Source organism: Plectropomus leopardus, chromosome 20, assembly GCF_008729295.1.
Source record: "Plectropomus leopardus isolate mb chromosome 20, YSFRI_Pleo_2.0, whole genome shotgun sequence".
NCBI lineage: Eukaryota > Metazoa > Chordata > Actinopteri > Perciformes > Serranidae > Plectropomus > Plectropomus leopardus.
Genome location: NC_056482.1, coordinates 27,553,430 through 27,625,518, shown reverse-complemented (window position 1 = coordinate 27,625,518; position 72,089 = coordinate 27,553,430). Strand labels below are relative to the sequence as shown.

Genomic DNA, 72,089 nt, shown 5'->3' with positions numbered 1-72,089 from the left:
TTTTTATTTATTTATTTTTAAAAACTCATTATTTTTAAGGAATGTTTGCATTTTGCCTAAGAGATAAGTTGTTTATTTTATTTTATTTTTTGGTGATGACTCACTCCGATGTATGGAGGGAGGCTGATACATTTCCACAGTCACTCAAAGAGGCTCAAGGAAACTGATTTGTAGCTTCAGAGAAGGTCAAGAAAAAAGCATTTTAAAAAAGTCACACCCTCAGCCACCCCCTCCTCTGATAAATAAAGTACAGTCCCTAACTACACATTTTGCAAAGACAGATCTATGTTGTTGTTGTTGTGCCACTTTTCCATCTACACTTTTAAACTCCTAATAAACAGGGTAATAGATTAACATTAATTGATGCTTATTTATTTATATAGAGCTGCAGAAAAAAAACAGTTTCCAGGGACTTTAAAGCACCTTCAAAATAACCTGTTAAAACATGATTTGCAATATGACCCAGGTTGGTGTCGAAGCGACATATGAACACATAAATTTGCAGAAACAACTATTGTAAGTGAGGAATCACATTTTAATGATGTTGGCAGCGAGATATATTACAGATTAATCTTATTTCAAAACTTGTCTTGATTTTTAAAGAAAGCCAACATGTTCAGAGTTGGATGCAGCTCGAGGTGAAAGCCGTTTCACAACCGCTAAACCTGCTGTCAGATTTACAGACGCGTGACAGGAACCCTCTGACTCTCTAAAGTGAAGATTATTTGTGGAAAATCTACAACTGAAACTCACATGCTTCTTTTTTTTCTGTTTGAAGAGAAACTTATTGGGTTTTTTTGTGGGTGTAAGTTTCCACAGAGGTTTTGAAACTTCTAAAGGCAAGAGGACATAAATACACCAGTGCATTAAAACTATGAGGTGGAAACAAGCATTTCAGGGATGTTTTTTTCTATTTCCGGGGCACTGACACACACATTATAAACCACATGGCGAGATGCTGCAGGGTTTGGCAGACACTGTGGTTTAAGTCAAACCAAATAAGCAGGTCTGCATCAAATTAGTCCTCACGCTAATACCTGATTGTACGACTTCCGAAATAAATTCAAACTGTTTTATTACTGATTGTGTTGTGTTGTTGTGTTGTCTGTTGTGTTGTCTTTTGTAATTTTTTTCATATCTTGTTGTATATAGCCATGTCTGTTAGGATTGTCTACTTTACGTGCATTTAATGTGCAAACTATTCAGCTCATTATATATATTATATTACTTTATATTATGTTGTGTTGTTTTTCATGTTTGATTTTTACGTCTTTTATTTTCACATCTGCTTTTATGTCTTTCTTTCTGTTTTAGTGGATATTTTAACACCTGGCCCAGGGACAACAGTTAAAAATGTGTTACCGCTGACATATTTACAGCATTATTTATTAATGTGCACTGTTCCTGTAAAAACTTTAATTGCAGCCTTGCAGGCATACACCTCCACGAACCAGTAAAGTCGCATTTACAGCATAAATCCAAGTCTACATGACTGCGTCACACACATCAGTTCAGCATCGAATGTCCCCCCTTCTGCTTCTGAGATATGACATTGAGTAAGGTAAGGTTTTTTATGATGTCGCAATGAAGTTGACCTTTGACCTGTCTGATTTAAAATTATTTTGTTATTATATGCTATTAGACATTTGTCTGAAATGTTGTCAATATGTCAGTATAGTCAATATTTGGTGCAATATTTCAACTGCAGCAATCTTCTGTGCAGTTATTCCTTAATTTTATGCATTTTATATACTCTATTTTTATGCTATTTTTTATTATTTTTATTTGTCAGTGGGTTTTATTTTATTTTATGCATTCTGTGCATTCAATTTTTACCCTTATTTTATCTTACTTTTAATAGTATTATCACATGGGTTTTATCCATTTGAAGATATATTCTATTCTGATCTTATTTTATTTTTACATGCAGGTTTTATTATGTCTTTTTGTCTTCTATGTGTTTTGATGTGAAGCACGTTGGGCTGCATTTTTTGTTTGAAAGGTGCTATACAAATAATATATATTATTATTATCATTATTGTTATTATTATTATTATTATTAAAATGTACAATAATCTCTCAATAAACTCTTGAATGTAGGCTATATTTAACATGTGACACATATTGTATATATTCTTACTGTTATTCTTACTTATGTATATCTATGTTCATTGTAGCATTGCACGCTTATATTTTTATATTTTAAACATAGTTTTTACACTTTATATTTTACACTCTTAACATACTCAGCACATTATACATACTATAATTTAAATATTCGCATATTAGTGCTAATTACTGTACTTCCTTACATTAATGTTATTTTATTTTACTTTACATATGTATTTTATTTGTTTACTATTACTGTATTTCCTTACATTTCCGTTATTTTATTCTTTACATATAGATTTTATTTTAATTGTTTACTATTACTGTATTTCTAATTCATATTTTATATTTTTACATACTTGTGCTGGTAATTTCTACTTGCCTTGGTCCAAATTTTTTTAAAAAATCCCCTCAAGGTGCTGTTAGGATATTGCATTCACGAGAATAGGTTAAAAATAAAAGGTCACAGTGATCTTTGGCCACCATATTGGACGTTTGTGCCAAAGTTGAAAAAATTCCCTCAAGGTGTTCTTGAGATATAGCGTTTACGAGAAGAGGATGGATGCTAGGTCACAGCTACCTTAGACCATTAAAATCGAATCAGTTCATCATTGAGTCTAAATGGACGTTTGTGCCAAATGTGAAGAAATTCCCTCGAGGCTTTATTGAGATATTCACATTCACAAGAATGACACAGAAATATGGTCATAGTGACCTTTGACCACCAAAATCTCATCAGTTAATTGTTGAGTTCAAGTGGACGTTTGTGCCAAATTTGAAGAAATTCCCTCAAAGCGTTCTTGTGATATTCACATCAGTGTGACAGACAGATAGGTGGAAAACCCAAAAACATAATGCCTCTGGCAACTGCTATCACAGGCACAAAGCATGAAACAGAAACAAAATAGATAAATACTGATTCAAGCTTTCAAAAAAAGCTAATAGCTACTTTTTAACTTATGGGAATTCATTTCAAATATGTAGTCTAGACTTTAAAAATTTGTAGGTTTTTAAAAATATTGACACAAAAGCTCTTGATGGACTTGACTCTTTGACATCGCTGCTGTACAGGCAGCACTTGACACTTGCCAAGCTGACATTTAGCTCGACACTCTCACACAACCACTTAGTTGTTTGTCGGGGTTAACTAAAGCCGAGTGCAGTCTGCTGCTGAACTGAAGCCTCAAACACAAAGACTTTTTATTCTCTTTAACACAGCAACTGTATTCACCAGAAATACAACAATTTCACTATAGAAAAAGGTCAAACTTACATATTGATTAACATTTCTAAGCAGATAGTAGAACCTATTTTGGGCTGCAAAATGTTTTTGTGAAATGCAGTTTTCCTCTTCCTGTTTGTTTCAGGTCAAGATAGTGTAAACAGTTGAGGTCTGGGTGTTTAAAACCACACTTCCTCTGAACTCTCTTTGTCTCAGCATATGCTGGTTTTATAAAAGAAATCTAACATCTATTCTGCACAAGTGTTTCTATTCATTTCAGCACGTACAGATTTAGGATTTCTCTCCTCATTTTTCTCTACTGCTGGTGAGTCACGCGGCCTCACAAGTTGAGAATGAAGCATTTTAAAGATGCATGTCTCTGTTAGACAACAGATGAGTTTCCATTAACCCTCAAATTGAAATTGTAAATATAAAATACACATACACATAATAGAAACACATCAATTTTTTAAAAAATCCAGTTCATTGCAAAAAAAAGTTTTTATACTCGAATTATGTGGCATTTTAGGCAATTTGAAAAAGCCGTATTTTGCAAAACGGCTTTTTCTGCAACAGTAAGTTTTTTTTTGCTTTTCTAGGTCACATGTTGCTAAGGCTGTGTGCTTGTCAGTAGAAACTTGTTTCCTCATGATGCAGCAGGAGCGACAAGAGCTGTTATTGCATCACATAACTCTTGTTAGAGTTGAGCAGATCATCAGGAAGTTTTGAATAAACAATTCCTCTCTGAAATCTTGGACTATCAGCTCCTACAAATCTCTCAAATGTTATTACAGCCCCAAGGACCTAAAAAATGCCAATAAATAAATTAAATTAAATTAAATTAAAATTAAAAAGTAAATAAAAATGCGATTGCTTCTTTCTTATTGAGGACTTTATGCTGCTGAGGGTTGCTCACAAACGACTGGCAGTGAAGACGAAGATGGTGAGTCATGCCAAAAGCCTCAAATAGCTCTCTGCAACCCCTCACTAACCGCAAGTGTCAAGTTTCTGTTTGAGCTGCATTGCTCTGCACAAAAGCAATGCTAATGCTCATTGTGAAGAACACACAGACGGCACAGGTAATATGACGGTTAAAAGCTGTTGAGTTTGACTAACTCTGCTGCACGCTGTGCTTTCTGGACTGGTGTACAGATTTCTATGTTTTGGTTTGGCCGCTTTAGTTTTGGACATGCAAATTAACACTCTGCATGCACACAGAGCTGGATTTTATAGAATAGGTTCAGGAAAAGAAATGCCTCAACTGATCCTGGTTACTTCCCCTTAGACAGGATGGCGTCCCTGCCTGAAACAAAGCCTCTGGTCCCCTGGTGAACCCACTGAGCCACAGAGCTTTACTTTATCCATGATCTGACATGTTTGTCTGACATGTGTTTAATCCTTGGTATTTCGGTACAATGTGTATATTCATGACGAAATAAGCAACAATAAATGTTCAAGACAAAAAGTGGTAATAAATGTATCAAGAGTTTAACACTCAAAAACTCAGCTTCATTAGGACTGTACGTCTCATGTGGAGGTGGTTTTAATACATTTGTTTGTTAGAAAAACTGTAAAATATGATCTTACTTTTAAAAATTAAGGAAACTGGTTGCCTTGAAAAGTATATATAACTATCAGTTCAGTTTGTTTACTTTTAATTGTAAAGTTTACTTAAAATGTAGTTGTATTCATTAATTTTGTGAAGTTCAACTTAAAAATATCTAGTGAAATAACTTGCTCTTTCTCAGTGTCAGCAACTTCAGTAAACTAAGTCAATCTGACTAACCTTGATGGTGACAAAAGAAGAGTTGTTGTATTTCTGGGGAGACCTGTTGCCATGAGAAAGTCACATTTTACATAAATCATATGGTTGAGTAGCTGCAAGTTCTGTTTAATAACATGTTTACGACATGCAAATGTGTGACTAGATTGCAACCAGCAGAATAAAGACATGTTGCACAACTCATTTCAATATTGGTATTTGAGTTCAAATGCAAACTGTGCCAGGGAGCCCTGATAAAATCTTAGTAAAGTCAGAGAAAAAGTTAATCTGAAAAATGCTGGATTTAAAAAAAAAAAGACATTTTTATAAGTCTTAAAAATTGATTTGTTTTTTATTTTAAAATTTCATTAGTTTCCACAAACACTGGCCTTGACTTAGGATACTCAGAATAGCATTTTTGCAAAAAATAAAATAAAATAAAATATTAATAATAATGCTGTGAACAAATGATTCTCTGTTATGCTTACTTTGTCTCAGTCAGTCTGTTTCCTAAACTCTACCGAGTAAACACAACTATTCATTTAAGTCAAACGAATTTGTTTACCCAAGTTGCAACAACTCCAAATTTTAAGTAAACTTAAGAATTAGACATAAAGTAAAGATAATTTAAGACTAACGGGTTTATTGACTTGCATTTTTCAAAACAATCGTTCGTTTTTGTTTTTCTGTTTGTCTTTGGTAAGATGAACTTGTCAGATTTCACAGGGCAACGACCGTTTAGCACAATCTGATTTCTGTTCTCCTAAATCCTGATGCTTGGATGCACATAACATCTGTTTCTAACTTTCCCTTATTAACTTCAAACAAGTGAGAAAGGCCCAGACAACATAAAATATGCAGAAATCTGACATGTGAACAAACAAAACCGGTCTAAAATTGGCAGAAATGTAGGAAACAATTGCTCATAATAAGAAGCTGATTCAGAAAACGTCTTTTGGGGCCTTTATGAATCCTTACAGGAGGCACAGTGGTAGGAAAACAGATCTGACCTCTTTGCTTCACTGTCCCATTTTTATTCAATTCAAAATTGTGTTATAAGACTAACCTTTGTCGAAGGTTTCGCAGGACTTGTTGAGGTTTTGAACTTCGCTGGGCGTGCCTAATGTTTGCTGTAAAGAGAGACCACATCAAAAAAAAGGTCAAATAAGGTGAGAAATACTTGTTAAGCTGCAGTTGCACAGTCAAGGACACCATGTCAGTGTCATAATGTGGGATCTCTGCAGCCGAGAAACTACAGCGCTTCAAATTCAGATTTACAGTTTTACTCCCGAAGCACAGCAGCAGATGTTTCTCACAGATCTATGACAAAGAAAGTGATACCAAAGAGTCAGTTTTTCTATCCCACATAAAGATGCATAACGACCACAAACACCAAATAACTACAAAAGCAGGCAAAACAACCACAAAGAGACACAAAATAACTAAAAAAAGGCACAAAGTTACCTCAACAAGACAGAAACTTTCCTCAAAGACACACAAACTCACATAAAGATGAATAACAATGACAAGCACAAAAAATACCTGAAAGAAGCACAAAGCCCACATTAACATACATAACAACGAGAAACCAAGTAACTAAAACCACAGAGACACAAAATAACAAGGCAAAACAAAATGACAAAAATTCACACACAAAACAAGACACAAAACAACTCCAAAAATGGGAAAAACCACAAAGACAAACAAAATGACTTCAAAGAAACACACAACAACCACAGAGACACAAAATGACTAAAAAGACACACAAAAGTTCCATAAAAAGATGCAAAGTTACTTCAATAAGACACAAAATACCCCAAAGAGACACAAAACAACCACAAAGAGATAAGAACCCAAATAAGGGCACATCAAAACAACTCCAAAAATGTGAAAGACCACAAAGACAAACAAAATTAACTGCAAGGAGACGCTAAATTATTAATAAACAAAGTTTCCACTACAGGTTTACAGTTTTACTCCCAAGACACGGCACCAAATATTTTCACAGATTTATGACGAAGAACGTGATATCATTTTCTTGCCGAGAATGATTTTAAATGCGAGAATGATATTTGTGCCTGTTAGTTTAACAACATGTGACAAAGAACTGTGGAAGCAAAGGGAAGAGGACTGAAATGCAAACTCACACAAGCTTAGCGGGTAGGAAATTTACTCGAGGCAGAGATGGAGGCTGACAACAGGAAGGAGAAACCTGCGGATGAGAGGAGGTGGAAACAGGTGAGAGAGGGGCAGGTGACCGAGAGGTCAGTAAGTCTGAGGACATCTAGTGGACGGATGAAAAATGACACGTCAGGGGCGGCTGGGGAAGTGAGACGAATGTATGACGATGTGCATTGAATTTTTAAGATGGTATTTTAAGGCTTTGAAATGTGACCAAATTGGCATGATTTCTTTTTTTCAAAAGCATGGAGAAAAGAAGGCAAAGAGCAACTGGACAAGGAAGGCCCAAAATATAAGACAGAAACTGGTAAAAAGTTACAAGAATTTTTTTGAGGTTTTTTTAGGGCTTTTTTTTGGCAGCTGCATCTGCTAGTTATTTGAGTGTTTTTTCATTTTGTAATTAAAAATAAATAAATGTATTTATCTTTACAGCGTAGACAAGTAGACACATAAAGATACATAGAAACAACAAAGAGACACCGAATGACTAAAAATAACAAAAGACAGTCAAAACAACCACAAAGAGACACAAAATTACTACCAAAAGACAAAAAATAACCCCAAGGAGACACAAAATAACCACAGAAACACCAAATTACCTCAAAGAGACACAAAATTACTACCAAAAGACACAAAATTACAAAAACAGCCAAAACAACCACAAAATAACGACTTCAAAGAGACACAAAATAATTACAAAAACAGCCAAAACAACCACAAACAGACACAAAATAACCACATGAAGACTCAGAACAACTACAAGAGACACATTACCTTAAAAAAAATACAAAATTGCCCCAAAGAGACACAAAACCACATGAAGATGCATAATGACAAAAAAAGAAGATGCAAAACCACCACAAAGTCTACGTGTCTTGCTCGAGTGTAGGAGAGGTGGTGGGTCTGTTGTCTCATAATCCACCCACGCAGATAGTAACAGTAACAATACTAGTCTTTAAAAAAAAAAGTCTTATTCTGAGACATCCCTCTATTGTCAACCTGCATGCACCAGCAGGTGAAATCTCTCCTCATGTTCTGTCTCCTAAATTGTCTAAAAAGTTTGATATTTGAAAAGATAAAACTTTGTGTTCTGTGGTGAAGACAAAAGACTGCAGGTACACTACAGTAACCTGTTCAACAACAAAGAAAAGATCTAGCACAAGAAAATATGTAATTCTTTTATTTGAGACGCTCTTTAAAATCAGGCATTCATAATGTTCAGGCGTTGCAGCTCTAAGGGTGAATAAAAAAGCTTTTTTATTTTACTTTATTTTTTAAATTTAAGTTTTTTATCCCCCTCCACGGCCTTGATACCAGCGTCTATGAGTTCTTATTAAATTATTTGGTTGTCCTGCGTTTAAAAAAGGCACTTCAGATATACTTGAATCTCAGCGTGGATCTCTTTATTGCTCTTAAATAGAGATTTCGGCTCTTATTGTTGTCTGCAGCTTCTTGTTGTCTCACTGTGTGTGTGTGTGTGTGTGTGTGTGTGCGCGCGCGCGTGTGTTTTTTGTGTTCACTGTCAGTGTGAATCCACTTGGTGGCGCTGTGGCTGTGTGTCAGGGGGGAGGCTCAGCTCACACGCTCCTCTGAATCACTGCTCTCTCTTTTGTCTTATTTCAGACAAAAACTGTCACATTTGCTGGTTTCAGGCTCCCAGGCTGAAAAAGCTCGACTCTAAAAATGAAGAAAAACATTAAAAGAAAGTCATGTTACAACTGAATAGTTTGACAGTTTTTTTTAAATTCTAGCATTGACATAAGATGTATTAAACCTTGTTTTTAACGTTAAAGTGATCTCTTTAATATGATGACCAGACATTTAACTTTTATTTCATCATTTGAGTATAACATTGTATTAGTGTTTCCACAAACATAGGAGATATTCTATTAACTGCATTTCCTATTAACAATCTTGCAGATTATGTAATATTTGCAGTAAAAAACATATATATTCATTCAAAGGTACTAGATGGCACTAAATCCCCATACATGTTACACACCGGACCTGTAATGACTTTATTTGTAAGGTAATTGTAAGGTCATTCTGTTTGACATTTATTCATTATTTTGTGGCTGTTTGAACTATTTATTTTCATTTTTATATTTTTTATAACTCAAAGACCAAGATAAAGATCAATACAAATTTGTATATACAATACAACTCGTTATTTAGGATAATTAACCCTTTAACACCCGAATAGACATCAGTTTTCTTATGCAACACCTCTCACAAGTGTTTAAAACCTCTGACAAGTGAGAGAATTGGTTTGATTTCTCTCAAAAACATGAGAAAAAAAACAAAACATGAGCAACTTGGCAATTTTTTTTCCCACAAATCAAAAATAAACAAATGAATAAATAAATGATGACCTGAAAATTAGGGAGGACTTTTAGATGCCAGATTTTTTTTTAACTATATTTGTAATTCGTACAATTATATATATTTAAAATCATGTTACAGAAAAACATATTTAATTTTAATCACTTTTTTGTTTGTTTTTGTGTTATACTTTCCTTTTATTCCCCTTATTTTACGGTATTTTTTTTTTGTACATTTTTGCTTCTTTCTCGCCAATGTTGGGTATCTTTCTTGTTGAGTTGCTTATTGCCTTATTCCTGTGTTTCTGAAAGAAATCAAGCCAATTTGCTCAGGTTCAAAGGGTTAAAACCCACTTTGTAAAACATTTGCATCCCCTCACTGGAGTGAATCTGGTTGCTCCATGCTTGCTTGGACAGCCATGACTTAATGTGTCCTAAAGGTGCCCACCTGGGTGCATAAACAGTGGCGCTGACAGCCCGGCTATGCATGGCTTACTCCTCCTCTGTTCATTTTATAGTGTGCATGTATCACTTTATGGCATCCATCTATCTAGTAAACCTTGAAAAGGCTGTTGAGGCTCCGGATAAATCTGAGGGTGACACTCTGACAGTCCCTGATCTGCCTGTCCGTGTTGCCTGAAATCTCTCTCGGCGATCGTAACTTTGCTCTCTCACGCATTCTGACATATTCCTCACTGTGTGTGTGTGTGTGTGTGTGTGTGTGTGTGTGTGTGTGTGTGTGTTCAGATATAAGCGCAGGTCTAATGTCACCTGTCACGGTGCAGCTGTGAGAGGAATACACAAAAATATTGCAGCATGATGCAGCTCAAAAGAAAGTAGAGTTTTTGTGTGCATTGCTGAGCTATGTGTGTGTGAGATATGTGTGTGTGTTTGTGTTTGGTGTGTGTTGCAATTGGCATATAGATATGTTTGTGTGTGTAAAGGAGTATGTGAGTGTAATTAATGATGTGTTCCTCCTCTTCATAGGGTAATAGGATTTCCCCACCCCAGGCGGTAAAGAGAGTGGGAGGGGGAGAAAACGGCTCTGCACGTATGTGTGTGTGAGAGAGTGTGTGTTTGCAGAGTTAGTGAATGGGAGCCCCATGTACTGATGCCAATAGAGGGTCTGTGTGTGTGTGTGTGTGTGTGTGTATGCGTGTGTTAAGGGGGGAGGGGGAACAAGCGAGTGATTTATAACAGCTACTCCAGGTCTCTCCTCTCTCCCACAGCAGCACCGCAAACACATCCATTACAAAAGTACTGATGTTAATGGGATTGTTGTGTGTGTGTGTGTGTGCGTGCTCACACGTGTGTGTAAGTGTGTGCATGATGCAGAGGCTTCGCAAGTGTGAGTGTGCACCTTTATGTGTGTGCGAGAGTGATAACCAGATGCTACTGGGTGAAAGGAAGGTGAAGGTTACTGAGGGTGTTTCGTGGAGGTTTACTGGTGCTCAAGTCCCAGCACAAGTTTTCGTGCATGTGTGTGTGCACGTGTTCATGTGTGCACGTGTGTGTGTGGCTCGCTCTGCTGGAGAACTGAGGAGATCGAGAAATAAAAACCGGAATTGAGGAAAATACTCTAGAGGGTAAACAGAGAGAGCAAAGAAGAAATAAATAAAGAGGATGTAGAGCTTTGTGGTAATGGACTGGTGGATGCTGAGGACCACACCCGCCTCAGTGTGTGTGTGAATACACGAATACACACACACATAGTGTCTGCCTGTCTCCTCTCACATTACCCTTTACATTAAAACCAGTCAGGGGGAAAATTACTGCAGACCTGGGCCACCGTCTGCCCACCTGGCCCCTCAGCGAGAGGAGGGGATGTGGAGCCAGAGGAGGGGATAAAGAGGAGGATAAGGGGATGAGGAGGTGGGGGGTCAGAGGGACCTGGTGAGGGACGGGGCTGCCCAGAGGCGCTGGTCTGAAGTCAGTTTCATGCAAGAAGGGAATTTCTGGTCTGTAGTCTATGCCTGCGGGCCCCCAAAATCCCTGACTCCACCTCTGCTCGCAGCATCAAAGGAAATTTTGCTGATGAGACAGTTAACTTTAAGCCACTTTAATCAATATTTTTGTGTTAACAACTGATCAGATCAAATGAATCAAAAACTCCTATTGATGAATTATCAACCAACTCTGCTCCGTCCCTCATCTCTAGCTCTTTTAGCTCATTGTTTTGGTTTTGCGGACTGCAGCTTTATTGTTACGGTTGACTCTCACCAACGTCTTTTCTAGCAGCAAACTTTTAAATTCTATACAAAAATAAAATGAAAACCCCCAGGAGTTTGTTGTGTAAAAATCAGAGTTCAAACTCCTGATCCGCCCTGGAACCAGGATGAAGCAGGGTGAGTATGCTGTCGCAGGAGCAGTATGTGTGTGTACAGTTCAGTCCTACCGCACTTGAAGAAAGGGTGGAATACGAGAGTCTTCCTCAGTTTGCAGTCTTCTTGCTGCAGGCAGGTGGTTTGATGTCTCATTGGGCTGGGCTCGCCATCCAGTCCTGGAAAAGTCTCTCTCTGGAATCTCTGAAATCCTCTCAAGTCTCTGAATCACTGTTGTAGGCTCCAAGATCTCCCTCCGAAGTCTGGGCTCAGCTTGTAAGGTCTCCAACTCAACTAAAATACCCAACCTAAAAATACGGTCAAAATAAAATGAACTTTTATGCCAATTATATGAGCATTTCTGATCATAGGATAAAGCTCATGAAATAAACTCAATGTTTCAATTTACAAGTTTTGTTGTACAACAAAGGTGGTTAACTTCTAATTCAAAATCTCAATTTTATGCACAATCAGTGAAAATAATCAGTTTAGAGGACTAATACTTTCAGTAGAAACTCAATTACAGTTCAGATGCTTAAAAAGAAACATAAAAAACAAACATTAATTTCAGTCACTAAAACACATTGTATTGTATTTTTAAACTCACAAAATGTAGAAATACTATGCACCTTTAGCATATGGTTTAAATCGTATTAACTGTGGAAATAGCACTAACAATAGAAATTTACTAGTAACTTAAATTTCAGCCAGCCGCAGCTTTTAACTCAAATACTGCAAAAAGTACATCACAACACAATAAACAACAGTTTTCTTAACCCTAATGCACTGTTTCAATTTTCTGACTAATTACACATTCGGTAAAAATGTACCCTGTTAAAAGGGCCATAAAAATACTACATATCAAGATTTTTTTCAACTTTCACTGCATTAGATTTGTCAACCAACAACAGTCCTAATAATAACTACCAAATATTTACTCATTTTCAAGATTTCAAGCCAGTTTGTTTACATGATGCCACTCTTTTTTTAAATGAAAAAAACAAACAAAAACACTAAAAAGTGGTTATTTTCTATATCCTTAATGCTATTTTGTTGTTGTTGTTGATTATCACAGTCTCTGATAGGTCAGTGATTAGTAGCAATATTGATTTTCTTGCATTAATATTTTTATGTTTGTGTTTTGTGTGTTGTCAGTTTTTGAAAAAACTTAACTCTTTACATGTTATGAACACAAAAAATGTACACTTTAAAAGTGCAATAAAAATATTATATATAAATATTTTTTGTCAAATTTCACTGCATTACATTTGTCAACCATCAGTCCTAATAATAACTACCGATTATTCATTAATTTTTAGGATTTTGAAAAGTACAGGTAAATAGTCCAATCTGGTAAATAATAGTAAAATAAAAAAAACTCATCCAGGACCACGGAATGAAAGCCTAAGGCCGAAATCTTAATTAAAATAAACAAAATCAATCCGTTTTCAAGTCACAAACACTATTAGCATAACCTCTAATATTTTACACATGAGCGATTAGCATTGCAGCTAGCGCGCATTTAGGCCGCTAACGGTTTTAGCATAAATCAATGGAGCTTAACATTGTGAAAATTAGCATTGCGGCTACCGGTAAAAACAAATCGCCAACGTTTGTAACATAAGTCAGTGGAGTTTATCATGGCGAAAACTAGCATTGCGGTTAGCGGTAAAATAGATAGCCAACTTTTTAACATAAATCAATGGAGTTTACTATGGCGAAAATTAGCATCGCGGCTAACCGAAACATCCGCTAGTTAGCTACATGCTAATAATTTGCTGACTCACTGGCGTATTTAATAACACGTTAGCATGGAGACCACTTGCTGAAACCGACAAACTTCTCTCTTTTCTTGTCCTCACTGTGATTTTACATCGTCAACATGAAGCTTAAATCAACACATGAAGACATAACATTAACTTCGTCAGGTTTCTTACCACTTAAATCTCAGGCCTCACCCGCTCAGCTCGGCCTGCTACAGTAACCTTTGACCTTTACTAACGAGACCAGTCATTGGACAGCAGGGAGGCGGGCTGAAGCTTCTGATTGGCCACAGTAAACATAAACAAGTTTGTCACAGGAAACTTCCGTTTTGTCTTTTTCACTGTTTGACATATATGAATTTACCATTTTAAACATCATTATATTTATTTAAAGTGTATTTAAATCATAAGTGTATTTATTTCAGGTGCAACTGTATGAAATGCTGCATATTAGTATAGATCTTTTATTCTTTCTGACTGTTTTATTAAGTACATAATGGGCCTCATGTAGGAAAGGAAAAGAAAACAGGTGTGAGAATATTACTTTTCTTAATATTTTGTGGGTTTCTAGTGTATTTATCAGTCTTAAATGCTGAAAGTAAGTAGTGCACTTGCCATGGGAGGGGTGGGGGTGGCGCCACACACTTTTACTGTCAAATACCATATACCCCACCGAAATTTAGGGAGGGTATAAAGGTATGAAATATTACATACTTCACAAGCCTACCGTCAACTTTCACGCCATCGTATACATTTAAACTGATAAATCACTGCCACCCTAATTTACTGTTAGGTAAATAAAGTTTTATTTTATAAAAATGCAACATATTTCATGAGCTACTCATATGTTTTGTTTTTAATATGCAAAAAAGGTAGTGACTACAGTGAGGTGTAGAAGTTGCAATACTTTGTGCAAAAATAGAAAATTGGCGTAAAATTGCACTTTAGCGCAGTATTTGTACTTTTAAATAAATTGAGTTACTTCCCACGACCACAAAAAGAAGAAAATGGAAATTCGACTGTGTGATTATGGTGAAGAAGACAGCCAGTTCTTCAAGTTGTAAGAGAAGGTTTTATTACCAGTGCTATTTACATAGAAATAATACAGCCTTGCCCCCTTTCCCCCCCTTAAATGCATACGCACATGAGCACGCATACCCCCAAGCACTCACACACACACACACACACACACACACACACACACACACACACACACACACACACACTTTTGTATCCAAGAATACCTCAATACATCAGAAATAAGACACATTCTCTCTAGATCGTGTACAATGTCCAAAGGAAACGCGAATTAAAAAACAATATTTCAAGTAACTCATTGTGGACAAACAGCGTTACGGGTGTCTGATGTGTTCGGTTTAAAACGTGTCGATGAGGCAGAGAATGGCTGAAAGACTATCTGAAATTAAAATGAGGAATTACGGGCAGTTTTGTGTCGAAAAATATCAGCTAACTTGGTTTGTGTGTCTCCTTTCAGAGGCAGTTATTAAGGGGAGAGTATGGAAATATTGTTTCTTTTCATGAATTCCCACAAAGGCTGACTTTTCAAATTGGAGCCCTGATGACACTTGGCCCTGAATCTGCAGAATTATCTATTGTCATTATTTAGAGGAGAGAAGAAAAAAAAACAAGAATTTGTCCTCCGTAGATGTTCGCATACACACAGCCGGACGCTGCTGCGGCTGCTTTGAGCTGATTTTTTAATTCAGTGTGTCTTAAGGCCACTAGATGGCAATGAGTGCTTCAGAGCAGACAGTGGTAATGTCACAGATGTTGTCTGCCCCTTCTTTTGTTTTGTCTCTTTAGAGGAAGGAGACCTCAGCTGTTGAAGTAGATTCTCCATTATGGGTTCAATGTTCTTTTGAAAATCATTTCCATTAAAACATGTTTTTTAAAAGGGACAGTAACAAAAGGAAGGTCAGGTGAAGCAGTCTGCAGAGCAGAACTATCAGGGCCGGCTGGATGGGTGTAAGATTTGTGTGTGTGCAAGCGTGTGTGTGAGCGTGTGTGTGTGTGTGCGTGCTTGAGTGAGCACAAGTGTCTGTATAATTGTGTCCGTGTTTTGAATAATGGTATAGACATCCTTCTTTTGAGCTATGATCATGAACGCTTTTTGTGCATTAAGGGACTTAAAGCTGAGATGTGTGCTGGAGAAAGTCAATGCCAGAGGTGTGTGTGTGTGTGTGTGTGCGTGTGTGTGTGTGTGTGTGTGTGGGTTCTATCAGGAAGCAGCTTTTGATCTGACATATTGTCTTACAGTTTGAACGTTTAAAGCGGTGTTTTCGTGCCTTGATCACCACATATCTGTCTGTATATGAATATTAAAGCGTGTATTATAACCTGGTCCTTTGTCTTTATGAGGGTCGTGTGGTAACTTAGCGATGAACAGAATGAAAGAAAACTAATATTGCTTTGAAGCAACATTTAAAAAAAAAAGAAAGAAAGAAAAATGTGGTGAAATGAAAAGAACTAGAGATGTCCCCTTTGGCATGTCTCCCTAACGTGTTCCTAAGATACCTTCGTTAACATCAAGGGGAAGGCGAGAAGCATTTTTGCTGGGTCGAATCGCAAATTTCTTTTTGTCTTTAAATAATTCAAGTCCGGTAATCCAGGAAGGGATATGCTTTGGAGTGTGTACCGGGCAGCAAATATTACTTTTTCCAGCAGGCTGTCCCATTCTTGTGAAAATCAGTCTGTGATTTTTAAAAAGTCCTCTGTAAAAATTTATTTTCACCCCACTTTTTTTTTTTTATTCGTCTCCTGAATTATCTAGGCCGACATTCAGCCCACGAGCGGTCCCTGTGGTGCGTCCTTTACCAGGCTGTGCTCTCTCCCATCTCCGGGCCTTGGTGGGACATGGGAGCGCTGTAGCTGGAGTTACTAGCCAAGGAGAAAGGAGGACTGGGTCCGCCCCCGTACGCCTCCCCTTGGACAGGCTGCAGGGAGCTCGGTAAGCCCGGCTCCGGACTGGGGGTTTCCGCATGGGAGATCATGTCCGTGAACCTTTGGTCGTCTGAAGGGTGGTGGCCCGACCCCTCCATGGCTCCGGGGCCAGAGCCCAGGATGTAGGGGGACTCGGCTGGAGACTGAGCCTGTGAGGATGGAGGGCCGTGGGGGAAGAAGTCGTAGTTACTTCCTGGTCCGTAATAGTCACCTTGGTACTCTGCGGAGGGGCAGGAGAATACACGGGGTTAGACGTTATATCAAATACTTTAATATGCTTTAACTCTAATTTGGCACATTTTACACACTTTTCATTTTTTGATCATTTTGGCGATGTTCGTGCATATGGCATACATTTTGGCAATTTTGTGTATTTTTGTTTAATCTTGGAGTTTTCCAGTTCAGCTTCTACAATAAGTCTAAAATACGCTGTGGAAACTAAATAGTTACACTCAGACTGTTCAGGTCAAAAAATGCTCCAGTGAAACCCATTCAAACTGACATTTTTGATCCCACAGCCATCAAAGCAAATTAGTCATTTTACTATTTTCTACCAGATTACGCAATTTTTATCATATTCGGCATATGGAATAAATACATGCTATTTCCACAAGGTGCACTGTCACAATCATTACAAATCCCAGGCTGTGAAAATAAAAAAAAAATCTACTTTGCATGTAGTATACTGAAAATATATATATTTTTTTCATCTAAAAACATAGTGGTATTATGACAAAAACCTGGTATTTAAAGGGGGAAAATTCTGAAAATTAATGAATATTTGCTATGTATGATTAGGACTGATGTTGGTTAAAAAAATTAACTCAGTGAAAGAAGAAAATAATATTAATGATATACATTTTTTAAAGCTTGATTTTAGTGCGATAAGGGAGAGGGTTAAACTGACTGATCTCATGCACTGTTTGCACATATATCTACGGAAAGTATTGCACCAGAAGTCTTATATATAACCCACGTCAATGTGAAGCTTGTGAGTGAATGATGGAAGTGAAGACGAAAGTAGTATAAAGAGCGAAAGTGCATTTTAGAAGGAAAGTTAGGGGGGTTAATGTGTCAAACAAACATGGGACTATCACCCATAAGACCAGTGTTTGTGTCCTCTGTGAAACCAAGTGAACTTTGAGTTGTTTTAACTTAATATTAAACACGTAACTTGACGATGCTCAATTATGACGTACGTAACTTAACCTTCCTATACCTAATGTATGCAAAACCTAAATCTTACCTTCATAATTTCACTATCCTAAACTCAAACTTGGTAACTTTACATTAAGTTCATGATGGGCCTCATGCAAGAAACTATATACAAACACATTTTGTCTCATTTTTTCACAGCTATGATTTGTTCTTATTTTCTTAGAACCCACTGATTTTGGGGATTCACCAGTGTTTTCTTATTTTTGCTTTTCTCTTAGGTAAAAAAATGTGGTCAAGAGCACTCTGACAAAGATAAGAGAAAAACATCTCGTTTTCACAGGCTACAAATTGTTACCCAGTGCAAGGACATGTAAGTTTTATATTTGAGAAACATTTAAAAAATGCATGAATATCATTTAGTTTTAGAGCAATTATAATGACTAGATTATTAAATTTCAGGGCTAAAGAAATACTACAATACTTGGTCTATTGATCCCAATTACTAAAATTTCAGTTACTATCCACCAGAGCTGGATGTAATTTACAAAAGTACTCTACTCAAGTACAAATCTAGGGAACTTTTACATTACTTGAATATTTTAATCTCGTGCCACTTTCTACTTTTACTCCACTACACTTCAGAGGGAAATATTGCACTTTTCATTGCACTACTATTATTAGATTACTTTATAAATTGGGATTTTTGCACACAAACAATATGAAAGTACGCAAGTGCAGCTAAAACAACTTGTCGATTGATTAGCAAATTAATTGGCAAATATTCTTATCATCATGTAAGTCATATTTACCAAAAAAATCTTTTCTTGCTTGTCATATATTGTCTCTTTTTTCCCCATCTCTCTTGTTTACTATGAAAAGATACCATCTTCTTTGGCGCTCATGGTGTCACTAAAATTACCTGAATGGCTGAATTGTGGAGAATCTTACCAAGCTAACATTGCGTGTAATATGTCGATTTTGACAAAAGTTCAAACATATATATGAATATTTGCATGTGCAATCAAAGCAGCTACATAACTTTGACTCCAGCAGGTTTTATACATCATAAAACTTCTATGAAAAATGAACTTCATGGTAACCAGACCGAGCCTCTAAATGAGACATTTGTCAAAATGTGTCGCCACACCCGACTTGTAAAAGGGAGTGGGGGTTTATTTGGGACTAAGCTTTTATTTGAAGTTTTATTGTATATAACTTGTCGATTCCCAACCGTGATTCTTTTCCTAAACTTTCCTAACTGCTACGGACTCTAATTCGTAGGTTGCTAATTCGTTAGACATCATACAAACTGCAGAATGAGGATACTTTCCATAAAAGCGTTTACAGTTCCCCACAGCCACCTTACACACACCTCCACCTCCACCTAAGTGGTGAAATTGATCATGTCCAATTTCCAACCAACCGGTCTCCAACAGCCTCATTTGAGTGTATAAACAACTCCACACCTCTCTACCTCAGTTCTCTCGCCTTTTACACACTGCATTCATCTCCCTCACTCATTCAGCTCGCAGCCATGCGTGCACCTCGATGGATTCCCCTGCTGAAACTTCTGGATCTGGATGAGGAACTCCAAAATGAGGTTTCCAGCCTCCCTGCAGCCCTGCCAGCTCCTGTCGGCTGCATCTCTCTCTCTCTCTCTCCGTCATGTCAGATGCAGCTTCCAGCAACATCCCTCTCCTCTACCTCACTGGGCTGTGGCTATTTCCTGAGTTTCACAGATCACGCTCCATTATTCCCAGCATGCAATCCAGCTAAGGCTGCAGTAAACAATTATTTTCATTATCAAGTAACCCTTTGAAACCCGGATCAACATTACTTTTCTTGCGTTGCTTTCAGACGCCCGTCACAATTATTTAAACCTTTGAGCATATTGGTGCAATATCTTTCAAATAATTTAGATTAAATTATTATCATAGAAATTAGTAGATTTAGAAAAAACAAAAAAACAACAAAAAAACAGGGAAAAACAATATTCATAACTTTCACTTACATATTCAAAATGACCTTTTTTTTCTTTTTTCATTTTAAACTATTGTTAGTTAGTTTGTTTTTTAAACCAATTTTAAGGTAATTTTCTTGGACTTTTTGCTAATTTCTTGATAATTTTGGGTCATTTCTTCTGTCATCGCTCTGTCTCCCTCTTCCCTTGTTTTAGAAAGAAACTAAGACAGATTTCTTAGGTTTCATACAGTAAATTTGACAATTGTTGTCTTGAAGAACTGATTATTCGTTTGGTCTCTGAAACATCAGAAAATAGTGCAAGATGTCCATCACAATGTCCAGAAGTCCAAGGTGGCGTCTTTACTTTGCCTGTTTTGTTCAACCAACAGTCCAAAATTCAAAGACATTCAATTCACAGTAATATAAACAAGAGAGGTAGAAAATCTGCACATTTGAGAAGCTCAAACTAGACAATGCACAGCATTAAAAAATGACAAAAAATATTAATCGATTCTCAGAATATTCTGCAATTAGTTGTTGGCTTTATTGCTCCTCTGAGCACCAGTTTCAAATGTTTCCATCTCAATTAAAGCCATTTTTACTTTTATTTACGTATCTGTATCCACATTCAGTGTTGGATCATCAACAGCTTTTCACAGAAGTGGAGTCAGTCGTACTCGTGTCAGGTTTACGCCTCTCTAACGTCATCATTACAGCATCACACCATCACACGCACCTCTCTATCAAAACACATTATGCCTGCTTACATGTCAGCAAATCATTAGGGAGATCTCTGCTCAGCTGTATATTCAATGCAAATATCCACATGCACCAAACAGGAGCAACAGCTGCTTCAGACTGCTAAAAACAACAACAACATCAAGCAAAAACTCTGTGCAACACCTCATCTCCGTCTAACAGAAAACAGTTTCTGTCCCAACAAACTGCACTGTTTGCTCTTCAATAATCTGCACGTGGAAAAATGTCCACATCTTATTTTTGCACGTGGCAAATTTGCATTTTATTCTTTTTCTACCTCCCTGCATTCTGAATACTATGACAAACACATTTGCATATTTGTTTTATGTACATATACTGGTCTGTTATACTATGGATATGCTTAATATTTGAGTATTTGTGTGTTTAGAGGGTAGTATTATAGTTTATCCTTAACAGAAACTGTATTAATTAGTAGAAATTGTTGTTAAAACTTCTTTTTTGGAGCATTAACTTAACTTAAACCCTTTGAAAATTCAGCAAATTGGTCCAATTTCTTACAAGAACATAAAAAGAAGTAACTGTGCAAGAAATTGCCCAAAATACTGTCAAGAAATTAGTTAAAATTACAAGAAAACTACCTAAAATTTTGGAGAGAAAAAACAAACATGGAAAAGACCTGAAAAGAAGTGCTAAAAAGACTTAATTTCTATAAAATAATCTTAAACTCATAATCATATTAATTCTAAATCCTGTCTTTTTTTTTGGCTAAAAATAATTTCTCTCTCTCTCTCTCTCTCTCTCTCTCTCTCTCTCTCTTTCTTTTTCAGGTCATTTTTCTTTCCACCTTTTACTATTTTTTTGCACGTTGCATGACGTATCTTACTAAGTTGGTCATTGCCTTTTTCCCATGTTTTCAAAATAAAGCAAACCAACACCTCTCTGACAGACAGTGCACATAACTCAAGATTATTTAGAAAATTAACTCAGAAACATCTGTGTCCACCTTTGTAATTAAGAATGAAAAACAGATTTTAAAAAATGGACAAAAGTATGAAGTTACACATCACAGTGACGGCACTGAATAAGAAATCAATGCTGAATATTAAACACTGTGTATTATATGGTATATTGAGACTCAAATTCCAGGTTTAAAACTCGCTTTCTCTGCAATATTTGAGCAAAGCTGGATTCATGACTGATGAATTTCTCGTCTAAAAATATTTCAGCGTTCTCGTGGCGTTTGCCTCAAAGTGCTGCAGCAGGAACTGGCATGTTAATGACAGAATAAAACACAAATTCCTTGCTTTCACTGAAAATCTCCAGCACACAGTCGGATTTACAAATATTCAACACTTCTAACGCTGACTGACATGTTTACACCTCTGAGAGGTTTCAGCACCGTGCAGGCCCCTAAATAATGTTTGATGTCTCCAGGTATATTCACATTCACACCTCTGACACAGTGACATTAATTATTCATGAATTTACTGAGTCTCACAATGTATCTTGAAAGAATGAGAACATATGCAGTTTTATTGCACATTGGGAAAAAAAAACAAAAAAAAACAAACAAAAGAAGGAATTATTATGATCAGGATTATCGGGAGTATCGCAGCTCCCAAAGAGACTGCCGGGCTACAAACAATAACATCGACTCTGCAAAAATCTGCTGCAAATGCACCAGCCTCAAGACCTTAATCAAACATCACTGCATTTCATGCAGACATGTCAGTTTTTAACAGGTAACAGGTGGATTTCTGACAAAAAACGTGGACTTCAGACCCTTAGATCAACTTTCTAAGTTAATCATAAGCACTAATATAGCCATTTCTGTTTTTTGTTTTTTTTTTTTAACTTACTTAGCTTTTTCATGCTAATTACGAACATTGCCCAACATGCAAGTCTTAGCAACCAAGTTGAATTTCAACCAATACTGAACCTAAAAACATTTCCAATAGTCTAAATATCATAAAACTACAGTTATTTTGGACAGAATTATTGGAAATTTTCACATTGTCCAACGCCTTATCTTAAATATTGGAAATTACATAATAAAGATTTAGAGAGCTGCAAAAAAAACAACCCAAAAGACCCCCAACAGGTTTTGTTACCTACCATAAATTATATCTAGCTATGCTTTTGTATTAATATTCCAAGGTTTTTAAGATATTTGTCTCTGGGATTTCTGCCTCCACCCTAATGCAGGGGAGATGATGCAACCTTTGTTTCTGGTGCTCACAGCTTTGAACATTTGAATTTAAAAAAATCAACAGTAAGAGGCATTTCCACAAACAATGTCCCTGTTTTCTGGATATTTAATAACTTCACTGTGGACAGTTTTTATGAGGAATAGTTCTCCTGTGGTTCCAATGATGTTTATGTGAAACCAGAGTAAGAGTGAAGCTGTTTAAAATGCTGTAAGCACCAAAAATTAAATCCCATTTGCCTTCTTCATCTTGGAAAGGAGGCCAAAGTACCTCGAGGTAATGCAACAAGCAAGGCGATTTTGTATTTTTTCATAAAGCGGGTGAGCCGACCCGTTATTGTTTCCAAGCGTCGCACACACGAATCCAATCCTGACTGCCAAACCACTTTGAGATCCGTCCAGGACAAATTTGGACATCACAAAGCGACCAGCAGCTGAGCTCCTCTCACAGTTTCTCAGAGCAGCTCTACACTGTAAATGTACAGTATGAGCCTGGAACAGCTGCACTGCTCAACTCTAATCGTTTTTGGGAAAATCAATTTCTTACCTCGAGTAAAATGAGGACGTCGATACTAAATATGAAAATGCAACTAGTAAGCAGTTAGCTCAGCTCAGACTCGTGCTCTTTTGTTTACTGCATATAAAAAACAAGTATAATAATAATAATAAAAAAGTGACACTCAACATATGCCCCGCGGGCAAAATCTGGCCCCATTAAATTCTAAAAACGAAAACCCTAAAACTCTTAAAAATGTCCTAAAATCTTAACATCCTAGAATCCTAGAAAACATCCTAAATCTTAGAAACATCCTAAAATCCTAGAAATGTGTTAAAATTGTAGAAACATCGTATTAACCTAGAAATGTCCTACAATCTCAGAAATGATCCCATATCTTAAAATATCAGAAAATCCCAGTAATGCCCCCAAAATCCTAGAATTGCTAAAAACACCCTAAACCCTGGAAATATTCTAAAATCATTGAAATGTCCTAAAATCCTAGAAACATCCTATAATCTTAAAAATGTCTTAAATCCTAAAAACAGCCTAAAAATCCAAGAAATATCCTTAAATCCTAGAAACAACCTAGATCTTGAAATGTACTAAAATCTTAGAAACATTTTAAAATCCCAGAAATGTCTTAAAATCCTAAAAACACCCTAAAATAGCCACAGTTTCAAAGGAACGATGACTTGGATGGGAAATAAGACAGATGCGTTTTCAGTTGACGTACTGTTCCAAAAAAATATATTTCTTGAGTTATTCATCAGAAAAAAATACTCTCTGAACAGTTTATAAGAGATCCATCGGCTCCACACGAAGCCAATTACTTCACACACCGTTTGCATGCATTAACGAACCTCCACCTGCTTCTCCCTGCTTCCATATTCTCCTCCCAAATTCACATCCCAGCTCCCCGTCTGCTCCAGATTCCCTCAATAACATTAAAACCATCCTGTTTTCAGCCTCGCCTTGAACTGAGATTGATGGCAGACTTCACCCCGCTGCCCCAGATGTTGCACCAGCGTTTCTCCACTCCGCTCCTGTTTCAGTGTAAACACGCCGAATCTGGAGCTCGCAGGTTACAGGGAATTAGGAAATAGCTGCATTTATTTGGAAATCATCAGGAGGAAGAAACGATGAGATTTGACACGACTTTCACAAACAAGCTAATTATTTGATGTCACAAACGGGCCCCTGCTAGTTTGGCCGACCTTGAGGATAAACAACAAGCTGTGGAGCGTGTGTGTGGCGGGGGGTGGGTGGGTGTGGGGATTCAGGGAACTATAATTACACTCACGCACGCAGACCCACCGCACACAGATTCCTCCCTGCGAGCAGAGGAGCGTAAGGAAGCAGCGAGCTCAGATAAAGGCGAGCAGACCGGCCTGTGCTGCTGCGGCGGCGGCGGCGGCGGCGGCACAAAAGGGTGTGAAAAGCAGCGTGCAAAGAAAGCAAGAGAGCGAGGGATGGAGGTTTTGTCCTGTTTCTCCCCTCCCACTCCCTTGCATCGCAGCCTTGACGGCTCCAGTTTATTGTATCCTGAATGCCCGGGCCCTTCAGGTGGATGTGCAGGAGCTGTATAGAAACGGCGTCTCTGAGACTGTCCGTGAAAAACAAACCGCTGATATACATGACAGGTGCATCTGATTTATTCCCGCGGTTCACTGTGGAGCCATTGTTAGCGTGTTGTTGTTGCACGCTGCTCACCTGCCATTGTCTCGAAACAATGTTTTCTTGATCCAGGCAACCAAGTGAGGCTTTAATACCCCGCTTTTTTTTTTTTCACTCAAGTGGTCTTGACAAGCGTTTATTTATTAGATTTTTTTAAAGGAATATCGATTCGGAGGAGTCTTTACCTGCAGATCACTGTGTGCTGCAGCACACGTGATTGGAAAAGACAGTGTAAAGAAAACAGCTTATCGTTTTATCAGCGGTTCATTCTCACACGTGGAGAACAACAAACTCCTCATCTCCACAAGTCAACGGGAAGAAACTATTTAATAGCGATTAATATTTGCCAGCGTCAAATGTTAATTTTCAGCACTTTTTGAAGGGTTTCTAAGCTGCAACAAATCGTTTTTGCAACAGTGAACGCAACACATTGAGCTGCTTGGCCCATAAAGGTTATACAACTACCATCAGGTATTGTTTTCTTTTATTTTAGTTTTATTCTGATTTTATATACCTCAGTGCAATCTTTAGGGCACAAAGCTGCCAACTTTGTTACTGTTTTTCTTGAAATTGCCTGATTTATTTTACTAAAATCCTGCATTGTTTTAAATCTGGGATGAGCCTTGTAAAGAACTTTGTACCTTTGTTTTGAAAAGCGATTTCTAAATGAAGTTTCCTTATTGTTATTTTTATCATTATTATTATAAAATACACAAAAAATATTATAATGATGGATTTCTTCTTTAAATTCATTTATAAACCATTGCCAAAAAAGAATTAAGATGCTTTATTACTCTCCTACTGATGTTTATTATCATTATTATTATTATTATTAAGGGACTGTTCATTATTTATGGGGGGGGGGGGTAGGATGCTTAAAAAAGCTCTGCACTGGGGGAGATTTGCTTTTTGATTCAACTTTAAATGACCATATTTTGTATTTACTTTAGGGCTATCAAACCATTACTTTCCTAAACTGTTATGCATCTATCTATGTTGTATTTATTTTACAGCGATTATTTTTTACGGCGATTCATATATTGGGCGTATATTGTATTTATTTCATGGCGATTTTTTTAAAAATTGAGATGATTAATCACATGTTTACAGTTTCATTATTTTGTTATTTCAAAAGACTTTTGAGGTCCACAAAATAGTCCCTCACCAGCTTTGGGGATGCGTTTTCGGGCGGTCGTCAGTCTGATTAGCTTCACCTGTGCGCTCAGTTTAGGGACCCCAATATGCAGAAATATTCAAATACAGTAAGCAAAAATAACATATTTACACTGCATGCAAAAAAACTGCATGGTTGTTGCCCAAAGCTGCATGGGACTGGCATAAAGTGACACGTCTGTAAAGAGGAGACTCAGGAGAACCCACAGAACGTATTTTCATTCAGATATCTGGAGGTTTTCCGTTTTTTAGCCAAACGAGTATCATCACTCTAGCTGTAAAATGTAGCCATCTAAAGCCTCTGAAGGACGGCAGTGTTGGCGATAAGGACCAGAGATATAGTTGTAGTTGATGTAGATGTAGTTTTTGTATATAAACTGGCCGATACACGATACGTGTTACTGGAGGGAACCTCTAGAGGGCACACGCGAGCTCAGGCTGTATACGAATACCGGACGAGTGCGATGTAAACAACAGACGACACTCGAGGAGGTTGCCATCATATTAAGGCGACAGCGGTGAGGGTCCAGACAATAGGAAGTACTTGTTTTTATAGTACCTGCTGCTGTATTTACTCCGTCACATCCGCTCTGCCTCCACACTGCCCCCGCTGTTTAAACACAAACTGCACCTCGCGTCCATGTCGTGTTAATGTTTGAGGACGTGCACAGCTGACACGAAGCGAATTTATCTCCTGCCTAATACAATTACATTTTTTTATATTAAAAAATGTACATACCTTACTTCATTACATCGCACTTAATACGTAAAGCTGATTTCCCTTATTTATTTTAAAAACCCTCAGATTTCCAACACCAGCAAGTGGGTTCGAAAGGCATTTTTTTCTTCAAAAAACTACAAAATCACACCAATTATCAGAGAAACTGTGAGATACAGTTTTTTATGGTGGATGGAGGGCCACGCGTTTTCCCAGGTCACTCAGGGAGGCTCAAGGAAAAACATCTGCAGCTCTGGGGAGGGTCATGATACAAAAAATAAATAAGCCACGCCCCCAGCCACCCAGTTACTCTGACAAGTACAGAACAGTCCCTAAGAGCTGCACTGTTTGTCTTAAAGAGAATAATTCTCTTTTCAAACTTAAGATTGTTTTCTCCTCATAACTGCAAAGCTTTTTTCTCCTTCAACACTTCAAAAAATAATCAAAACTACTTTTAATGAATCATCTCTAATGTGTTACATTCCCTTTTATTTAACCTTAACAATTTAGGGAAGATGTAGCAGATTTATTTTCAAGGAGGAAATTAGCAACTTGTCAGAAAGAGAATGACGCCCAAGAGGTGAGCAAAGAGATGTTTTTTTCATATCAAATGCTGTAACGTGTAAAAGGCTATAAGACACATTTTTATCATCATTAAAACTTAAGAGTGACACGTTTTCTGTTGCAGAGAGACACAAGAATCTCACAAAACCAAGCAGCAGATAAAGAACAGTGTTTATGTACGTATGTAATCCTCCTGCAGCCTGACTGTAACTATCAGCTGTGCTGGTTCTGCTGAATGTTTTAAACAAGTTGCACAAGATCACGTTTTGATGTGATGGAAACTAGGATGCAGATTATACATCTGTTGCACAAAATAAAGCCCAAAATTTCATGTCAGTGTTGCAAGAGGTGATGCAAAGAGGCAAATAAAAGGAGGAATGTGCGTGAAATTTGCATAAGTTGACTCTGCATGTGCTATAACAAGCTTTTTTCTTACCTCCGTAGTATCCGTAGGCCCCGGGTCCTAAAATATCCGGATCCTCCAGCCTGCCTCCCAGGGGCCTCATCCTCCTCGGGCCCCTGAAGAAGGCGTGCCGCCGGGCCCCAAGAGCACTCAGCTGCTTCATCCGCCGCTCTTTGGATCTTCTGTTCTGGAACCAAACCTGCGTCGAACCAAAAAGACGCGGTTAAAAAAAGGGGATTTTGAGCTGCGTCACACAAAAAGTTCAAGTCCGGTCGCTGCAGATTGTCACTCTGATCACACTCACGACAAGATTCAGTCTGTCGCATCGAACACAACCGACAGAACTGGAAACAAATTAATGTGTTTCATTTGAATCCTGATCGTTTGAGGTGATTTCACTGATTTATTCAATTTCATGCTCACTGATACAGAGTTTGTGTTCGAAGCAGAACTCAGATCCGGGTTTTATTTATAGATTGAAGCTTTTAATCAATGAAAGAATTAATAACACCAAACCAAACCCATCCTGCAAAACTCTTACATGAAATGTAGCTAAACCCAAACAATCAAGGCTCGATTTATTTGTTTTTTTTGTTTGTTTTAATTTCTTTTTCTTCTCGTTTTTGTTTTTTTTCTTTTTATGTATCTTTATGTTCATTTTTGTTGCCTGTTTCTTACTTTTTTTCCAATATAATCACTTTGCTGACTTCATATTTGGTTACATGTGTGCATTAAATGCTGAATAAAGGGTTTAAAAAAAATAACCTGAAGATAGCCCTAAAAATGTTTTTTAAAAATTCTTATAAAAGACTTAACATATTTGCTTCTGGTTTCTAATTATCCCAAATCTCTGACAGCTCTGTGACTATTCTCACCTGTATTTACTGTACGACAAATTCTTTTGGCCTCTTTTCATTAGAGCTGCAATGATTAATCGATTAGTCGTAGGCTACTAAATTATCTGGCAACAATTTTGATGATCGATTAACTGGCTTGAGTATATTTTTTTTTTCCAAAATAAAAGTCAAACTTCTCTGATTTTAGCTTATTACACGTGAATATATTCTTTTTTTTTTTACTCTTCTATGACAGTAAACTGAATATCTTATACTTTGGGAGACATTGATAGACATTTTTCACAATTTTCTGATATTTTGTAGACCAACTAGTAGAACAACTAGTCGATTAATCAAGGAAAAGGTTTAAATTCTTAATATCAGCATTAAAATGGCTTTAAACAATTGAGTTTAAGTTTAATTAACACTATTAAACCATTAAAAATGCAGTTACATTTCACAGAAAGTTAATACTAACCAAATGTAGCATGAAAATCTTTCAATGTAACATCCAAAATAAACACACACACACAGACACACACACACACACATATATAGCTTTGTAAATGTATGCAAAAGGTGGATAGCAAACTACATAATGCCTAATTTGCATATTTAAAGATAAAATTTCAGAAAACTTTGAATACAAATAATAATATCCTAACTGTAAGTATCCAACTGGGAATCTTCATGCTGATATATTTTAGTTTAACACGTTACTCTATTCACCTGCAGTGTCGTATTTTTGGGCTTAAAGTGTATGTAATTTTACAATACATATCCATCAATACAAGGCCATTTTCCCAAAATACCTCACTCTGAGCCACAAATCTCAACTTCAGTAGTACTTAGACAATCCACACTTCCCAGATTTATTCCTATCTAGACTCTTAAGGTTTTCACAGAGGGGGTTGTTTATATTTGTTTTTTTATACCCTAAAAACATGGCAAACATGATCTTTTAATGGCTGTTGACAGTAATTTCTGATTTATAGACGATGAAAGGGGATATCAAAAATACCTGGCTTCATCCAATGTGTGCAAAACAGAGCATATTTGACTAGATAATGCTTGTTTCTATCATTAACATCACATTTTAGAAAACCTGCAATACAAAAAACAAATGTTTTACGGTAAGTAAACAACTGGAATGTCTTATTTTTGGTCTAAAAATGTATACATTTTTACAATTCATATTTTTAAAGGCAAAATGAGGGTTTTCTTTAGTACTCTGAGCCAAAAACTTCAACTTTAGCAGCACTTACATAATCTAAACTTCCCTCCAAACTCCTATCAATATTCTCAAGGTTTTGACAAAGAAGTTTGTTCATTTATATACATTTTTCACAGAAAAACATGGCGAAAAATGACTTATTAATGCCTGTTGACAGAATTTGCTGATTTATGGAATGATAAAAAGAAATATCCAAAAGTCATCACAATTTCCATATCCAATTTTGAATCTGGCATCATCTAATGTTTACATTTCTGCTCTGGAAATGTATAATTAATACCACATATATATCAAGATAATGCACCACATGCACATTATTTCAGAAAACTTGCAATACAGAGAAATAATTGTCTCACTGTAAGTAAAGTGATATACATTAATTAAAAATTTAACCCTATTTGTCTTATTTTTGGTCTAAAAATGTATGAAACTAGTTTTTTCCTCATACTCTGAGCCAAAAATCTTCCCTTCAGGAGCACTCACAAACACCAAACTTCCCTGTTTTATTCCAGTTTATATTCTGAAGGTTTTTACAGTGTGGTTTGCACATATATATCATTCAAAATCTTATTTATAGAACATTGTATACATTAAAACACAGCAAAAATGATTCTCTTATGTATGTTGAAAGTATTTTCTGAAGTACTGTGAGTATGACTGTTGTGTTATGTGTATTTATGTAATCTAATAACTGAAATATTCTTTATGAAAATAATGGAGACCCCAGGAAGATTAGCTAAACTCTAAAAAAAAAACTTTTCTGTAAAATTACTGTAAACTACTAGCAGCTGTAGTTGTCAGCATCCTACTGTTACTTTACAGCGTCACTACTGTAAAGTAACAGTAGTGTAAAGTATTGAGGGTGTGCACACATACATTTTAACATCAAGTTTATCACAGTATTTTGCAGTAGAATTTAAGGTTTACAATGTAATACTGGCTCCAAAATGCATAAAGATTTACAGTATTTACTGTACTCTTGGAAAACTGTACATTGCTGTTACAATTTTGCCATGTTTTTACAGCAATAGTGTCTAAAACAGAAGCTAATGGGGATCCTAATCAACAAAAACAAAGTTATGCAAAAAAGCGGATATTTAACTAGATAATGCCTCATTTGCATAATTAAACAAAGAAGCTATAATGCAAAAAATGACTGTCTTAATGTATTTATTAAACTGGTTTCATGATGGCATATTTTGGTTAAAAATTTGACCCTATTCACCTGGAGTGTCACCTTACAAGAGACTTTTTGTGCCTGTGATTTAAAGCTTAAAATACCTCTGGAAATCACAAAGTACCAAAGTCAGAAAAGAGGAAAAGTATAAAGATGCTCTGTTTGAAATTAATCGTCTTATCTATGAGAGAATAAATTAAGTGATTTCTAAACTAGAAGCAGAAAAAACACATTTTCTTGCTGTAAAATAAGGATGAAAAGCAAATGCACCCCTAACACAACCTCATGCACCTGAGTGCAAGTTTGAATAAACAGCGGAAGCTACAAATCAGAGTGTAAAAAGGCTTATCGGTGACGTTAGATAAACTGTCTTTGGAGAGGAACAAAGGAGGATTTCACTCCGCGCCATATGGAAGAATGTCTGCATTATAAGCACATAACACATCTTGTTTCGCCTTTGCATCACTGCTGCATAATGATGTATGCTCACCCCAGCCGGGCGACACCAGAGGCAAAATCCCACTGTGCTGCAGATTAACAAAAACACACACACACACGCACACAAAAACACCTAAAACCACTTAGGCTCTGTTCTATGTGCTCCAGCGGCAAAGGCGACACCTGCTTATTGAGAACAATCGTCTAACTGTAGGGTACATTTTTATGGAAATGCTCTCGCTCCCCTCGAGAGAGCGTTGCTTAGGGATTACATACACATGCTGGAGAAGCAGCGTGGCTCACAGGGCTCCCCGTGCTGAGAGCAGTGGTATTTAACACACTGCGAACAAGCAGGAGGATGACGAAACAGAGCCTCCATTTTGGCTCCGAGCAACACACAAGGGGGTGGTGGGGGGGATCACAGGCTGAGGAGGGACTGCCTGATTAATTGATTGATTTATTGACTGTTTGATTGAGCTCTGTTGATGCACACACACATGCAGTGTATGATATAGATGGTCGGCTGTAATAAGCAGTGGGAAGCGGCTGGAAGTGAGTAAGAGCAGAGAGGTGGGAAAGGGGAGGGTGGTATGTAAATCTGTGAAATCAGCGATAATTACAGTGAGTGCACAAAAAGCCACATCACAGTTGGCAGAGATGGTGCTAATCATCCTGACACAGTCTGCACCCAGACACAGTGTGTGTGTGTGTGTGCGCGCGCGTGTGTGTGTATCTGTGTTTGAGGGTGAAAAGACAGACAGAGAAAAGAGGTCCAAACAGCTCGTGTTGTACCGCAAAACACTGTTTGCGTGTGGGGTTCCTCTCGCCTTTGGCAAAAACAAGACCAACCTTTTCCTAATTTCACGGCTGTGCAGCACATTTGATTACTGAAATAAACCGCTGCCTGCACAAAATAAATGATATTCTTTAAAAAAAACATAGTATTTGTTATATCCATGCATCGGTGAATTGGATTACTAGATCTTAATTTCAGAGCAGAAATGAACGCCTGCAGATATATGGAGGCACATGTAATTATTATAGGCATAGGTGTAGATTTCAGGGGGGACTCAGGGGACATGTCTCCCCTTGATATTTGTGTCCCTCAAACAAAAACATGGAAGTAGATGTTTATTTTGACTAAACCGAAGACATTTACACCATAAATTGTTGCAAAAAAGGCACAAATTGGTGCAAAAAACATGAAATTGCAGAAAGTTTAGTTTGATGCTCAATTTTTCATTTGCATAGGACCCCCAAAACCCGTTTCATAAGTCTCTCCCCCAAGGATGAAAGGAAAACTTCGCCCTTGACAACAGGAATAAATTATTATCATTTTAAATATATTATTTTTAAGAGCCACATTCAATTAAAAAATAAAATGTGTGTGTGTGTGTGTGTGTTTGTTGGAATGAGATTGTAAGGTTGGAATGAGATTGTAAGCAAAACCACCTGATGGAAATTATTATTACAATTTTATATTTATTATTTATTAATTTAATGTCATATTATTGCATTATTTTGTTTTTAAAATTGTTTTTATGTTATTAATGTATATTATTTACCTCATTATTTATTTAAATTATTAAAATAAATAAATAGAGGCATCAAACTGTGTGATCATTCCAAAAAGTTAAAAATGAAACAAAATAAAAATATAATTGTGTCTATTTTAAATAACAAAAATTGATGAATTGGGGGTTGCATTGCTCTGTGAGAATATAAATGTCATTTTAGGCAACACACTGCTTTCACGTGACTGTTAAACTATAGGTCAAATGCAAAAATGTAATCTGACAAATGCATGTCTTTGTCACGTGTACAGACAGTTACTGTTAGGTTGCAAGTCTTTTTCTTTCACTATTATTTGAAAAAAATCCATAAAATGGAGCAATGAGTGGAGGACGACTCCAGCGTGGATCTGTATGCTGCTAATAGAGCACATCATGTTGTGACATTTCTCTAACGGATGACGAGAACTTCAATTAAAATCTCTGCGAAATTAACAAGTAATTTCACTGATTTATAATCCGTCATTCGTCTCTAATTTGTCTTTGTCTGCGCAGAAGACCCTCCCCTCCTCACCGCACAAAGCCTCCCCCTCTCTCCCCCCTCAGCCCCCCGCAAACAGCTGCTCTCACCTGGATCACCCGCATGTTTAGTCCCGTCTCCTGGGCCAGCTGTTCCCGGATGTGCCGGGTCGGTTTCGGTGTGGCGACAAACGCGGCCTTTAACGTTTCCAGCTGCTTGGCCTTGATGGTGGTCCGGGGCCCCCGCCTTTTGGTCCCCGAGTTCTGCTCCTCGTTCTCAATATTGTTCGTTTCCTTATCTGAGGACGTTGAATTGTCCGTCTCTTTTATGTCGTCCTGCATCGGGTCCTGCAGATCCGGCGATAAACTCCTATCTGTACACGACGACACTGAGGGGGGAAACAAACAAGAGGAAGGTCACGATCTGAAATGTCAGGGAGGAGGAGGAAGAGGAGGAGGAGGAGGGGGGCTTTAATTAGGCCTGCAGAGCGGCGATATGCATCCAAAATATGTGACTGAAGTCTGTCAAAAAACGCACCTGCATGACATTTTTGCACCTTTTTCACCCATGCAGCTGTCTTTTTTTAAAAATGCATTTGCTTATTTGCAGATTTTACAGCTAGAAACGCATAAATTCACAGAAATCCTCACCTGTGCTGCAAAAAAAATCGCACATCTGCATGCAAATTAACACTATATATAAAATGCATGTAAAAGGTCAATGTGGTAGTGTCTGTGGAGCTGGGAGGTGGGGTTTGTGTCCTCGTGCACTTTCTATAAGGCTGAAAACACCTGGAATCCCACAAAAAACCGCACCTGCATCAGATTTTTGAACCTTTTTTTCCATGCAACTGTCATTTTAAGAATGCATTTTCTTATTTGCATTTGATACTGCTAAAAACGCTTAAATTCACAGAAATCCACACCTGTGCTGCAAATAAATCGCACGCAAATTAACACCATAGGTAGCCTATAAAAAAGTGAATGTGGCAGTGTCAGAGCATAGGCTGTGGAGCTGCATGGGGAGTGGGGTTTATGTCCTCATGAGGTTTCTAGAAAGCTGAATAGACCTGAAATCTCACAAAAAAACGCACCTGCATGACATTTTTTCACCGTTTTCAACATGCAACTGTCTTATTAAAAATGCATTTTCCCTTTTGTATATTTTACAGCTAAAAAAAACCTCACATTCCCAGAAAGTCTCACCTGTGCCACAAGTAAACCACACATATGCATTCAAATTTACATATTTAAGTATAACATGCATACAAGCGAGCGTGGCATTGTCAGTGCATATCTTTGGAGGTGTGAAGTGGAGTTTTGTCTTAATGAGGCTTCTGTAAGGCTGTATAGACCTGAAATCTTTCAAAAAAAACGCACTTGGATGATATTTTTGCACATTTTATTCCTTCTTCTTTAAAATGCATAAGTTTATCTGCAGATTTTATATCAAAAAAGGCACAAATTCACATAAACCATCATCAATGCTGCAAATAAATCGCACATATGTATGCAAATTAACACTAAAATGCATAAGAGTGTCAGAACACAGGATGTGCAAAGTGGGGCATGTGTCCTCATGAGCTTTCTATAAGGTTGAATAGACTTGAAATCTGTCAATAAATGAACCTGCATGATATTTCTGCACCTTTTTCCCATGCAACTGTCTTTTTTAAAAAAATGCATTTGCTTATTTGCAGATTTTTAGAGCTAAAAAACGCATATATTCACAGAAATCCTCACCTGTGCTGCAAATAAATCACATATATGCAAATTAACACTCAAATCTATCTAAGAAAGGAGCAAGAGTGTGACATTGGGCTATGTGTCCTCATGAGCTTTGTACAAGGTTGAAATCTCACAAAAACGCACTTGAATGACATGTTTGCTTCTTTTAATTGTCTTTCTTAAAATGTATTTGCCTATTTGCAGATTTTATAGCTAAAAAACGCATAAATTCACAGAAATCCTCACCTGTGCTGAAAATAAATCGCACATACTGTATGCAAATTAACATAATGTATAAGACGCATATAAGAAGGCAGCGTGGCAGTGTGGAGCTGTGGAGTGGGGTTTCTGTTCTCACAAGGCTGAATAGACAGCGGGAACACACGGCCACACTAACATACTCATCCCCAGCGGATCCAATACAATAATAGAAAGCCATTGTCCTGTGGAGGTAAATATTGAAACCATTCATCTGACAAGGTTGTTGTGAAATGCTCTCCACGGACTGCTGCAACAAAAACTGAATCCTGCGCTACATTTAAAGCCTCCACCCTCCGCTTTCTTTCTTTTGTGCATTCACAGGCCGGTTATTTATCATATATGCATTTGTTTATTTACCCACAAGACGGTGTATTTTTGACAAAAACACAAATTAGGGATGATTATTTTCGCGCTGATTACCTGAGTTCAAGTTGACTTCCTTGATGGCCCCGGAGCTCATGTAATCTTCTTTGCACACGAACTTGTTCTCGTCTATCACGTAGAGCTCCTCTCCCGTGGACAGCTGCTTGTTACACACCATGCAGGTGAAGCAGTTCAGGTGAAACACCTTGCTGCGGGCTTTGCGGACCAGGTCGCTTGGCGAGATTCCCTGCAGACAGCCCGCGCATTTAGTTCCAAACCGCCTGCACGAAATCCAAAAAAATTATTATTTTAATTATTATTTCCATTTAAAAAAAAAAAGAATTATTAAATTACATTCTGTTTAACTCCACATTTAAAAATAAAAACTTGCAAATGCTCGTTAGGCCAACAAAACATGCATATTATAATTATGATCCAAAACCTACACATGTGCATATCAGCAATAATAAAATGTATAATTATTATCATAACAGTTCAACAGGAATAATTAATTAAAGCATTGTTTACCTGTAGTTAATATTGCATGTAAACACATATCATTAATAGAAGTCAATATATACTAAAGAAAAAGATCACTTCTAATGTATTGTAATTTTTAAAATTGCATTTGGGATTTCTTGCATTTTGTAGGACTTAAAATACCAGTTAAAAAGAACCTGGGACAAAATAATAATAACAATGATGATGATGATAATAATAATTGATAATAATAACAATAATACCACTACTCTTACTTTATCACTAAAATCAAAAAAAAAAACATTGTTATAGTTCGTATTGAGTAATTAGCAAACAATTATCACAATAAACAAAAGCATATTTTTGTCTCTATACAACTGACTGGAAGTATTAATATTGGCGGCGAAGACCGTTCTCTCTCTCCCTCTCTCTCTCTCTCTCACACACACACACACACACACACAAAATCTGATTTTGTGTTTTTTTTTTCTGAGCCAAAAACCCCCGCGCGCTCATTATTTTTGATGGAGGTGCTCTGACAATAACCCCACGCAAAACGTATTAGTGACAATCAACACATTGTAGCCTCGGATATATTATGGGATTAAGCAGAGTGGGAGCATCTTAGCGTGAAAATCTTCTCTTAATCCATATTCACCCGCTTAAACACCGAGTGGGAAGACTCATCAATTTGATACACAAATAACCCCAAAAATAAATTCCCATAATGATTTGTCAAAAAGGGAAAAAAAGTGGTTTTGTAATTCCACGTCGGAGAAAAGGTGAAAGAAAACACCTGAATTATGTTATTTTTATTTTTTTAAGTGTTTGTCAGGTGAAGTTTTATTAAGATGAGGCTCACGCGGGGCCTGCTCCTACCTGGATGTCCCCCTCGGGCCTATCGGGGGTCGCGTTAAGCCCCCCGGCTGCAAACAAGCGCTCCTTTTGTGCACCATTGTTTTAACACTAATGTCGCCTTGTCTCCCCATTTGCACCGGTATCGCTCCGCCGTCCCTCCTTTCACATGCATGGACGGAGCCTCCCCCAGCGAAAAGGGCACAACTCTACTTACACAACAAATGGACATATTAGGGTGATTACTGTTTCGCCTGGCTAATGGCTCGGCCATTTAAATCCACCGCTTGATGGGACCTGCGGTAATATGATGGCCAAGGCCGCGCGAGGCCAATAATAGCGCGTCCGGACAAAAGGCTAATGTGTCTTACATGTCATTAGACAATTTGGGGGAAAATAACTGACACATACAAATGAAAATGATGCTAAGAGAGTGCGACGGGACAAACAAGGGCTTCACTTATCACTCAATTACCTGGGACACTTTTTGGGGATTGTGAACCGGTTAATAGCCTAATGGCTGTTTGGGAAAGTGTTGTCTGGAGCCGGAAAATACATTTAAAAAAATAAAAAGCACAGATTGCACGTGGCTGTAGAATAATATTACAGTTTTTTTGTGGTTGTTGTTTTATTGTGGAGGCCCGATAATGAAGGCCATATTATATATTTCAAATATTTCATCTTAGAGAGGAATTCAAATTGTATATTTTATAGTATTACATTTATTTTACATGTAAACTGCACTGTTAATTATTTCCAGGATTTTTGAGAACGTAACTGTAATATTTCATAATAAATTACTGTTAAAAATGATACAGTGATAAAGATTCATTGTGAAATGTTTGGCTGTACATTTACATTAAATTACTGGCTGTACTAGTTGCATTACTTTTACAGTAAGTTCTCATTTTGACTAATTTATTGTGAAATACTATGCAGTTACATCCTGTAAAGTCTTGAAAATAATCACAGCATCTCTGCACCCATATCAACTACATCATTTTAGAGTAATTTGTTGTGAAATATTGCACTTACATCCTGTAAAATCTTGGAAATAATCACAACATATTTGTATCTGTATCACTATATGATTTTTGCAGCAATTTATTATGAAATATCACAGTTATATCCTGTAAAATCCTGAAAATAACAGTGGCAAATATGCTGTAAATTATTTCCAGGATTTTAGAGGATGCAACAAATATTTTATAATAAATAACTGAAAAAATAAAACTTCACTTACTGTGAAATCAGCTATTAGTTAACTGTAAAACATTTTACAGTGTATGTTTTGTATTTTTTGACCTCTGTGCACACAGAATTTAAGCTCAGGCTTGACTTTGTGGGCCACATTATTATAACTAATATTTTTCTTTTACTTCCCTACATTTTTCCTCAATATTGCACCCATAAAAATATTCCCCTGTTGATAAAATGCGGTGCATATTGTCGTGGAGATTAATCAGAGCGCAGAACTCTGACCCTCTGTTACCTGAAAAAGTCCATTTTGCAATAGAGCTTGCCGTCCCTGGAGAAGCACTTCTCGGTGAGGTTGCAGTTGCACTCGCAGCACTGGACGCACTTGGCGTGCCAGGCTCGGTCCAGCACGTTGAGGAGGAACCGGTCCAGGATGGGCCGTTCGCAGCCGGCACAGTGGACCATCATGTCTCCGGCCTGCAGGACGCCGAGTGCCGACCTTCCCACACGGACTGCGCTGCTCGGACTGGGGCAACCTACGCGGAACAACGTCTTGGCTCCGGGGAGGTTTTTGCTGTCAGGCGAAAAGTGGACGAACCTCCCGTTTTTGGAGTGACAATCCTCGGGAACCCTTGTAGTCCTGCTCCTGATCTGTCCTGGCACTTGTCACAATCCACAATCCAGAGGAGAGGAGGAGAGATTTCAGCCGCGCCAGCTGATGGACTGCGTAATGAACACACCGGACATGTTTTCTCACGCGCGCACAGTTTAAAACATCATCATTCAAACGTGTTTATTTCTAATATTTCATCCTCGCGCTCGCGCTTTGTTTTGGGTCCAGTCATTTCCTCTCGGGCTCACCTCACGCCGCCACTTTCGCATCCCTGTGCCTGCGTTATCACGAGGTTTTGCCAGCGCGACGCGCGTCCTGCGCTCACATTGGATGACGCCCTTGTTAATTCCCGTGCCAGGAGAGCCAATCAGAGCGCAGTTGTTATGGTTACACGCTCATAGCTGTAGCCTCCGAGCGAACCTGGAGCGCACACAGAAACACCAGGGCCGCGCGTGCAGGGTGTTTTGTAGAGGCGCGCTCAGAGGCCAGCCTGCATGTGCAAGGTTTCATGGTGGGTCATCACTGACTTTACAACGAAGCAGCATCAGAGAGTGAAGCGCGAGGGCCTATCTGCATCATCCAGATCGGACCTTAAACTTGAAAAACCACACAAAAAAAGCACGTGGAAGGTTGGGAAATACCTGAACAACAGGCGCAGATGAATGTGAATAGATGCGGTGGGAGTAGCCGAACAAGCGCTTAATGCTACACCAGCCTCATAATGGCCTCGTGACAAAACGCTCGTGCATCACAGTGTGTCCGTGCAGGGCCGCGGAGGAGGGGCCGCGGGGCCTTTTCTCATGCAGAAAGCTATTTACAGGGAAATGCGATGGATTAGCTGCAGCTCATCAATAGGGAGAGCCCGCTCAGCTTTAACAGAGTGGCCACCAATCGAAGGGAATTTCAATATTTACCAACAGCCTCGTTTTGTTAGTTTGCAGTTAAGCAAACATGAAATACGCTAATTCGTGTTAGTGGGATGAACGACAGGCAGGTTTTTTCTCCTCTTTTTCCATGTTAATGATGATTCATTTCAATGACATTAGGTGTGAATTTTGACTCATTTTTCCGCGATTACAGGTCGTTCAGACAACATTTAGAGAGCAGCAGATAAACAACAGAGCTGTTAGTTTTAACAGACGGAGGAAACCAAACCATTAAGATAAAGAGACACATTATTATTTAGTTTCTGTCTTATCTATATTGGATCTAATATTAATGACAAGTCAATTTAGTTATCAGTTAATAGATAAAATTAATGAAAATTAAACATTTATTATTATTTTTTTCTATATTATATTTATTTATCAGATATTATAACATATATGGCCTTTAAGGACACATTTTCTTGTCCAACTCCAAAGCACTGAAGTCAATGTGTCTCTGATTTTCTCAGGGACACATGGACAAGTGGACAGATATTTAACCATCAACTTTATAATTAATGACCGTCATTTATCGATCTTTCTTTCTTTCTTTCTTTTTTCTTGTCTTTTTCTTTCTTTTCTCCCCCTTGTCCTTCTTCCTGTCTGCTTCCTTTCATTTCCTTCCTTTTCTTTAGCATGTCTTTCCATCTTATTACATATTTTTTGTCTTTCTTTTTTTTGCTTTCTTTGTCTCTCTTTCTTTCTCTTGTCTTTCACTTTCTATATTTTCTTTCGTTTTGTCTCTTCCTTTTCTTTTTCCTTCTTTTGTGTCTCTTTCCCCTTTCTCTCTGTCCCCCTTTTCTTTTTCTTCCTTGTTTCTGTCTTTTCCTCTTTCTTTCTTTCTTTATTACTTTCCGTATTTCCCTTTTCTGTCTGTATTTCTTTCCTTTTCATTCTCTCCTCTTCCTATTTTCTTTCATTTTTTCATCTCATTTTCTTTCTTTCATTGTCTTTCTTCTGGCTTTATTTCCTTTCCTTTCATTGTTTCTTATCTCTCTCTCTTTCCATCTCCTTTTCTTTCTTTCTGGCTTTATTTCCTTTATTTCTGTTTTCATTCTACATCAAGTTGAAGTTGGCATGAGACGTTTGTGAGATGTTGTATTTTGGTTACTTAACGCACAACTTAAACCCAACGAAACGTCATCATCAGTATTCTGCGTCAAACTGACACTGACGAATTTATGTCACGACCTAAATTCAACCAAATATCAACATGAAATGACATTAAAGGTCAGCTGGGTTCTTTCTTTCTTTCCTTTTTCTTTGTCATCTTCCAAACTAACTTCCTGGTTGTTGTCCTGCTGTAATGCGTCCTGCTTTTTGGCATCCGAAACTAATAGTCCACCAACAGAACATTTATTGAAATTTTTTTACATTTCAACACTTTATTAGTTTAATTTAAGTGTTTTGCTGTATGTGACAATTCAAGACTAAATATGACCAAAATAACTTAAAATAGGCCCATTTATTTGACCCATGCACAAGTTTAACCACATTTTCTGAGAAAATGCAGAGAATTGTCACATATACATACACTAACATCTACAGAATAAATAAAAACAGTTGAATTATTGAAGTATTCACTTCCTTGTACTCCTTTTTGGACATAAAATACTCACATTTGTTTACTGAATATGTCCTATTGGCATTCTGGTATTGTTTTTCTTGCTTATTCTTATTATTTTGCAATTATTTTCCATTTTATTTGACATGTTTGAAATAAAGATCTAACTATTAGACAGCTGTGGTTATGTCATTATTAAGATGTTTATTCTCACTCTATATTTTTCATGATTATTCCTTAGTCTCTATACCAAATTTTGCCCTTTTTTAACTTATTTTTTCAGCTCAGTTGGTGATGTTTTTAGATTATCGTGATAAATCAGGCCACCCTGACCGGGACAAACTGGCTTCGTCCTCGAGCAAGGTCGTCTAAAGTTCTAGTTAATGAACAAACATGTCGTGACCTTATGATCGGATTATTTTGGGGGACGGTGTAAAATCATGAACTTGGTATTTGTCGTGATTGGTGTGTAAAAGGTATCAGCCCCTTTTAAGAAGTTATATTGGCATGTGAGGAATAATTTTGAGTTAGGACTCAGATCGTTGTTACTTCAATAAAGATTTGATGTTTCTTAAGACAATGCTTTTGAGAAGCTTGATTTTAATTAAAAAGTATTCAACTGAATAAGCTGCTGAAATTAGGGGTCGACCGATATTGGTTTTTCAAGGCCAATACCGATTATTAATGGTGAATGGGACCGATAACTGATATGCATTTACAATAAAAATTTAAATATTTCTGTCAATATTCACAATTTGGAATGTAACAAACTCCAATGCAAAACTTTGTTTAAATGCGTTTAGCAAATGTTTCATCAAAAGTAAAACTTTCAACATAAAAAAAATCAAAAACTTTTTGATTTTATAAAGTTTAGAAAATCTAAATAATAAATTAATATATAATATATAATATTCGTTCTTTGCACTTTTTAATTGATTTTAATCGATTTATGAATTAATTTTATAATTAATTACTAAAATAAAACACAGATACAGATAATAAAATGACAAATATCGGCCCCAATAATTGGCGGGTTGATAATCTGTCGAACCCTGGTTGAAATGTTCTCTATAAACATCTGTAGGTGGACTAGCCGCATAAAGTGTTACCTATTATGTTCGATATAATGTATAATTAGTGTTTTTCTGTGAAAATTACCCCCAATACAGTGTGGTTTTATCCTCCAGGTAGCCGTGGTTTAACCTGCATGTTCCAGGCGTTTGTAGAGATGAGGCTGAATGAGTTTCCCCCAATTATCCAAGCTCCAAACACAGCAGCCTTTAGCCTGTAAAACAAGGCAGAGACACAAAACAGGGGGGACGGAGGGTGGATTATTATTCAGGAGGACACGGTGGGAAAAAGAACATGTGAGGCAAATGTGCCCAACCATCTCTTGTTTGAATGTAGCCACATCACATTGTGCAAAATAATAAAAAAAGGCCCTGTTTGCTCTGCTGTGTACACCGAGCGTCACCCGAACAGACTCTCACCTGTGGAGTGAAAACCGAGGAGCTGTCCGCGGTGCTGAAGAGAAATCAGCACCAAGGACAGCGACAGGCTTTTCTGCTTTCAATGGGAAATCCTACTGTACATTACATGATCACATACGGCTTCTGCTCCATTCTGTAGACACCGTGTTTACGCTAATTGGGCCCTGACACTGTTGTGCTGGTAGATTGAAAACTGGCTAAAACACAGCCTTGACCCTGAGCTGTCGTTCTTCCTCCTATAGGGACAAATTCACTCGTCGCATTCTTCAAAACATTTTTTATGCCTGCTCCTTCAAGGACTTTACATCTTTGCTTCCTCTTGATGCTTCTTTCTATTCGTTTTTCCATCTTCTATAGATGTATGTCGCTCTGTGGAGGTTTGTAAACCGCACTCTGAATACGTAAAGATGGACAAAGTTCGTAGATGGAGCAAAACATGACATATCATGATACGGAATATATGGTTTTATAAAAAATGAACACACTAATTAGATAATGTCATATAGTGTTTCATTAACCCTTTGAAACCTGGAGCCACATCATTATTTTTTTTGCTGTTTTTTTAGACACCTTTCTTGAACCCGGAGAAAAATGGCGCAATTTTTTTTAAAAAAAAAAAAAAAAAAAAAAAAAAAAAAAAAAATATGGGGAAAATTCTTTTATATTTTTTTAAAAAGATAGGTAAAAACTATTTTGGTAGCTAATAATCAAAATTACATACATAAAATTATATTATAACATTTTAATTTTTTAAGCACTTCTTTGTTTTTTTTATTGTTTTTTTACTCTCTTTTTTTTTTTTTTTTAAAATAAAATTTAAGGTAATTTTCTTTTACTTTTTACTAATTTCAATAACCTTTCAAAAGTGTAATTTTTTAAGTTAAAAAAATGTTACCGCACCAAGAAATATTACCTCATAAATGCAAAATGTTTCACTGCACAATTTGAAAACATAAAATGCAATGTAAAATTTGAAAAACCTGATGCATTGCAGTGGCGTATGGTAGTTCAGCCTGTTCTCATTTCCAAGTCGTCAGTGATTTCAGAGTCAGACAACAACACCCTGTGCCACCTTTTGCATCGCTATGATTCGCCACCGGTCAGCCAGACAGCACCTGCCGCAGCGGTATGATACACCACTGGACGGCGTCAGTTTTAAAACGCTGCTGGTAGCGGCACAGCCTCACATAAGTAGTACTTACATAAGTAAGTCCCTGTAGGGCAGGCAGGTTATGCCAGTTTCCTCTTATTTTATAGCTCTAACTTATTTATTCTCTCTCAAACTCAGAGCTAACAAATATTGAATGATGTTCGAGCTCTGCTTGGACTGAGATGGATGGAGCTTGTAGCGTCGTTGCATCATGCCGTAAAAGGGGCTTAAATTAGCACATCTTCGTGGTTGTCAAATTTCCATCAGTTGGATTTTTTTCAGATGCCCGATATACCGATATATAACAACTGATGTGGCCTATAATCAATAGCGATATATTCCATTTTTTTCCAAACCTAATTTTAGTGATCATCATGTCTATTCTGTCGTGGAATTAACATCATAATATGCATACTCTTATGATGACGGTCCATCAGCAGATAAAATAAAAAGTTTTTCAGTGTATGTAATATTCATTCATAGTGCAAAATATTTCTATTTGTTCTTATTTGCACTGTGGGCACAGAGAGAAACGCAGTTTCAATTGTCAGAATTGACAATAAAACTGACTTTGACTTGACTTTGAAAATAAAAAACTTGAACTTAGGGTTGATGTTTTGTAGATGTTTACCTTCGCAATTTAAAAAAAGACTGATTTGTGATATCAGCGGGATCAGCCAATTCCAATATTTTACTTGAAAGCCAATATTAGCCGATACTGACGATGTGCCAATATTATCGTGCATCCCTACTGAAAACGATATTTTGGGTTTTTTTCGTGATTCATCACTACTTTTCCAGTGGGAATTGTTCCCCAAAAACCAGGTACTCTATTCCAAAACATGATATTTTCTTAACCATAACCAAGCGTTTTGGTGGATAAACCTAACCACACATTAATTACGTCGTTATTGAAACGTTGAGTTTTGTGCAAAATACGAAAAATACTCCAAATTAGGGTTGATGTTTTGTACATGTTCACTTTGTCAATTAAACATCATTAATGGTTTGTGATATCCGCAGAAATCAACATGTCAGCCGATACAGGTATTTCATCTTAAAGCCAACATCGGCTGATACCGATGATGTGCCGATAATATTGTACATCTCTAGTTTCGTTAACATCGGTCACATAAGGTAACGCTGTAGGAGCAAATCTCTGCGTATACTTCGGAGTGTGATCTATCTCTTTTGAATTCAAGTTTTCGTTTCCAAAAGTAAGAGTGTGTTATGTCTCCTTTCGAAGGCTCCTCAGTGTTGCTTTAACTATATATAAAATTAGAGGTGATAATTTATTTAAGCACCAACAGAGAGCGAGAGGTGGATTTGAAAATGTCAACTGACGTGTGCTTATATCCATATAGCTGCATATGTGCTCGAATGTAACAGAAGCCTTGAATATTTATATATTTGTGAGTGCATGGTTGGCTGCCTCCAGTGGGACGGAGGTGTTGGTGGGCTGAGCAGAAGGAGACGGGAGCGGCGAAAGATGGAGGGGAAAGAGAGAGTCCCTCAGGCGTGTCCGGGCTCTGATGGCTCCCCTGACAACCTCCTCTGTAATGGTCTCCCTCTCTCTCTGAGTGCTGTGAAATTGCAGGCCGGCGCTCTACAGCTGAGGACTCAGAGGAGACAAACGGCCTTTTAATTCAGAGCGCAGAGAGGTGACGGAGAGGGAGGCCCTAAGGGAGGGCTACCAGTCAGACATCCATCATACTAACCTCTCCCTTGGGACTGGCCCTGCCAAAGAGGGGGCCCTGGAGGTGGTCTCGGGCGTACATGTGTGAGCGCGTGCGTGTGCGTCTTTGGGGTTGCGGTGACACCGCATGCATGGAATGGCGGCTGCAGGGGAGGGAGGAGGAACCGTGCTGCTCAGGTGTCCGCACTGTAAAATCTCACAAGTTGATTTTACTTAAAAAAATCTAGAAAACTGATGCCTTGAGAAATGTTAGTAAATAAAACTATTAGTCTTAATTCATGTCTTTGTGCCTAATTGTTAAATTTACTTAAAATGTAGTTATATTTACTTAATTTTGTGAAGTTGTGTCAACTCAGAAATAACAAGTTTAATTAGATCAATCTTTCTATGTTTTAGCATCTTCAGTAAACCAAGTTAACCGTGCAATATATCTGTATTTTGCTGGTTGTAAACAAGTAAACATATTTGTATATATTTGATCATATTTCTCAAACATGATCACAAAACAGAACTCGCAGATCTCCAAACTTCATCTTTGGCAGAATCTTTGTAATGATCAAGTTAAGTCAGGGTAACTTAGTTTTCTTCAGTTGCTAACACTTAGAAAGAACAAGGTAATTTAATTTGTCATTTTTAAGTTGCAACAAGTTTTAAAAAAATGGGTCAATACAAATACATTTTGAGTAAATTTACCAATTAGACATAAAAGGAAAAACATATTAAAGGGATAGTTCACCAAAAATTGAAAATTTAGTCATTATCTACTAACCCTCTTGCCGATGGAAAGTCAGGTGAAGTTTTTTAGTCCACAAAACACGGCCGGAGTTTCTCGGGGAAAATTGATGCGAATGGTGACCAGGATTCGTATGTTAAAAAATACATAATAAAACCACAAAGTGTCTCCGTACTGCTCATCCAAAGTAATCCAAGTGTCCTGAAGCCCTGATATGCCAACTTGTTTTGAAAAATGTCACTGGCGCCATGTTTTTAGCCTTGTTGTAGCCTGTAGATCCTAGTGTGGGAGCCGTGTTCATGTATGCACGCTCGCGCAAAACCAACAGGAGCTCACGATATCTGCACGCCATTGTCTACACGCTACCTGGAAGCCTCCCGTGAATCCTGGTCACCATTTGCTTTGATTGTCTGGGAGATGAGTCCAACGCCTTTTCCCCGTGAAACTCCGGCAGTGTTTTGTGAACCACAAAACTTCACCTGACTTTGTATCAGCATCAAGGTGAGTGAATGACTGGATTTTCATTTTTGCGTTAATTATCCTTTTAACACTGTTATACTGACTTACCTTTTTAAAGGCAATCAGTGTCCAAGATTAATTTATCAGATTTTACAGTGCAGGCTGTCAAGGTGCAGAGCGGAGCAGTGAAGGTGGGAGTTTTTTTTTCCCACCACATTTATCTATGCACCTATTTTTTATATTTCTATCTTTTTTTCTCTTCATGGCTTCATTTTCAGCGCACAGGGCACAGCAACAACCACTAATGACCGCGCTGCTGCACCGGGGAGGAAGGGTTTTTTGTTTACTTTCATAAATATTTTTCTGAAATTCAATTACTGCAAACATTAACCTTTATTTCTGTCATCCTCAGAGCGCAGATTGTGTAGGAGCTCGTACTGCAGGGACAAAGAGGGTTCAGGGTTTTGTGGACGTTGCTCTCAGTGTTTATATTACTCCTTTTTACTCCATGTGCATTTCACACTAAAAAAGACAGAGAGAGAGAGAGCGACGTGGAGCTGCAGAGGTATTTCATGAAGGCCTCTCGGCAGGGAAAGTGGGTCGATGCTCAGATGTTGGTCCTTGGGAATTATGTTTTTGTGATGGTCTGTAAGCGCCCGGTAAACTGTTGGGGGGAGTGAGACTAACAAAGCATCTATCCTCCAGAATGGATACATAAATACAATGTTTTTTAAGCGATTTATAAAATGGTTAATCAAAATTATTCTTGTATTTTTTTTAATCTTTTCCAAGCCCTCTGCCGTAACTTTTATCCAGCTCGAAGGCTTTCTGATCTTTATTTTCATGCGGCGAATAAAAGAGGCGCTCCAACCCGTGTGAAGGCTTCTCTTAATGTTTTGTGGAGAGGCGAAAGAGGCAGGATTTTAGCGACGGGCTCTGAATGTGTCGAAAGTCGCTAAATGAATTCCAGGGTATAGGTATTTGAGCTTTACCCTAAGATGTTCTAAATTTGAAAGAGTTACTTATGTTTATTCTGAGGAATGTTTTAATGCGGTTTTGCTGGAATGACTCTTAGGTTTATCAAAAAAAATGACATAAACGTGTTTCACCTTCCGTTAAGTGAATGAATCAAATGAATACGTCCAAAATTTTATAAGCAAAATGTCTATAAGGTTTTTCTTTTAAGCTCTAGTCTTGTCAATGTCAAATTGACTGACATCACGGCGTTTAGACACTTTCAGTATTTAAAGTATTTAAATCATTGAAATCTGAGCAAATTGGTTTGCTTTCTTTTGAAAACACAAAAAAAAGGCAATGAGCAATTTGGCAAGAACTATTCCGCAAACTGCAGGAAATTAGTATATTTGGACAATTATTTTTTAAAAAGGAAGTGAAAAATGTCCAAAAAACTATGTTAATAATTATATAATTAAATATTTAAAATTATTTTACATAATTCTTATTATTTTTGGGTCGTTTCCTTTTTACTTTATTTTTCTTTGGTGTTATTTCAATTTTCAGGTAATTTTCTTGTACTTAAATTTAAAAAAAATTACAAATTTGGGGGTAATTTCTTCTTCAGTTGCTCATTGCCTTTCACCTGTGTTTTTTTTTAAACATCAAGTCAGTATGCACAGGTCTCAAATGGTAAACTGTATCTTATGTTTTAAGGGAACTGTGTGGATTTGGTGAGGAACGCAGACTTTAACCAGCTGAAACTTCTCCCAGTTAAAATTCATCAGTATTCATTGTTCAGGAGGTTTTAATCAGGAGCCAAATTATCAGAGAGGCCCGGTTTTGGGCCAGTTTTGGGCTTTCTCAGATGAATGACGACCATCATGAAAGAAACGTGGCGATATCTTTGGTCGTGGCTCTAAAACAACGGTCCTACGTCGTACAGTGAGAGAGGTTCAAGGATGATCGTTGTCACGGTTGTTACAACCTACGTCCACTAACCGACCAACAGAAATGTAGCATGAAATGATGAACTGGTCAGCGTGACACTTAATAAACACTAGAAGATGTTAACAAATACTTTGAGCTCTCGTAGCAAAATTTCATGCAAAGTTGGCTACTAAATGCACTCATAAATCATAGCCAAAATAATAATAATAATAATAATAATAAAATAGGATACCTTATTGTGTTTTCTTCTCTTTTGTCCATTCCAATGGATGAAGAATCTTTATGCGAAAATCTAAAAAGTGAAAAAGACAATTAATGGTCTTAATTTTGGACGGAAAATGTGCGATTATTTATTTTTCTTCAGAATTGAGTAATACTTTAAAACACATTATATTCATTTTTGTCATTGTGTCTCAAATATGATTAATTACTCCTTAAAAATATTATGTGGAAAACCTCCAGAGATTAATATTCTGTAATCGATAAGATACAATAAAAGCTTATTGTGTCATTATAAAATCAAATATGAGCAGTTTCCCTGTTTAAAATATATTTCTCCTATTCTTTTTACAGTTTCAGATTGATTTTTTTTTAATCCAGAATAAAAGCGGTATGTCTTTTCTATGTTTTTTTTGACATGCAATATAACATCTGATGTTTACTTTAAAAGCTGTTTAAACACAAATTATGTATTTTAACTATATGAATAGTTAAAATGGCAACACTAGCAATGATTGGCTTACAGACGTCCCATCAGTTAAGTCTGTGCATTTGGGTGGAGCTGACTGACAGTTATTATAGATATAGATATCCTAGAAATCTTATGTCCAATTCTTCTCTGTTATCTCTTTGTATTGTGACTCTCAAAAATGAAACTTTGCTGTTTTGTAGTCTTCCTTTCACTTTCAGCTTTTCTCTTTTTGTAATAAAATTAAAATCAACATATAAAAAAAAAGAATAAGTTGTGTTTGCTTTTTGCCCGACAGGAATCCGCACTGGTATGAATAACCGCGTTGTGATTGGACGGACGGGCCGAGCGGGAGGCCATCATCAAGGAAAACAAACATGGCAGGAATCTCAACTCACAAATATAACCTTCTCCAAATACCCAGAATAAAGGACTAATGCAAACAGCCGCACTCACCTCTCACCCTGTGAGCGCAAACACACACACACGGACAAACACACACACACACACGCTGGACTGTGAATAGATAATTGGAGCATTGTTCCAGGTGAGCCGCAGTCACAAGTCGCGGTGCATGACTCTTCTTCTTGAATTTCCTCCCCGCAGTCAACCGCTGGGTAAAGTGGTGTGACTCGATGTGGCACGCTGTAAAAAAGACAGGTGGATGGGATCTGGGTAGTTGTGGAGAGTAAAAGCATGACTGCACGGCTCACACTGTGTGGAGTTCAGCCCCTGTCATTGAGATATAATGAGGGAGATCACCTTTCACTGTGGGCCATCCTAATGAGGTAATGAATGGGGGTGTGCATGGCACCTTTGCCCTCACCTACTCTATTAATCAGAGTAGGGTCACACACAGCCGCCAGGACCCGGCCTCCCCCATCTGGCAGCACTAATGGACCAAGCGATGGATTGAAGGTGCTTTTAGTTAAAGAGCTCTGGTTAGTAACCAGGAGAGGAGAGAGGGATGGCATGGTTTCCTGGGAAGAAAAACCAGAGGAAATACAGGGGCGGAGGCAGCTGACTGCGAGAATATTTCACACCTTCGAGGCAGAGGGAGTGAGAAGTGTGCGTGGCGTCGACCTTCGACCTCATCTCAGCCACCTCGAGGGAGGATCAGGAGGGTCAGCCGGCTATCTGGAACGCCCATGGCGGGAACAGAGACTGACAGACATGTACTATATGAACCACAATGAAGGGCGGCATCGCTGTGTTACAGCTTTTTTTTTAAAAATGCTGGTCTGCGGTCAGACGAGCAGATCTGTACAAAGTGGCTGAAAAATGAAGCCAACACAAAAATGCCAAAAACTGCAGTTCCTCTAGATGGACACTTGGGGCCGGCTCCAAAACAGAGTAAATCCTCATAGACCTCCATGTTAAAATGCTCAACATGGTACAAAAAACTGTTTAGCGTGGCGTCACGATAGCTACGTCAACCGTTCATAAAGTCTATGAGCTGTAGTTGGGAATGCAGCCAGAGGGACAGACAAAAACAAGAGAAATATTAGAGAAAATTAAAGGAGAATTATTGGAGAAAATAAAAGAAATACTAGAAAAATTTGAAGAAAAATGAGAGAAATATTGGAGACAATAAGAGAAATATTACAAAAAAGTAGAGGAAAAATTAGAGAAATATTAGGTAAAAAATAGTGGAAAAATAAGAGAAGTATTTGGAAAAAATAGGAAAAAATAGAGATATTGGGGAAAATAAGAAAAATATTACAGGGGAAAAAAGAAGAAAAATAAGACAAATATTCAGGAAAATAGAAGAAAAATGAAATATTAATGAAAAGTGTGGGAAAAAGAGGAGAAACTTTAAAGAAAATGAAAGGGAAAATAACAGAAGTCAAAAAAATAAGGAAAGCAGAGATGCACAAATAAATAAAAAGGATCATCTACAGAATCTACGGATGAAAGAGTATAACACAAGCTGTAAGAATATAACGCAAATGCAGGGAACGCCTTATGTCCAAATCATTATCGTTAAGGCTGGAACGTTAGTTTAAATGAAAAAAATTGAGCAAATTTTAGTTTTTAATCAAACAACATTTCAGCTTTTACATCACCAAACTCTGTCTATCATTAATTATGTTTGACACCTGATTCATCTCATTCATTAACAGTGTTACTGACTACTAACACTATGAATTAAATGGTAAATTTTTTATTATCAAGAAGCAAAAATAAATACTTTGCATTGTTGACTCATGCATGATAAGTATTAAAGCTAAAGTAAACTCAACCAGAGAGTTACAGAAAGTGAAGTTCATGTCAATATAACTTGTGTTTATATTAATTCTACAATTTAATTTTACTGTCGGCATGTTGATGAAGACCTTCTTTACTAAAAACATCATTTCAGGACTGGACAAACAAAGCGTAAAAAGTGATTCTCCAAAAACCACCCCACTTTTCCGGAAATGATAAATACCTTATCAAAGTTAAGTTTATTTTCAAACTTTCAGACTCAACAAAAAAACAAATCTGTCACAAACAAAAAAACATATTTATCAGCCATTCAGAGGTTGTTCCCTGCAACTGAATGTCAAAAATGTCCAATGCTGTGGCTTTTCAACGAAAGAATTCAGTTACTTTTCCATTAGTGCAGATATTTGAATTATTTAGAAACATGTTTGCGATGCTCTCCTTTAAGGCTCGCTGGGCCACGAGCCAGCGGGATTAATGTTGTTTCCACGGACAAAATGCTGATTACATAAGTCCTGCTACAAGATGTACACAAACACGATAGAAATTATTTTATGATCCCAATCAAATCAGATGCTTTTGGCCTTTCTCACTGCATATATATATATATATATATATATATATATATATATATATATATAGAGAGAGAGAGAGAGAGAGAGAGAGAGTGTGCATCCTGGATCGTCAGCTGTGTGCAGACGAAGAGGGTGATTTGGACTGGACTCAGCAGCTCGACAAAGTGGGAACGCTGGGCAGAAAAAAAGGATGGAGGAGGAGGAGGAGGAGGAGGAGGAGGAGGAGGAGGAGGAGGAGGGGGGGGTAATCTCAGCTATGTATGTGCTCTCAGCATCCCGTCCTCCCCTGGCTAACCGCACCGGCGGCCACTTGAATTAGCAGCAGAGGATTATGGGCAGAGAGCCTCATTAATCTGGGCAACAAACAGCGGCGGCCAGTGTGAATATTTGCACCCAGAAATTGAAAAGATTAAGTCCTATTTGACAATGACTGGCAGGCTCTGCACTGCAAGAGGCTACTGTTAAATATTCATATCCTCCCCCCCCCCCCCCCCCCCCCCCCCCCCCCCCCCCCCCCCAAAAATATTTTTTTTTTTTTTTTTTTTTTTTTTTTACTCCTTCTCTGCCTCTGTCTGCCTCCCTGTGTGTGTGTGTGTGTGTGTGTGTGTGTGTGTGTGTGTGTGTGTGTGTGTGTGTGTGTGTGTGTGTGTGTGCGTGTGTGTCGTTTGTTGCTAAATGGAAGTAATGCGTAAAGACAATAAGTGAAGTTCTGGGATTTTCTGTCGTTCATTATGAGCAGTCAAGCCTACAAATTAAATATGTTTTATAAGCAAATTGGAAAAAAACCCCAAGAAAATAGAGCTGAATCTATTAGTTTAATAAGAAGAAATTAACATATTTCCATGTTAAATTACAGTAAACTTGGAAACAAACTGTTGATGTTCTTGACTCCAAAATGCATAAAAATCCTACAGTGTTTTACAATATTTTGGAAGAATGGTTTACTCCTGTTAGAGTTTGGCTGCATCCAAACCAATAAGTTCATGTTTTTTAACCAGAAGACGAAAAATGCTTAAAATTGTATTTTATTTTTAATTGGTTTTAACTTAAAATGTATCCAGCAAACAAACTGTTGATGTTCTTGGCTCCAAAATACATTAAAATCTGCAGTATTTCACAATATTTTGGAAGAATGGTTTACTCCTGTTAGAATTTGGCTGCATCCAAACCAATAAGTTCATATTTTTGGCCAGAAGAAGCAAAACGCTTTAAAAAATGTTTGAATTTTTTAATTTATTTTCACTTAAAATGTATCTATCAAACAGACTATTGATGTTTTTGGCTCCAAAATGCATTAAAAGTGACAGTATTTTAAAATATTTTGGAACAACTTGGCTGTGTCCAAACCAATATTCTCATATTTTTGACCAGAGGAAGAGACGTGCTAAAAATTACATTTTTTAAATCATTGTAACTTGAAATGTATCTAACAAAACAAAGTGTTGATGTTCTTGGCTCCAAAATGCATAAAAATCTACAGTATTTCAAAATATTTTGGAAGAACGGTGTACTCTGTTAGAATTTGTCTGTATCCAACCAGAAGAAGCCAAATGCTATTAAAAATGTTTGAATTTTTAATTTATTTTAACTTAAAATGTATCTATCAGGGCGCCTGGTGGCTCAGTGGATAGAGCGGGTGCCCCCTGTGTAGAGGCTGTGTCCTTGCCGCAGTGGCCGTGGGTTCGATTCCAGCCTCAGCCCTTTGCTGCGTGCCACCCTCTCTCTCTCCCCCTTTCAGACTTGTGCTGTCTTATGATTTAAAAGGCAAAACGCGCCAAAAAATTATCAATAAAAATAATAATGTATCCATCAAACAAATGCTGATGTTGATGTTGAACTATTGTTGTTCTTGGCTCCAAAATGCATTAAAATCTGCAGTATTTCACAGTATTTTGGAGGAATGGTGTACCCATTAGAATTTGGCTGTATCCAAACAAATAATTTCATATTTTTGGCCAGAAGAAGAAAAATGCTAAAAACTGAGCTGCACTTGTCATTTGCGGATGTACTTGCAGGGACACACATTAATGAGCAGAGAGGGAGCGGGGGTCTGCTGTGACATCCCATCGCTCTGCCTGCCTTGTCAGCCTGGCAGGAGATTCCCTCCTGCAAACGCTCAGCAAATACACCTGCTATTCATTTCCTACAAGGCAGAGAAGCTCGCCAGACCTGACAAAGCTATTTACCCACCTCCAGCCCAGCCTGTGCAGACGCTATCGCTAATGTTTTCCCTTCTGCAGGAGATCAATATGTTTGGAAGCAGACAAACAACCCGCGCTCTGCCAGGCGGGCTCTTCCCGTTTAGCGGGCCACCACTGGGGGCCCTGACAGCAGATGTACACAACCGAATCAACAAGCGGCGCTCCTCCAGAGTCAACACTGGACACAATCAACAGCGCAGGATATATACAGTGCTAAGAATTAACACCGCGGCCCATATGTGCCATACCAAGGATCAACACTCGTCCTCGCTCCCGAGCCAAGTCCTGGCTGCTTCCAGAAAACAAACCGCAGAAGGAATATTGATTTAGGCACACGAGCGAGGAGAATAGTCGCTGAAATTTAAAGCTGCTGGAATAAACATAAAGCTAGATTGCGATGGCGAGCTGGAGGGGGGCCGCGCAGTGTGGCGTCCTGGAGGACGCTCCAGACAGACGAGGAGAGGAATGACTCAGAGCAGCAGACGACTTTCAGCAGATAAAAACAGAGATGTAAGCTCCAGTAAACAACAGCAACCAAAGCAGACAGAACAAACAGCCAGAGCCAGACTGAACCAACACGCAGGTCCCTGATCTCCTCCTCTGGATAAGCCCTCCTGCTCTCTGTGGCCTCCACTGCGCTCCCCACCTCCTCCTTTCCTTTCCTCTCTCCTGACTTCCTCTTCTCTCCTTGTTCCCTCTCCTATGCAGCGTAGGATTTACAGAACGTGTTTTTTAGGTTGCAAATTTTAAAATGTATCTTGTGGAGCTGCAAACTGCCCGAGTAAAGTACAAAGCAAGAAATAATCTTCTACCGGGCAACATACAGAAGTATCATTTCAGGGGAACGTTTAAAAAACACGTACAGCTCGAACCACAATGAAAACTTTTTGTATTTTAATCTGTGGAGTGAAACTTTGAAATAGTTTGAACGGGGAACAGCAGAAAATGTTTGAACTTTATACACTTTTTACTAAGTATATGGATGACGAAGGGCTTTTTCGGGCACCGGGTGTTATGTATCAGTTTCTTTATATATGTAGATAACTTTCATATTCACATGTATAAATTCATATAGGAAGTTAACGTATGTGTTAATAAATTTTGTTGATTTGTGAAAATGGGAGATGGGGTGGGATTATATAAATTACACATATTACATACTTTCATTTCCTCTCTCCTCCTTTTGTCTCCTCTCCTCTACTTTTGTTTCTCCTTGTTTCCTCGTCTCCTGTTTCATCTCTCCTATCTTGTCCTCTTGCTTCCTCTCCTCTCATGTCCTCTCGAGCCCTTTCCTCTCATCTCTTCTCATTTCCTCTCCTCTTTGACTCCTTTTTTTCTCTTCTATCACTTTGAATCCTCTCTCCCTTCTTTCTTCTCCTCCAGTTTCATTTCTTTTCCTTGTTTCCTCTTCTCTCATCTACCTTTTCTTCCACTCTTCTTCTTTCCTCTTCACTCCTTTCCTTTCCTCTTATGCTTTTTCCTCTTGTTTCCTCTTCTTTTGTCTCGTTTCCTCTCCTCCTGCCTTTTCTCTCATTTCTTTTCTTTCTTTTCTCAGTCTCATCTCCTGTTCTCCTTTCTTACCGTTTCCTTTCCTCTTGTCTAAACTCCTCTCCTCTATTCTCTTTTCCTCTTTTCCTTCTCTCCTGTTTCCTCTCGTCTCATTTCCTTTCCTTTCCTTGTTTTGTCTCCTCTTGCAGTATATATCCAAATCTCATTCCCTGTTGCCTAATCTCTCTTATTTCCCCTGGCTCTTCTCCTCTCTCCTCCTCTCATTTCCACTCCTCTTGTTTCCTCCTCTCATGCTTCCTATCCTCTCCTCCTCCTATCTTCCTCCTTCTCTCATTTTCCTTTCCTTTTTCCTCTCCTCTCACAGCTCGTCTCTCATTTCCTCTTGTCTAATCTCGTCTCCTCTTATTTCCTCCCGGCTCTTCATTCTCACTCCTCTCGTTTCCTCTCATTTCACGATTCAACATTTGATTATTTATCGAAATTTCCACTTTTCGGGGGGTGTTAAAATTTTCAAAACAACACAGAAAATGAAACACACTTGAAATAAATCATCACGAGAATGTGTTAATACACCGACAGGAATCACGCTGCTGTTTGATTGTCCTTCCTTTCCTTGATTGTGCTTTACATGCAGGTGAATCTGAGGTAAGAGGGGACGTGAGGAGGAGCGGGCAACTCGTGTGTGTGTGTGTGTGTGTGTGTGTGTGTGTGTGTGTGTGTGTGTGTGTGTGCTGCAGCTCCACAGTGACGCAGAGAAAGAAACGACAGAGTCAATGTATGTGCATTTGAATGTTCCTTTTGACGTGAAGCAGCTGTGTGCAAATGTGTGTGTGCACATGCTGAAGGTGGTCAGGGGGCTGATTTCTGGTTTTACATGCGTGCGTATGCGTGTGTGTGCGTGTGTGTGTGTGTGTGTGTGGGAGAGCGGCAGGGTGAGTGTGTTAAATTGTTCTGTGTTGTGGAGATAACACCGGATCCCTATCAGCTGCATCAGGGGGCTTAAGGCCCCGATGGGCGTGAGGGGAGAATGAATTTTCCTCACTACTCTGCATATTACAGGATTACACTGCACCTTTAGATATGCTCGGGCTGAGCCTATCTCTGCCTTATGGCTATACGCATGTAGATTATTGAAATAGACTGTCACACAGTGAATGAATTGAAGCAACACCACGGGGACTGCACCGGGTCCTGAAATGAAATACGCCGAAGTGAGATAACCGTGATAGGATTTTTGGTTTTGACATTGTTCGGACAGAATAGTGTCTTATAATCCCGGCATGGAACCACAAAATGTGTCTGCGCCGCTTTTTCTTTATTTGTGAAAAGAAAAAGAAACATTTCTCCTATAAATATGTTGATGTGAGCATTAAGCTCAGCTGCAGCCAGGGCAGATGCAAAAAAACCCAAAAAACAGGGGCTCTTCATTTTCAGGGCCCCCCCAGGAGGACTGGGTATCGGTACTCAACACCTTTAACCCTTTAACATTTGTTTTCTTGTTGCTTGCTGCATTAAGACGCTTTTCACAAACATTTAAACATCTAAAACTGGAGAATATTTGTTTGATATCTTTAAAAAAAACAAGAAAAAAAAACATAATGAACAGCTTAGCAAGAAGTGCCCCCCCACCCCTCTTAAGTGACGTTGCCCGTCCACATCATGCATTTGCAGCAGGTGCAACTGCAAGATGTGGTCTGGCCACATTTTTAGCTGACGACATCCAGCGGCATATTTTTTTTAAATTTAATTTAATTAAAAAAATTTTTTTCATTATTTTTAGGTAATTTTCTTTTCTTTTTTTTTTTTTTTTTTACTAATTTCTTGCTAAATTTTTGGGCCATGTTTTGTTAAGTTGCTTGTTGCCTTTTCCTCATTTTTGGAAAGAAATCAAACCAACTTGCTCTGGTTTCAAAGGGGTGAAGGGTTGCTGTCTTGAGACGCCTTCACAAAGTATTTTTGGGGATTTTCAGCACCTTTTAAGGTAATTTCCTTGTTTTGTTTAATTTTATTATTTTATTTTATTAATTTTGATTTTACTTAAATTTTATTTTTGTAATTTTCAGGTAATTTTCTTTTAACTTTTTGACTAATTTTTTGCTATATTTTTGGGCCATGTTTTGTTAAGGTGCTTGTTGCTTCTTCCCCATGTTTGTGAGAGAAATCAGACCAATCTGCTCTGGTTTCAAAGGTTGAAGGTACTGGTGTCGGTACTGGTGTACGCAGCCCTCCCTCCTCGGTGACACACACCCCTGCGTGGAGCTCACACCAGGTGCAACACACTCTTTCATCCATCACACACTCGCCCACCGGTGCCACATGCAGAGGATGTGTAGGTTGAACAGACTGGCCTCTGGGTTCGACGGCGGACAAGGAGCGGGGGAACACAGAGAGCAAGGAGGGGCCATCTTCTTCTCCCCTTCAACGCCTCCTTCGCTCAGCTCCGTCTCCCCTCCCTCCCTCCTCCTCCTCCTCCTCCTCCTTGCAGCCTCTGGCTAATTACTCCTTTTTTCAAATGCAAAGCAGCGGCAGAAAGTGAGATGATTTCTCGGCGGCCGCTTTAGGGAAGAAGCGAGGAGAGAGGGGAGAGAAAGAAAGCCAGGGCGAGAAAAGAGGAGCGAGAAGAGACGAGGGGAGGCTGAATGGAAAGAAAGAGGTGACTTTCTTTCCTCGGCTGGCAGGGACCTTTGAAGTTGGGCACGATGGAGAGGGGCGGGGGTCTTTCTGCGCGGGGGGACGGAGGTAGGAAAAAAAGCGAGGGAAGATCGTGTTAACGAGATGGCCTCTAAAGACGAATTAAATGGTGGGAGAAAAGAAACACGATCAGGCCTGGCCCTACTTATAGACTCCTCACAGACTCGCTCCTTTCAGCGCCGCGGAGGTGTTCCAAAGCCTGAATTCCTGAGCTCAGCTCTTTAAAAGGCTTGGAGTGTGGGGTGTGTGAGTGAGGGGCTGCGTCGGGGGCAACGGGGTGTGTGTACGAGTGCAAATGTGTGCGCGGGAGGGTCACCCGTCCTTTAGTCACACATCCCGGCCCCTCAATGGGGAGGTCAGGGACTTACACACCGATGGAGGGTCAGAAGTGGCAGGGATTACACGTCTGCTCTAAGCCCCCTAGATCCTAGTGTTTTCACTCCCTCTCGCTGTTTGTTGTTTTGTGGCGGAGCAGACGAAGCAAAGAAAAGGAGACGGTCGGGGGAATTAGTGTAAAGCTCGGGAGATGAATGGGCATCTTATTCGCACCTCTTGTTGGCTGTTTTTCAGCGGCCCCCCAAAACAGCCCTCCCATTCCTTGTCGCGGTGAAAGCACGTTAGGGTTGCCTTTGTGCGGACAAAAGGAGACTCCCCTCCTGGCTTTCATGCTCCTGGTGGAGCAACAAGAGGATTTGGCCCGCCGTGCAGCGCTCAGAGCTGCTCCGGCTTTGATTGGACATCGGCAGGAGAGAGCTCTGCCTCTCTTTCTTGATTAATCAAGTGATTCCAGTGCTCTCAATAACACCTTTTTTTTCTGTGTCTCAATAATCCCATCCTCCTCCCGCCCCCTAAACACCCCACGACGACGACGACAACCCACGTCTGTCTTTTCCCTCCGTTTTCATCTGATTTTTTGTGACTTTGTTTTTAATTCAACGATAATTTTACTGGAGTTTTTCAATTATAAAAGATATTACATACATAATGAATCAGTGGGCCCCAACTGTTCAAGCCACAGGTTTTAGATTTCTCTTTAGTCGTTAGTTTGCACATAAGAGAAAAGACCACATATTCAACTTTGTTTGACAAAATGTAAATAACAAGTGGGCTTAAAGCTCAATGAAATAAAAATACTGCAGGAGTAAAGTGCAATAAGTTAAAAACTGGGGTTGCTAAGATTTGAGGACACTGGGACCCTAGCCCTGAGCTCTGTAGGGAAGAAAATAAATCACCAAAAATCTTTCACCAAAATGCCTTCCAAACCTGCGGACCTGGGTGATTTGGTGATTTTTTTTCTTTAAAAAATGTTGGTGATTTCTTTTTCTTTAAAACTTTGGATAATTTTTTAAAAACTTTTGGAGATTTTTTTTCCTTTCCTTTACTTCTATTTTTTTGTTTTGTTGCATTTTTTGAGTTTTTATTTTTTTATTATTTTTTTAAAAAACTTTTTTGGTGATTTTCTTTTTTAAATTTTGGATATTTATTTTCTTTTAAATTTTTTGATGATTTGATTTTTAATGAAAACATGTATTCCAAACCCCACGCCCACCAAATTAAAAATCTCCAAAATGACACCATTAATCACAGCCAGAAACTTTAAGAACAGAAATTATGCTTGAATTTTCATATTTCTGATGGTCCTTGAACACACAAGCATACGTTCATGTGACGTCAGTGCCGTTTTTCAAAACAACTTGGCACATCGGGGCTTCAGGACACTTGGTGGTTTTATTATGTATGTTTCTAACATTTAAATCCTGATCACTGTTTGTCAGTTGTTTGGGAGATGAGTGCATTGACTTTTCTCTGTGAAACGCCGGCAGTGTTTTACGGACAATAAAACTTCACCTGACTTTCGAAGAATTTACAAAAAAATTAAATATAAAAATAAAAAATAAATAAAATTTAAATATTTACTTATTTTTTTGACGTGAAATTACCTGAAGTGTTAGAAACTTCAGTAAATCAGTTTAATTTGACTTGATGTCAAAGAGGATTTTGGGATTATCCCTTTAAAGTTGTGTATTTTTTTGAGTAACACCGTATATGTTCATAAAATCAAACTGTATTAAACTGCGTTTGCTGAATTTTCATGTGACTTTGTGCTCTGATGTGTGGGTGTTTTTTATTTCTCTCTGCTCATCACCCCTGACACATGAAAACATTAGTGGGACTAATTTAGATTATTTATTTTATTTTTTTCACAAGAGCTGACCAAGAGTTGACCCAATGTGTCATTCACAACACAAGTGTCTGATTTTAGATTACATTATAAATAGGCCAGTAAACAGAGATCCAGATTTAGAGATTTGAGTGTTTGAGATACAAACTCAGCTCATGCATTATTCTGCGGTTGTGTATGATTTATACGCGCTGAAATGTAGACACACTCCATCGCATTCTTCTGTCATTATTTGCGATGCTGCATCAGATTATCGAGCGCGTCAAGTTCATTTCAATTAAATTCATTTTAGTGCAGTTCAATTCGATTGTGAAGGCTAACGCGCCGTCAGCTGTCGCAAACTATCCGTGTGAGTAGTGTAAAGGATAAAACAGGGAGGGCTGAGCACTCGAAGTTGCAAATTATTTTTTATCATCATTAAGTGGTCATTGTGCTTGATCCACTTGAAGCTCGGGCTCTGCAGGGAATATTTGAGAATGTATATAAGGAATATGTTTAATGTATTGTGCTTAACGTAGTGTGATGATGATGTGACAAACTATTTTTAGACTGCTGGAGCACGGAGGAGGAGGAGGAGGAGGAGGAGGAGGAGGATTCAGTGTTTCAGTTCATTTTAAATGTGTCCAAATTTCCTGATGCAGTATTTGCTAATATCAACAAATGAAGGAAACACACTCTGGCCCAAACTGTTTCCTAGCAACACAGTTTCAGTGACGCTGCTGATTACCTCTCTGTGGGCCACTGAGCCGCTGGAGGTTGAGTGCCTTGCTAAAGGGAAATAAAACTGCATTAAAGGGGCTGATCGCGCTCAGCTACTTTCAACCGATGAAATAGTGTCCATGAATAATGCCGACACACTTTCTGAGTGATGGGGACGCCAATCAGAGGTTTTCCTGGCTCAAAATGAGGCGGCGTCCTGCCGTCAAGGAAACACTTTTTACGAGCAACATATTTTAAGAGTTTTAATCAGCGCGTTTACATGCACAGTCAGTCGAGCTACAGTTACATCTCGAGCACCACGGGAGAATCGATTTATTGATGGAAGTATGTCCGCTGCACCACAGCAGGTGGAGATCTGCCCTCTTTCAGCTAGTTGCTATAAATCTATAGCATGGCTAAAGTTTGTTTTGCTGCAGTCTCGTCCACAGCAGGTTAGCGCTTAGCTTCTGTGCCGATGTTGTGGGACTGTACTTTCTTTATCAGAGGAGGGAGGTGGCTGGGCTGTGACTTTTTTATTTAAATAAATATAAATATAACACTACCATTTCAAGTTGTATGTCCATTATTTAAGCCAAAATTAAAAACACAAGTCCTTCCTCGGTGCTTACATTTTTTTTAAAAAATGGCTGACCCGTTTTGCAGCACCCGTTCCCCCCTCATAAGTAACAAACAGTCCCTAACCTCAACCATCGAGGGAGGTCGGTGTGGCGACAGAATAGCTCGTCTTCTAATCACGTTATCTCGGTGCGTTTTCGAAAAAATCTGATTGAGTCTGACTTCATTTTGACTAACGTGTTTATATGTATCTTAAAAGTCCAGTTTTAGTCGGACTAACACAATAATTTGACTTTTTCTAACACCATGGAAACGTACTGAATGATTTTATGATTGAAAAAAAAAGACTTAATAGTGGCCAAGTTGTTACATAGATCGTCAGTTGTTTCTATGATGTGAATTTTGGATATAATGTGAATTTTCTGGTCGTGGTCCCAGTCACATTTGTTACTTAAGCGTGTATCTGTGCTAATTTTCAGGCATTTTTTAAAACTATTTTCTGGGTAACTGCCTTCTCCCCATGTTTTTGAAAGAAATCAAACCAATTTGCACAGGTTTCAAAGGGTTAAGAGTCTGTAGCAAGCTAAATCTTGAAGTGAGAGTGATGATTCTGGTATGATATGAAATAGAAAAAATGGTTCGACAGATTATCAGCCTCGCCGATTATCAGAGCCGATATTTGACATTTGGCGAATATTTGTATCAGCGTTTTATTTTAATGATCGCCTATAAAATTAATTCATTAAAAAGTGCAAAGAAAGTCAGCATGTGAGGAACATTTACTATGCAAAACCTCAGGAAACTATTTTTATTCATTAATTTTTTATTAAAATTTTCATTTGCTAATGACATTTAAACAAAGTTTTGTGTATAGTTTGTTATATTTTGTTATATTCCAAATTCTAAATATTGACTGAAATATTTCCATTTTTATGGTAAATGCATATCGGTTCAAAATTAATGATATTGGTCTCTTAAACTACTAATAACTGTATCAGTTTTGAAAAACCAGTATTGGTCAACCAAGTCTAAAAAAAACGAAGGAATCCAGTGGTACCAATCATGTCTAACTTGTGACGGGGCTACATAACACTCCAAAATTATGCTACATTTTGCCATTTTTTTACAGAGGACACCTCAAAAAAAAGACAAAAATGTGTCTATGTGGGTGTCAGGAAGTTCATTTTTGGGACCCCCTTGCATTTTAATCCAGCCCTGGCGATTTTTCAGAAACAAACTCTCTGTGCCGAGTTTAAGTAATAAAATCTGCTTTTTTTCCTACATGAAACAGTAGATTTAAATGTCCACAAGGAGATAAACCTGCAGATTAGTAACAGCTAACTTAATATTTCCTATTCCTCAGCATACAAATATAATCAGATTCCTTTTACCTTCTGCAGAGAAAACAAACCCGATAAGATGAATCAGATAGGTAGAAGTTACACATTAGTAACACATTGTTCCTCCCATTTGAAAGATAAATACACGCGATAGTGATCTGCAAATTCAACACGACGCCGCCGTCACTCACGCGCAGTTATTCAGCTGTTAATACACAGACACACACACACACACACACACACACACACACACAGCTCCTCCGTCTTACCTGAGCTTTCTTTACAGAGTCTAAACTGAACACCTGCTCTGCCAGATATCACTTTTCTTCTCGACTCAACATCCAAATTTCTTTGCCTTATCGGCTTGGCAGCTTTGTATCTGGTGTTTGGGATTTTCACTGAGTAGATGGGTGGCTGTTATAGATGCTACAAAGACAAGAGAGAAAACACAGAGAGCGAGAGAGAGGGGGTGAGAGGTGGTGATAAACAGAGTTGGGTGGGGGTGCCTTGCAACAATAAATCAAGTTCCAGACTAATCTATTTAGCATGCTCTCACCATTATCCTGTCAGTGAAACAGCTAATTAATTAACTGATTCCACAATGAAGAGATTTTGAATGAGCCCATTTAGATAATTACTACAAGGAGCCGATCGGGCCAGTCATTTACAACTGTCACACAGGTTCCAGCGTTGGCAGCTGCCCCTCACTGTGGCCCCGGCCTTCACCGCCACAAACACGCTCCGCACACAACGCCGACGCCAGCGGCGCAGCCGACTCCAAGGTTTAACGCAAGCTTGTTTACTAGCGTAAAATAAAACCCACAATAACACCCTTTCATTCACACGTTTCAGATAAATATCAGCGGCGGTTTCTTTTTTATTAGAAGCTAGTTTTTGACCCTTGAATGCATGAGGGCGTTTTAATCAAATATTTAACCCCTTGAAACTTGGAACGACGTCAGTTTTCGTATGCGTTTAAAGCTCTGATAGCTGTTCAACTGCTTTTGAAAACATGGCAATGGGCAACTTGGCAAGAGGTGACCCACAAAGTGCAGGAAATTAAGAGGGAGAGATTATTTTTTAAAAAAAGATTAAAAATTATAGTTTAGAATAATAAAAAAAATGGGAAAAATGTCCAGACAGAAAACTATAATTGCTATTCAATAATAATAATAATAATAATAATAATAGAAATGATAATTACAACAATGACAACAACAACAACACTACGACTACTGCTAATAATAATAAGGATAATAATAACAACAGTCATCATAATCATCATCACTATATAATCTATATTTGTATTATTATTATAAATTAGATTTTTTTTTTTTTATCATATTTTTAAATCCCTTTTCCCCCTTTTTTTTCTCAATTTCAGGTAATTTTCTTGCAATATTTTACTTAAATCTTTCTGTATTTTTGCAAGAAATCAAGCCAGTTTGTTCAGGTTTCAAAGGGTTAAGCTATAGGACATGTAAATAAAACCACACAAAAGCCAAACAAATCTCACACTAAACAAAACAAAAAACGGAAAACGGAAATGCCTGCACGCTTACTCCATTACAAGTTTACTAAAAGACAATATTTCAATCATGCTTGATCTTTTTTGTATGTTATAGATTACTTTAGCTCTCTCTTCATCTTAATTTAATACAACTTTGAATGAAGTTAATGTAGACTGATGATAGATTTTAATATAAAGTATATAAAGATGAATATTTGATATAAAGAAATCTCGATATTATGTTTTAATTAAATGAGATATGCTTGTGAACACACCTGCAACCAGAGCTAGTCAGCCCATTAGTGTGCATTATGTATAAATTAGGGGTCAACAGATCAGCTAAGTATTGAAGCTGATATTTTGCATTTTGTTGATCATCTGTAACAACATATTATTTTAAGGACCACTGATAAAATTAATGAATTAAAAAGTGCAAAGAAAGTGTGAGCATGGGAGGAACTTTTAGTTTGTAAAACCAAGCTATTTTTATTATTATTTTTTTATTTTCTTTGTTTTTATTAAACATTTGCTAAAGGCATTTAAGCAAAGTTTTGTGTTGCAGTTTGTTGTATTCCAAATTATAAATATTAACAGAAATATTTTCTTTTTTTTTTTGTAAATGCATATTGGTTCCAAATATCGGTTATCGGTCACATTAACTACTAATAATCAGTATTGGTGTTGGCCCTGGAATAAGTGTGCACGCGTTACCTTTTTCCACATGTATGCTGTTTTTTGTTAGCCTTGCACCTACATGGTGTGCATTTAACTATCGTCTTTCAACAAAAAACCTTAGACAAGAAGCCACAAGGTTTTTATCAATGCATCCATCTACCAAGGTATATCACTAACAATAATTGTGAGCAGAATGTCTCAGCTCACATGCATGCAAATAAGATCCTAGCGCAAAAACTATACGTGTGCGCAGAATATCTGTCGAGAACAACATTGCAGCCTGAGAGGGGAAAACCACGTTATAAGCATGCGCAGAATCTAAAACACTTCTGTCGCTGCTCCCCTGCTCTCGAGTATCAACAGCTCGCTCACGAGTGCTTTTTCTTTTTGATGGGCGAACCCATTTGCCGTACAGTCCTGGGTCACAACAGACCTGTGGTATGCATTGAAATGTTAAAAACTGGCACAAAAGATTGGAGTCCAGTTCATGTCGCCTTCAGGAGAAATGCCATCAGCTTAAAAACGGGTAAAGAATTCAGCTTTTTGGGATTTCTTTGAACTTGTTTTACCAGAAATGTTACAAATTAATAAATCCACATTTGCACATTTAGTCTGCAGCTAACAGGAGTATGCACCGTGCACGTACCAACACGTCTGGGATTAGTGATGAGCAAAGATAATGAGCAAAAACACAAAAGATGCATAATGACATTTCCTCCTGCAAATGATGGCTGTGACAATTATCGGCATCATTGGCTGCAAAGTTAATAAAAGCTGCTGGAATCTTGTTTTAGGTGAATTTCATTTCTTAAGGTGCTGGTTGGAACCTCATGTGGCTTGCCTCATTTGAAAATGGAATAAATAGAAATGACTCCTTGTTCGACTTAAGTGACTCAGATGTTATCTGACTGGTATTTTCAAAATAAAAGCTGCTGCCAGCCACTCGGGATTGCACAGAAGGGAAAACCCTGCGATCTGTGTGCCTGTTATAACCACTGCCGTATGCTGTTTTATAGCACTAAAAAGGATTTTACAACTCTGGAAAGTGAGCCTGATGACATCTCTTGATCTGTTATTGTGCAGATCACGAGGTCAACAGTAGATTTATGCCGTTAATGTATCCAAAAAGGCTGAATGCGTGCGTGTTTGCGGTGCCAACACAGCGCATTGCCAGATGATGTTTCATTATTTGAGGGCTTCTTTTCAGGCTGTAGCAGCTCTAACCCTTCCAATCACCAGAATAATTGTTGGCATTGTACATTTCTGCTCACATTTAAACATAATTGTGTGTCAATTACTTTTAAACTTTACGTTTCAACAGCACTGTGGTTCATTTGTGATTAGGTGTAGGCACAAAAACCACTATATAGTTGAGAAACAATCATGTTTTGGCTTAAAGGAGAAAATGCAGCAATGTCTTTCAAATTAATACTTTTGGTGGCATTATGCCAACTGGAAACGTAGCAACGTCTTGGTGAAAAATCAACCACCTGTCATGATCTCACCCTGGCTAGAAATCCACTGTTGTCTTTGTGAAAAACAACCATGTTTAGTGTCACTATCCCAGCAGGAAATGCAGTGATGTCTCTAAAACAAAAAAACAAAACACTTTTCGTGGCAGCAAGAGCATGTGGCTCCAAACATCACCTCCGTGGTAATTGAATTAAATATTTATGGAAGCATAATCTAGTGTGCAGACTTTGTTTTTTTTCTTCTTCGTATTATCTCTTATCGAGCACCAATTCTTCGGTTGTGTGGATGTGCATGTTGTTGTTGAACTTTTTGTACTATCCTGACTAACAACAAAAGAATACTTTGCTCATCTATTTCCACAGAAGTTCATAGGAGAAGGATGAGTAGGACACAATTTGCAGACAAACTCCCACACACTTGCAAAAGAAATTAATTTATGTTGCCCTTTGGATAACTAGACCTTCATCAGGCAAAACTACCGCATTTCACTATCCCTACTGGAAATACAGCTATGCTTTAATTAAGTACAACCAACATTTGTGGCACAATCCAAGCACAGAAATGCTGTCATCACTCAGTAAAAAAAAAAACAATCTCTTTGTGGCACTTTCCTCACTGGAAATGAAGCAAAGTCTTTGTGAAAAAAAAACACTTTTGGTGGCACTATCCTGGCTGGAAACACAGTGATGTTTTGGTAAAAACAAAACAAAAAAAAAAAGCTGCTTTTTGTGGCACTATCTTGGCAGTAAACTCAGCAAAGTCTTTGTGAAAAATCATCTCTTTTAGTGGCACTGTCCCGGCAGGAAAGGTAGCGATGTCTCAGTAAATCACAATAAGAGTGTCCGTTCATACACTATGTCACTTCAGAAACGTTAATATTGTATGTACGAAATGTACTTTTTGTAGCTCTATCCCAGCAGAAAACACAGCGAAGGGTCACTCAAAAACAACCTTGTCTGGTGTCTAAAAAGTCGCTGAAAGACAAATCAAAGATGCACTAAAAACCATCTTTGGTCTGCAGCTAAGCAGGTGTCTTGCGTATGTCACCATCACCTCCACCTCAACCCATTCTCATTCTGAACTTGTCAAAAAGCGCCGCTCCGTCAGTGCTTTCGGCATACAAATGTGACGCCAAAAGTGACCTTGTGTCCAAATGTAACCCGCACGGACGTGTCAGATGATAACGCGGTTGGACAGGACCTAAAAAGCGTCAGCTAATAAAGCTGCTGCTGGTGATCACGTAATATAAGGAGCGGGGGTGTGCTTACAGGGCGGGCAGGTGGGAGGTGGATCGGTCCCACAAACAATCGACTTTGTGCCGGAGTCCGCAGTTTGCTTCCCTTGTGGATGTGTTTTTTTTCTACATGTTACCACGTGCCTCTTTTGCCTAAAAGTGAGACCGTACGGACCGTGCTGCTTTATCCCACCACACCTGCGTTTGCTGACATAATCACAGCAGCATCCTGGAGCGTAAACAGCTGACGCAAAAGGATACCTAAAAAGTCAAAGGCTGACGCTCACTGAGCGGCACTTTTTGACCGAGTGAGAACGTGTTGCCTGATGACAAAGTCAGCTCATATACAACATCACATTAAAACGTTGATATAAAATGTTCAAAACTTGAAAATGTAACATATCTGTGGTTTGCAGAAAAGTACAATGCTGATATTTTACTCTGGAAACTCTAAACTGTGCTGCTCTGAAATACATCGAGAGGCTGCAGTGTGAAACAAAGCCTAAACTCGTAAATGCCTGAAATTGGAGTTTTATTTTATGACCATAACCCCTTTTTCCCTCATTTTAAAGTACAGACAAAGACAGGGCTGCACCACGACACCTCCAGATTTCTGCAGGTAACTTTTCCTCTGTTCTCTTTCAACCTAAAATAAATTTGCAAGTTAAACGCTCTGTGAACTCGTAAGTGTCACGTAGAAGAGATGTAACACTTTGTGTAGTATTGTTTGACCTTAGACTTTCCACAGGCTGACATTTTGTACAGCCAAACACCTTTCCAGTATAAAGACAGAAAAAAAAAAAAAACAAGAGCAGGAGAACAGTACTTGATTTAAGAGTCTCCGAACCAAAAAAAGAACGACACGACTCTCCTAATCCAAGAGGGTCGACTCCGAAGTACTTATGAGGAATTAAATAAAAAAAATAAACAGCCGTCGTAGGAAAAGGTTAATTAGCTTTGCAACAAAGAATACCAGTACTTAGAGCTACTATCTTTCCAAATAAACAATTACTCGATCAATTCTGTTTGATTAAAGGCGAGAGTTTCATAGTTCTGAGCACAGCAGCTCATTACTACCGTGGATTATATATAGATGCTTTCAGTTCGTCTTCAAACAGGGGTCCTCGTAAAGGACATGTGTCCTTCTCATTATGATTGAGAGGATCAGAAGAACACTAAAGTGTTAAGAATTACCTTTATACCTGAGGAGAATTGGCCGCTGGAAATAAGATGGAAAATAACTTTGAAACAACTCTTTCAATAATCTGAAGAAGAATTAAAAGTTTGTTTTTTTCTCTGTTTCACTACAGTCTTGCACGGCTGTGAACTGTGTGCATCATTATAAATAGCCGCTATGAATATCCACGAATTCTTATATTTAAATGCATGAAACTCAATGTCAGCCACGTAATTACTTCAGCGAACCTGCTGCGAACGACTGAATGAACCATCAGCCTGCTGAGATCTTGTGAGCCGATGAGACAGAAATGCACCCAAGGGTCACTGTGGTCACATCAACACACACACACACACACACACACACACACACACACACACACACACACACACACACACACACACACACACACACACACGCTCTTTAAGGAACAACAACTTTCTGTGGCACTTTCCAGGCAGGAAACGCAGTGATGGTTTTTCAGTGCACTATCCCTGCAGAAAACCCAACAACGTCTCAGTAAAAAAATAACTGCTCTTCATGCCACAATCTAAGGAAACGAAGCAATATTTTAGTAAAAAACAACTATTTTTTGTGATACTATCATGTCTTGAAACGCAGCAATGTCCCAGTAAAAAAAAAACAATTTTTGTGAAACTATCCCAGGAAAGAATGCAATGATTTCTTCGTAAAAAGAAAGCACTTCTGTTCCACTATCCTGACAGGAAAAGCAGCAGTTCCTTGGTTAAAAAAAACAACAAAAAAAATGCTTTTTGCTTTTGTTTTCTTCGTAAGGAACACAAGTTTTTTGCGGCACAATGTCAACAGGAAACCAAATATTTCTGTAAAAAAATAACTGTAAAATAACTTTATCTGATATTATCCTGTCAGGAAACGCAGTGATGTCTCTGCAGAAAATAACACATTTTTGTGAAACTTTGCCAGCAGGAAACGCAGCGATTTCTACGTAAAAAAAAAAAAAAATTTTCGTGGCACCATCCCCACAGGAGAAGCAGCAATGTCTCCGTTTCCTCTTGCAGCAAACGCAGGGATGTCGTTGTTAAAAAAAAAACAAACACTATTCGTGGCACTCTCCTGGCAGGAAACACAACGATTTCTTGGTACAAAACAACTGCTTTTGGATTCAGCAGGAAACACAAAGACGTCTCGGTTAAAAACCATCTCTCTGTGGCACTATTTTTGGTGCATTTTACATTCACAATTTCAATTTGCACAATTTGAGGGTTAATGGAAACCTGCCTACTCTGTATTGTGTGCATCATCACATATCGCTGTTATGAATTTCAATGTTTTCTAATATTTAAATGAATTATCAAACTCTATATGAGAAAATTGCTTCAGTGAACCTGCTGCGAGCGACTGAATGGACCATCAGCCTGCTGTGATCTTGTGCGCTGATGAAGGGCACCACAGAAAAGCACCCACGGGTCACTGTGGTCACATCACCCCATCTCTCTCTCACACACACACACACACACACACACACACACACACACACACACACACTGTCCTGTTCATAGTGTGGGAAAGCCCACGTTAAATCCAGACCACCAGTCTGAGCACAATGAAAAAGAAAAAGGTGGTTATCTCACTGCCTGAGTCACTGATCAGGGTTTTGTCTTGTCACCTTTTTTCACTCCACCAGCAGCAGACAGCTCAATCCACTCCATCAGATCAGAGCTCGTCTCTCCACATCTCCCCTTTTTCTTTTGCCGTCTCTCAATAAAAGGTCAATCCCACATCAATACGCAAGGCTCCTTTCACCGTGTCCATTCCCAGAGGTGGCCTCATTACCCCGGGGTGTTTTGTTTGTTTGTTCCTCCGTTAAAGAAGCTGAATTGAGCAGCCGGCAGGGACAGGAGGGGATGGTGAAGACGTGGTTTTGAGAGGGGGACAGGGAGCAGAGGACACAGGGGTCCCTGCGGCTCTGAAGGGGACAGATCCTCGATCACGGGGCGGTAGGTCGTAGGGGTCAGTGCTGATGATGACTGCATCACTGATGATGACTGGAGGGATTTAAATGATGGCGGCGATGATGATATGTGTTGTGCATTATGACACGTTCATTAACATTTTGACACAAATGACTCAACTGAGGGTTAACTGGTGCGTCACATCAAGCGCTCCCTTTTCCACAAGTATGACCAATCACATGATTTTACTGTGTTTACCTCCCTCTGCAGGAGAGGACATTTTCTCTCCACAGGCTGCCTGCAAATATAACGCAGCTGTTCTATGTAGAGATGCATCACTTCTGTTTGCATGCTGCGACCATGTGACTATTATTACCATATATTCAGTTTTAAAGGAACAGTGCGACATTTAGGGGAAATATACTAAGATAGATTGCACTCTAATAGCTGTTCGTTCAATGTGACTCATGAAATGTGAGCCGTGATACTCAACACAAGGCGCGCGGGCCAAATCTGGCCCCGGATAGGATTCGGAGTGGTCCCCCAAACCATTTTCTAACTCACAATA

General features: G+C 38.2%; 1 protein-coding gene across 1 annotated transcript; it reads right to left on the bottom strand.

Moving 5' to 3' along the window:
* Positions 1-16,436: 16,436 nt before the first annotated feature.
* On the bottom strand, positions 16,437-38,784 carry lhx5 (LIM homeobox 5). Its single transcript, XM_042509091.1, has 5 exons — positions 38,612-38,784; positions 35,842-36,065; positions 33,544-33,821; positions 27,751-27,916; positions 16,437-16,860 (listed from the first exon to the last, which is right to left on the bottom strand). Exons 1-5 carry the CDS (start codon positions 38,782-38,784, stop codon positions 16,511-16,513), a joined length of 1,191 nt encoding a protein of 396 aa, XP_042365025.1. The 3' UTR covers positions 16,437-16,510.
* Positions 38,785-72,089: the final 33,305 nt, after the last annotated feature.

What these genes read in the sequence shown, in the direction of transcription:
- lhx5 (XM_042509091.1), bottom strand. Translation starts at nt 38,784, where the DNA reads ATGATGGTCCACTGTGCCGGCTGCGAACGGCCCATCCTGGACCGGTTC. An exon ending in TAAACATGCGGGTGATCCAG is followed by an intron (nt 27,917 to 33,543) that starts GTGAGAGCAGCT and finishes GGTTCGACGCAG; the next exon opens with GTTTGGTTCCAGAACAGAAG. An exon ending in GGCCTACGGATACTACGGAG is followed by an intron (nt 16,861 to 27,750) that starts GTAAGAAAAAAG and finishes GCCCCTCCGCAG; the next exon opens with AGTACCAAGGTGACTATTAC.